This window comes from Hemiscyllium ocellatum, chromosome 29 (assembly GCF_020745735.1).
Source record: "Hemiscyllium ocellatum isolate sHemOce1 chromosome 29, sHemOce1.pat.X.cur, whole genome shotgun sequence".
NCBI classification, from domain to species: domain Eukaryota; kingdom Metazoa; phylum Chordata; class Chondrichthyes; order Orectolobiformes; family Hemiscylliidae; genus Hemiscyllium; species Hemiscyllium ocellatum.
Window position 1 is genome coordinate 42,914,871 of NC_083429.1, and position 72,089 is coordinate 42,986,959.

Sequence of the window (72,089 nt, forward strand, 5' to 3'; positions counted from 1 at the left end):
CATGGGTTGAAGTTATGTGGTACAGTAAGTCCATGAGGGAGAAAGGAATAGAAGGGCTCACTGATAGAATTCTGGGAAGCAGCAGGGCAGAAGGATGTTGTGAAGTATAAATTTAGTAGAGATGATTTGAGAAAAAAATGGTCTGTTTTTGTGCTGTCGATTTTTCATATTTCTGTGTAATACTATTGTATTGCTGCCAAATATTGACTGACGTCTTCACTCTCTGTTGTCAAAATAAATGGATAAAACATGTTCTTAAACAGTGGAGGCACTGCATGTATTATGCTTTAATACTGGTGAGAAATGATGTACAGTCAAGGAATATTACTATCATGTTGTGTGATAAAGGTATAATTCGAGTCAAGAAAGTGAGCTTTCATCCTGTTAGAGGCATGAGATGATTTTTATTTTAATTCGGCAAGTGAATTGAATTCACCATGGTAGGACAGATATTCAACAATGATGAGTCAGAATACAGAACGGAGGTAGAAGGCATTATGCCGTGGTGCTATGATAACAATATCTCTCTCAATGTCGGCAAAACAGAAATAAACTGACTGTTGACTTCAGGAAGAAATGAGGGGGACACGTCTCCACCTACATCGACAGAGCTGAGCTGGAGAGGGTTGAGACATCAAGTTTCTAGGGTTGACAATGAACAACAATCAGTTCTGGACTTGCCACATAGATGCAACGGTCAAGAAAGCACAACAATGCCTCTTCTTCCTCAGCCAGTTTAGGGAATTTAGCATGTCCATAAGGACCCTCACCAACTTCTGCAGGAACACCATAGAAAGCATACCATCCAGGGGTATATTGACCTGGTACCTCAACTGCTCTTCCCAGGACTATCAAAACTTACATAAGGTTGCACAACCCAGATCATTACGGAAGCCAAACTCCCATCTATGAACTCCATTTACACTTCTTGTTGCTGTGGAAAGGCTGCCAAAAATCATCAAAGCTCCATCCCGCCCTGGTAATGTTCTCTTATAATCTCTTCCATCAGGCAGAACATACAGAGGCTTGAACACATGCACTAGCAGGTTCACAAACAGCTTCCTCCCTCTGTTATTAGATTGCTGAGTGGACTCTCTAACTTCAAGTAATGATGATCTTGCTTTGCACACTTCCTGTGCAATTCAACTTGCACACCTCACTGTGTCTAAGCCTCCTTTGATCTGTATCTCCTTGTTTGCTGCGATCTGCCTGTACTGCTTGCAAAACAAAGCTTTTCACTGTCCTTAGGTACATGTGACTACAATAAATCAAATCTAATCTGATCTAATCTAATCAAAATCCTCCAAAGGCAGTTTACTCCTCAACCCTTGATCTTATGCTTGAACGTCCACTTTCCATATAATGGTGTCCATTCTTATTGAAGGATCATGCCTGCTTTGATATAGTAACAATTCTAATCAGCCATTGTACTGAACTGCTTTAAACATCCAATGAAGTGAAAAGTTTGTCCCCTCCAACAAGCTGCATAATCACAGGAAATTAAGTCATGCAAGTTTTATGCCAATGCAAAGAAACTGAATCTGGCATTGATAGAAATGGTTCATATTCAGAGCAGTGATAACTGATCTGGGTACTTATAATTAGTCACGCAACTTCTTTTTCAAAGATTAGTTATTTATTCAATTCGGTCAAGCGTTATTGACTCAAAATAAGAGTGAAAACAAAGAAAGCCTTCTACCAGGGTTGTGAATATTCCTTAATTGATACATGTTGTCAGCATTGCTCTCAACTGTCACATTTTCTCTGCCTTCCGTTGTTTTCCTCAATCTATTTGAAAACCTTGCTCCATCAGGTTATGGTGTAAGTGTACAAAAGGAGAAATGATCTCTATCTTTCACTGCTTTTCATATTTGCACATGACCAAAGTGCAGCCTGAGAAAGTGTAGCCCTCACTTCCTTGGCTGACTTGGTCAACTGCTTTAACGCTATGTGACATTCCTCCCAATTTGGAGTAAATTCATTAAAGACTCGTTAACCAAAATTAAGGCACATTTTAGTTTCTAGCTGCACCTCACTTTCCCTTTCAAAGTGTGAAGATGATGATGGCTTTGTTGGTTATTCAGTGGACTTGCCTAAGTCACGAATAGTATTTTAGGTAAATGTGTAAGTGCTGGCAGAATTCTGTTCAGCTCACCAGCTGAGAGATAGGATGTTCAGACCTTTCGGAAGTCCACAGTACTTTAAAAGACAAAGATAATTTCAGTGGAGATTAATCATCTTATTTTGAAAGGTTCACAATTTTTGCTGGAGTTAAAGATTTCCATGTATTGGCATACTTTACTGGGTCCAGGAAGAATCTTGTTAGAATTTCTGATGCAGAGACTATAGACCATTTGCCCTTCTAAGGTAGACAAATGTAGGCACTACTTGTTCAAGTACCCTCGCAGTTGTCTATCTGCCTCTGCAGATCCTACCTCTCCCAGCAAAGATATTGATCAGACATCACTGCAAGCCTTCTGATTGGTATCTCCCACTTTATGGGTCTTTATACTGTCATTTATTGGGATGGGTTTTCAGAGACACCTTCTCAATTCACCATCTCCATGGCGATTATGAGTGATGTTCCACCATAACCACTTTGATATTGCCCCCAACCCTTGATTCAATTATGCTGTGTCACTTGGCTGAAATGACCCAGCCTACAGAGGTGGATTGAAGGTCGGGCCAGGGCCAGAAGTGGAACGAAATGCACTAAACCTTGATGGAGGCAGGGTCAGTATGACAGAAGCCTCCCAGAGGAATACTCAATTAAACCCATTATTGAGCCAACTGAGGGAGAGATGTCATCTTTACCAGTTCTCTGTCAAACAGTGACTGAGCCCTCACTGACATTTGAGCCAGAAATTAAAATGGAGACAGCCACAAGGCAACAGTCTGCAGTAAATCAACTCCTCTTTGTCACCTCAGTATAGGTCCACTGGGATACCACAGCTATAACTCATTCTGCAGAGATTCCCCTCAACACCAGGTCCCTGACCCATAATTAAAGCCAATGTTGGTGGTGACAGTTTCGTTCTTGTATTTTTTTAATGGGATGTGGGCGTCACTGGCAAAGCCTGCATTTGTTGCACATTCCATTTGCCCGTGAACTGAGCACCTTGTTGGGCAGATTCAGAAGACAGTTACGCGTCCCCACCCTGCAGTAGGTCTGGAGTCACATGTAGGTTAGACCAGGTAAGAATGCAGATTTCTTTCCCCAAGTTTAACTAAATAAGCAAATACAACATATACACATTCCTTGGAACTCAGCAAATGAATTCAAATACATTCAAAAAATGACAATGTCACAGAACTGTAATGTCAGAGACCAGTAATATCTGTCGAGTTTACACATTTTTAAATAATGGCTTCAGGATCACCAACAATTCTAGATTTTATCAATCAGATTTAAGTTCTATCAGATGCCACAGTGGGATTTGAACTCACATCCTCAAGGCATTGGTCTGGGCTTCTGGTTTACTGGTTCAGTGACATTGTCAGCATGTCACTGCTTGCCCAAACAAAGCCTCTGCAAAGTTCACTGTGTAAGTTGGGTTCACTGTTGCTAACATCCTTTGTTTGATAGCTCTGGACTGGTTTTGAAATCTGTAAGGGAATCAAGGGTTATGGGGAAAAGGCAGGAAAGAGGAGTCAAGGATTTTCAGATCAGCTATGATCTCATTGAACAGTCAGTGGACTCAGTGAGCTGAATGGGCTACTTCTGCCCCTGCAGCTTATGGACTATGTTTTACAAACATTCATTCTCCATATGAGAGACTAGAAATAGTGGTTACAGCACAGATGACTGAGGAAGGTAAAAGCAGTCAGAACTGACATTGCAGATGTCCATTTTTCTAGAGGTGTCATTGGATAGAAATCAGAAGAATCGCTGATCTTGTATTCACCCTAATCAAACAGTGATACAACTGTTGCACTTCCCTAAATGTTCCCTTGAGTGAGATCAACAAACTTGGCAGAGATGAAGAATTTAAACAAGTGTAGTGTTTGGCTAAACCAGATGGTGCCTTTATCCATTAGGCTTTAAGTTGGTCTTCTTGACACAATGGGCAGGTTCATTTGAGTTACCATATTAAGATCTCATAACCAAGGTCATTGGCGTACAGTTAAATAGTAAATCGTTACTTATAGAAAAATAATTCCAAAATTTCATTTCCTGGAATTCCATGATGAGTGCTCCGGTGATCATACATTATTGTCTCATGTGCTTTTCTGCCAAATCGGAAAACTAGTGGTCTTATACAAATGGGTTGTTATTTAATGAAGTCTTTGGGATCATGAGGCCAAGTGGAGTTGCGATATAAAATCAGCCATAATCTTTTAATATTAGAGCAAACCTGAAGGACTATAAGGTCAATTTCTGCTCCTATTATTTTTGTTTTTATGTTATACCATTGTTTTACAATTACTTATTAAGTCAAACTGTGATGCCGCACGATATTCTACTATTTTGGCCATCTTACTTAAACATAGAATCTCAGCAGGTCTTCCTCAACATTGATGAAAGACCCTGTTTCTCTGATCCACAGAAAGACAGTGATCAACCCTCACCTACAAATGTAATTGCACCTTCATTCATATGCAATTAGGAACAGCAAAAACATACTTAATGCCAAGATGTAATCACCCTCATTGAAATATTATTTTAATTTAAATATTGGTACAGTTCCAATGGTAAATATTTACAAATTCTCAAGTTTAACTTAATAAGCAAATGCAACATATACACATTCCTTGGAATTCAGCAAAAGAAATTCAAACACATTCGAAAAATGACAAAATCACAGCACTGTAATGTCAGACACCAGTAATATCTGTCCAATTTACACATTTTTAAATAACTGACTCTATGGGGGAATTTTGCTCAAAAGGGGAGATTTTGTTTTTAAGGATGCAGCTCAGATTAAATTCCAGGTGTAAAAGTCTGTGATTATGTTTCTTGATCAGTCACCAATTGAAGCTGTTTAGTGGGTGATTTATGGTGTTATGGTACTAACACATGACAGGCTCAGGGAAATATTGCCACACTGGGAAAACACCAAACAAATCTGTGCCAACTACTTGTAATCACCAAGGGCAGGTGAGAGACCCATCGCTTGGACTCAGAGCCTGACCAAAGGACCTGAGAGCCACCTCACCCACCTTTGCCACTGACCCATTCCTCCTGTGACCTCACCCTCCAAAAACCCCTCTGACCATGACTTAACCTTGGCCTAGATTGCAACTTGATCTGCTGCTGCTCAGACATAGCTATAAATTGTCATATAATTAAAAAGAAAAGGGGGATGTTCAAGAGGCAAGTATTAGAGGAGTATAAGAGCCTTGGAGGGTATGAGGTGTGATGGTATAAGAGAAAAAGACAGGACAGGCCATGAAGTTTCTGTAACCAAGGATGAGATCATGTCTGTCTTAATGCTTGGTCTCTGAATTCAGGAAAGAGGAAAAATCCCTATATTCACATGTTCCGTTGCCCTGGGAATCCATACCCTGCCCTGCAAAAGGATGTGATTCAGTGATGAAGTGACATCAATGCTATGTTTCAATTCAGAAGCTGGGTGAACGTTTTGCCTCTTGAAGAACCTTAATCTTCAATTAGGAATTTAATTCAAAAACGTGCATGTGGACTAGAAGAAAGAATGATGTTGCTGTTCTTGGTTGAAGCATTGCATTTACTTTACTGGCATTGGTTCCCTTACAAGTAAGTGTTTTTTTTCTTATTGAAAGTAAATGCGACTTTTATCCACTGCCAATTCTCTATGGCAGTGGTACATATTGTGTAATTTGCCAGAACTAATGCCACATTTAAAGAGCTAAATTCACTTTCTGATTGCTTGGGGTTCAGACTAAATCGACATGAGACCCCTTATGACTCAGCAAGATCAGCGCAAATGAGAAACTCAAGAGGGAGGTTAACTCCAGTTTCTTGTGGTGTGGTAAAACATACTTGCATCATGAAATATGATATAAGCATAATCATACGCCAACATATATCTCCTGATGAAAGATTATGGGCCTGTGTGTTGACTTTCTCAAAATGTTACTCTCTGTTTGTTTGTGTAAACAGCATGTGCCTTCAGGCTCATTCTTCATGAAGTTACAGAGGACAACCTGTGCACTAGATGGAAAAATGCAAATATGTACTGCTCTCCATTATTCAAAGAAAGGTGTCTCCATTTTATTTGTTCTCTGGAGAAACCACAGTTCCAGTGTGAATGTTGCAGTGTACAATAAAAATGTCAAACGTTCAAGGAAATATGTTGTAAATCCTTCTATGGGGTAACTTCAGCAAAATGGCCAAGAAAGGGAAATTGCATTTTCTGACTGTACTAACATTTTAACTAAAATGATCAGAGGAATTTCTTCCTAATGTGAAGTGACAAATGCACTGTCAGCAAGTAAACCAAATCACAAAGAGAAACTATAGTGAACTGAATGTGAAGAAATTCAGATTGAGTTGAAGACGCGAAGCTGACCTTCATATTAGATTTGGATGGTTAATGATTCTTTTCAGTGAACATTATCTTTATACAAACATAAACTGGGATCATATTCTGTCTGTCAACTCATCCCCTTACATCACTACAATGACTCAGTGCTCCTTTGGACGAAACTGTGGACAATGAGCTCAGAGCAATGGATGGTCTGCGGAGAATTAACCTGACACTTACACTGCAGCAACACTCTGAGCAGACTCGAGGTTCCCTTTTGTTTGTTCATCTGTTGTGTCGGGGAAATTCTAACAGAAACCAGAACTGCATTGGGTCGAGAAGGTTATCAACTTCATGTCACATTTAGCTTGGAGTCTCACCATGATCTCAACTCTCCTCAGTCACCTGTGGCAAAACAGATGGCACTATATTCGTTCAGAGTCAGAAGGGCATTTCACTTATGGGTCAGACTGATTGTAATATCAATCCTAATTTTAGTATGACAATTTTAAATGTATCAATAGAAACCTGATAAGCAAGTTGAAAGTTGACCATACTAACATGCTTAACAATGCCTGCATAGTGTGTGCCATACCAGACTAAAGAGTGTGCATTTTATAAATACCAGTATTTGCAGCCTCTTGCTACTTCAGTTGGGGCTGCATGGTTTTATTAGCTCCCTTCTTGTATTTCTGTTTTTGGTTTCTGGTGGTGGGGAGATTTAATTGCCGAGATTCACAACACATTTTCTTCCTCTTTCTCACCACATGGTTGTTAAGTGTGGCTGAGGAGCAGCTACATTATGTGCGCTGTCCCTAATTGGCCCTAGTATCTGTTCCTGCTCAATGTCTCGAAGCCTCCAAGGTGATGTCTGCAATCACTCATTTCGCTTCTGAACATCACCTGTTTTGATCAGAGGTGTCAACACAGAGCAAATCTGAGCTGTGAGAAGTTTTTTTGTTTGCAGAATATCAATTACGTACCCAAGGTATTGCTTGATCCCAGAATTATAAATGTGAGTAAAAACAGAAGGTTGCATTCATCAGACAGGATCTAGCCTGTGTGTTCTTTACTAATCTTGCTTTGCTATCATTGAGAGTCAGCCGTGGCTCAGGTGGTCTCTCCTCAGAGACAGGAATGTGAGGTGCAAGTATAATACCAAAAACTTTGGCACAAAACTCTTTGGTAGGCAGGCATACCTGAAGAGGTGCTGCACTGTCAGGGATACTGTCGTACAAGTGGAATGTTAAACCCATGTCAATCCTTAGGTAGACATAATAGGTCTTGTGATATGGATACAAAGAAGATTTTTTAAATGGTGGGAGATTGCGAAGCATCAATGCCCAAAGGGCATTGGGTGACCTTGCATTATTAAATCTCTGAAAGCTAACATACCAGTACAACAAGCAGTTAGGAGGGCGAATGGTCTGTTGGTCTTATCGCAAGAGGAAAACAGAAGTAAAGATATCTTGTTTCAGTTGTATAAAACCTTGTTGAAACTCGACCTGCAGTATCTAGATTAGATTCCCTACAGTTTGGAAACAGGCCCTTTGGCCCAACAAGTGCACACCGACCCTCCGAAGAGTAACCTGCCCAGACCTCTATATTTACCCCTGACTTGGCAATTTAGCATGGTCCATACACCTGACTTGCACATCTTTTGGATTGTGGAGGAAACTGGAGGAAAACCATGCAGACACGGGGAGAATGTGCAAACTCCACACAGACAGTCGCCCAAGGCTAGAATCAAACCTGGGTCCCTAGCACTGTGAGATAGCAGTGCTAACCACTGAGCCACCATGCTGTATGCAATTTTGATTGTCCTCAACTAAGGAAGGACATATATTCCATTGAGGAAGTGCAATAGATAGACATGAGACTAATTCCTTGGGGACTGACATTTTACAATGAGGAGACTGGGCCTTTGCTGTCTGGAATTTAGAAGAATAAGACATTATCCCATTGAAGCACACATAATTCTGAAAGAGTTCAACAGGGTAGGTGCAGAAAAGTTGTACACCCTGGTTTACAGGTTGAGAATCAGCAGGCATAGTCTTCCAACAAGTGAAAAGTCTCTAAGGAAGGGATGAGGAGCAATTTCCTCACTTAGAAGGTAGCAAATCTTTGGAATTCTCCACCCTGGATGGCTGTGGAATATCAGTCACTGAGAATTAAGACAGTGATCATTAGGTTTCTACATACCAGTGACGAAGGAATTACCAGTGACAAGAGGGCAGCACAGTGGTTCAGTGATTAACATTGCTACTTTGCAGTGCCAGGGACACCAGTTCGATTCTACCTTCAGGCTGGGTGGAGCTGCATATTCTCTCTGTGTCTTCATGGGTTTAATTCAGATGCTCTGATTTTCTCCCAGAGTTCAAAGACGTGCAGGTTAGGTGGAAAGGCCATGCTTAAATTGCCCATAGTATCCAGGGATGTGCAGGCCGGTGGATTAGCCATGGAACTGCAGAGTTATAGGGTAAGGGCGTGAGTCTGGGTAAGATGCCCTTCAAAGGGTCAGTGTGGACTTGATGGGGCGAATAGCCTTCTTCCACCCTGTAGAGATTCTATAATCAAAGGAGATGGTGATACTGTGGGGAAAACAGCATTGAGCTAGATAATCAGCCATGATCTGGTTGAGTGGTAAAAGAGGACTGAGATGCTGAATATCCCATTCCTGTTAGTATATAAGAATTACAGAATTTTTCCAGATGTCTTGGTCAATATTCATTCCTCAACCACTGTTAAAAATGGGTAAACCCGTCATTTCCCCTTTACTGTTTGGAGGTATTTGCTTCACACAACTTGGCATAAAAGTACTGCAGTGACAACATTTCGAACTGCTTCATTGGTTGTTGTTGCTGTAAAGTGGTTTGGTACATTGAGGTAGCCCAGAAATGCACATCTTTCCTGTTCCTCTTCATTCATGCTGCATAGTTGGTCTTCTTCAGTTATTGTTGGAGTGGGTATAGCAAGCCTCATCTGCTCTGTAGTTGTGTCAATGTTTAAAAATGTGTGAATCAAGATGGGTAAAGATCTGCAACATAGAGTCATAGAGATGTACAGCACTGAAACACGCCCTTCAATCCAACTTGTCCATGCCAACCAGATATCCCAATCTAATCTAGTACCATTTGCCAGCACTTGGACCATATCCCTCCAAACCCTTCCTATTCACATATCCATCCAGATGTCTTTTAAATGTTGCAATTGTACCAGCCTCCATCACTTCCTCTGGTAGCTCATTCTATACACGCACCAACTTCTGCATGAAAAAGTTGCCCCTTAGGTCTCTTTTATATCTTTCCCCTCTCACCCTAAGCCTATGCCCTCAAGTTCTGGACTTCCACACCCCAGGGAAAAGACTTTGTCTATTTATCCTATCCATGGCCCTCATGATTATATCAACCTCTATAAGGTCAACCTTCAGCTTCTGTGCTCCAGGGAAAACAGCTCCAGCCTGTTCAACCTCTCCCTATAGCTGAACCCCTCCAACCCTGGCAACATCCTTGTAAATCTTTTCTGAACCCTTTCAAGTTTCACAAAATCCTTCCAATAGGAAAGTGACCAGAATTGCATGCAATATTCTAAAAGTGGTCTAACCAACTTGATAATAAAGCCAGCAGATTTTTCCAAGCCCTGAGGAACATATGAATTTGACCAAAGAAGTAAAACTGCAATGATCAATTCATCAAGCTGACCTTGTTGTCAATTGCAGGGAAGCCATTTCTCAGCTGTGGTTATCTAGCATGAACTGGGAGAAAATCGAGTTTATAATTATAATTCTGTGAGAAATGTTTTATTTAATAGGAATTACAGAAGAAATGGCATGAGTACTAATGGCAGCCTTCCCAGTTTCATGTCTATGAACCCTTGGGTTTTACAGCTCAACATGTGAGATTGTTTCAAAAATGAAATCACAATTGATTTGAAGGCTATACAAAGGTTGAAGCTTCTGTGGGGAAACGAGTGCTGGAAACTAGGCAAGGACCAAATCAAGAGGGCTTACACAATGAGAAAAGGTGGAAAGCAAAGTGCAGTTGCATTTTATTGGTTATTTTTCTGTACTCTTTCTGTATTATGCAATTGCATTTGGAGGTCTCTCTGGAAAAGCTTGTGATAATGTATCATGTTCAAAATCAAAACATTGATTTTTTGTAAGTGATTGAATATTTTCAGTGAAAACCGATTCAAGATATTTTGGGAACAGCCCAAAAAAAAGTGTGAACTGCTTGGGGGTAAAGCAAAAGTAATTCAATGTTACATCATTTTTAATACTGGTTCATCCATGAATTACATCACATAGAAACATCATAATATCAAGCAAAAAGTTGTTTAGTCCAAGATCATTAATATTTAAGTGGAATAAAGACAAATGATGGTTTGTTCAGTGTTTAACCGGCAGTAACTACCTTAACTGCTTTCAAGGATGTCGCATTTAAAATGACCAAATGATGGTTGTGGAGTGACACCAGTGAATAGGACTTTTCAAATGTTACTTGACACAGACTCAGTCAATTCACTCATAAATCAAATGTTATTATTGTAAAGGCTGGTAGCTTTGTATTGACGTAGCTTCCAGCAGTGTTTGTGGATAGATAAGCTAATCATTTGTGTTTACATAGTGTCTTATTCTGCTTATGTTGTATTGATTTTTTTTTCACTCTTTCTGAGATTTTGCATCTTAAACCAATCAATTGTGCAAGCTCTCTCTCACCCAAGTGGACCTTTACCCATCTGATGCAGAGGTAAACCTAGTCTGAGGATTGGGCAGAAAACTTTTCATATCATATTTCAGCCATTGGTTTTACTGCATCCTTCCTCAGTTGGTAAACACTGGCTTAAACCCTTCATCACACAATGGACTAGGCCTTAATGACCCAGTAGACTTAATTAATAAACAGATTGTAAACAAAAAAAAGTGGCATACTTCAGATTTTCAAGCTTGAGTTATAAAAATAGACTGGGACTTGTTTCACTGGAATGGAGGAGGTTGAGGGGTGACCTTATTGAATTTCACAAAAACGTGAGGGGCATAGATAAGGTGAATAGCCAAGGATCTTTTCTCCAGGTTGGTGGAGTTCAAAATTAGGGGCGCATTTTTTTTTAAGGAGAAAGATTTTAAAAAGACATCGGGTTAATGGGATATACAGCATGGGAACAGACCTTTTGGTCCAACTCATCCTCATCAACTTAATATTCTAAATTAATCTAGTCCTATTTGCCAGTATTTGATCCATATCTCTGTAAATCCTTCTCATTGATACACCCATCTTGATGCCTTTTAAATGTGTAAATGCACCAGACTCCACCATTTCCTCAGGCAGCTCATTCCATCCAAGAACCATCCACTATGTGAAAAAAATGCCCTTTTGATCTCTTTTAAAACTTTCACCTCTCACCTTAAGTCTATACCCTCTAGTTTTGGACTCCCCTACCCTGGGGAAAAGACCTTGTCTATTTATCCGATCGATACCCTTCATGATTTCATAATTTTCAGTAAGGTCATCCTTCAGCCTCTGATGCTCCAGGGAAAATAGCCATGAGGGGCAACTTTTACTTTACACAGAGAGCGGCTTATGTGCGGAACAAACTGCCAGAGAAAGTGGTGAATGCAGGCACAGTTACAACATTTAAAAGACATTTGGATAAGGGCATGGATAGGAATGATTTGGAAAGATATGGACCAAGCGCATGCAGGTGGGATTGAAGAATTTGTTTCTGTTCTGTATGACTCGGTGACTCTGTAACTCCTCAGAAGATAGTATAAAAATCACAGGACTGTGACTGCTGTGCTGTGTGATATGAATTGTACCCATCATTATATCCCTGCATTTTAGCTTTGACAGTGGCAGTTTATTGTTGCTTGTTCTCTTTGGCCTATCCATCTCTTTCAGTGTGGGCTTCAGAACTACTACTGAATTCGATCAAACAAAACTGAGAGTTTTTTTTTAAATCTGACCAGCTCAAAGGAAATTTAAACATATGTCCCTTAAACTCAGATGTAGCTGCCAAATAGACCCATGTAAGTCAGTGAACTCAGGTATCTGGTTTGTGATACAAAGTGACAGCATTACCATGGGTTCAATTCCCACACTGGCTGAGGTTACCATGAAAGACTTTCCTTCTCAACTTCTACCCTCGCCTGAGGCATGGTGACCCTCAGGTTAAACCACCACCAGTCATCTCTCTCTAATGAGAGAGGTCAAATATGGTGACTTCAACCTTACTTTATACACAAGTAAATTATTTTAATTAAGTGTCTTAGCTTCTTTCCTCAGTCATCTGACCATATAAAACAAGACTGATTTTCCAAATGGACGCTTGTGTTGAGAAGCAGAACGAAACTGATGAAAATACTGTGATCTTCAGCCATAATTTTACAGCAATTATCTCATCCACAGGGCATCGCTCAAGCACAATATAATCAATATAAGCTTTGAAGCATAGGCACTAATGCTTTCTGAACAAACCATATTGCTCAAGTCTATTATTTTGTACATTTTCTTTTCCCCCAGTCTTTATGTCATGTTTTCTCTTCAGCTTTGCTTCCCATGTTCGTGCCTCCTCTCACCACAGACCATCAAAAGAAAATGGATTTTTCATCTGCCAGGAAAGGCTACGAGTGAGGAAGCTCACTCACTTCTGGTCAAGAAATCTGACCCTGGCACCAGCTGGCACGCCTTTAGGTGTGGGAATGGTGAGGTAGTGGTACTGTCATTGGACTAATAATCCAGGGGACAAAGCTCTGGAACAAAGCAAATGGAGTAGATGCTGGAAATCAGGAATAAAAAGAGAGAATGGTGGAGAAACTCAAAAGATCTGGCAGCATCTGTGGAGGGGGTTAATGTTTCAAGTCTGTGATAAAAGTTACGGTCAACATTAAATCTTGTTTCTCAGATTTCATTTCACAGATCCTGCAAGATCAGCTGAATTTCTCCAATATTCTCTGCTTTTATTATTAACACGGTGGAGATACAGGTTAAAGTTGCATCCTGTCTCCTAGGTTCCCCTCTCCTCCAGGATCCCCCTAAACCCTCACCCTGCACAGTATTTGGTGGAGTTTAAAGTCAATCAATAAATCTCAAATATAGAGGACTTTTCAGGATTGGTGACAATGACATATGCCATCAAGTGCTGTTAAAACCTATCTGGTTTACTAATGTCCTTTAGAGAAGAAAATCTGCCATCCTTATTTGGTTTGGTCTATACGCTATGTCAGACCCACAGCAATGTGGTTGGTTCTTAACTGGCTTCTGAAATAGCACCGAAAGCTACTCAGTTCAAGTGAATGCCGGGTTGAACTTGCCCGTATGCCCACATCCCATGGGAACCAGAAATTTCAATCAGAAGCAGGACGCACCACGACATTTCTCATCTATCCCTCACTCTAACCCAAACACAACATTCTACCATTTACCCTCAAATTCCATGGATACCAGAGATGGAATTTACAACTTACTCGATCTGTGTGGCCCGGCGCTCCCCTTCCCATCTAAGTCACTCAGTTAGCCCTGTGACTTTAAAGGAAATGGCCTATTAAAATATATTAGATCCTTTCCAGTGAATGCTCCTGAAATAATTAAAATGAAAATAATGTCATTCCATAGCTTTCAGTGTTGCTTTACAGGGCAGCTTGCCACTGTTGGGAATTTAACAAATAATTTGGTCTTCAGTAGCTGCTGGAAATGTTTTAATTGTCCAAACATAATAATAGATTGTTAGAGGTTCCTGAAAAATGATCAGACTGGTTTTAAATAACAAATTGAACCTTTTGTGCTGCATCCCAAAAGTGCAACCTTAAACACATAACACACTGTGAATAACCTTGAGGAAACATGTTTTGGATGCAACTGGCCAATGAGGTGTGTTACCAAGCAAATGGGCTGAGATAACAATGACTGAATCAGACGCTGCTGCATTACATTCTTGTGTTATGTTATCCATACCAATGACTTATTTATATTTCTATACTGGTATTTATTAGAGAAAGATCTTGAAACAGCCAGTGAATGGAAGTAAACTGGACAAGCCAACTGATCATGACACTGATGAATCAAATCTATTAGCATATAGCGATCATTTATTTCAACTACCAACCTATGAGGCAGAATATTGCAATCTATGTACATTGAGGAATATTAATGTCACTCTGTATATTTTAATATGGGTTTAATATGCCAGGAAGTGATTAACCTTTTGGCCAGTAGAAATTCCAATTTAACCAATTAAAGAGCAAAGGAATTTAATTAACTTAAGTAATGTTGCATATCATGACATTTCAAAATTTAAATCAAGGTCTATTAACGCAATATTGAATACTGTGTTTTTCATATGATATTCATGCTCAGTTTATGTGCAATGCCTGTTGACAAATTGTGATTCATTGTCAAATATAATGCCAGCCTTTGCTCAGATGTTTGCACACTTGCCTCTAAATCTCAAGGTTCCGAGTTCAAGTCTGACCCCAGGGTTACACACGAAAATGAAGACTGAGACTCTAGTCTGTAACAAAAGCGATGTTGCACAGTTAGAGGTCCTGGCTGACAGATGAAAAGTTAAACCAAGGCCTTAGCTGCCCACTTGATTAGGTGTAAAAGGTCTCAGAGTGTTATTTTGAGGAAGAGCAGGAGAATTCATACCCTCAACGTAGATCACCAAAAGCAAATGCAGAATATGTTGGAGAAGCTCAGCATGATTGGAAGCAGCTGTTGGGAGAGAAACAGTTTATACTTCAAATCAGATATGGCTCTTCTACATTGAGTCCTATCAGACTTGAAATGTTAACTAGGTTTCTCTCGCTATAGATACTGCCAGACCTGCTGAGTTTCTCCAACATTTTCTCTATTTCAAATTTGGAGCATCTACAATATTTTGCTTTTAATCACCAAATGCATATTGGTTGATTTGATTTATTACTGTCACGTATACTAAGATTAATTGACAAGTGTTGTCTTACATGCTTTACAGGCAGATCGTACCATACAAGTGCATCAGGGTAACAGAACAGAGTGCAGGATACAGTGTTACAGTTGCCAAAAGGTGCGGAGAGGGAGAGAGATCAACATTAAAATTAAAGAAGCCCATTCAAATAACAGCAGGGCAGAATCTGTTCTTGAATCTGTTTGTAAGTGTATATAAACTTTTATATCTTCTGCCCGATCAAAGAGAGCGAAAGAGAGTATACCCAGGTGGGAGGGGTCTTTGATTATGTTAGTTGCTTTCCAAGGCAGTTGGCAGTAATGATGAAGTCAATGGATGGGAGGCTGATTTGCATGATGGGCTGGGCTACATTCACAACTCCCTATAATTTCTTTTGGTGTGAAGGGCAGTTGACGTACCACACTGTGATTCATTAAGATAGAATGCTTTCTATGGTGCATCTATAAAAATATTAGATTCATTATGGACATGCTAAACTTTCTTCACCTTCTGAGGCAGTAGAGGTTGCTGTGCTTTCTTGACCCTAGTGATCATTTTCACATTGTTGTTTGTGAGATTTTGCTGGATACAAATTCATTGTCATGCTCCCTGCTTTATAACAGTGAAATCATAAATTTGGTTATTATAAATATGAGTCTTTTCTCTCTAATGTCAATAATATTTTCTATTTTAATTAGCTTACTATACATAAATATACCTAGTGTCACCCTGTAAAACCTTCTGTATTAGAAATTCAAGTTTTACAGCAGATTATTTATTCTGATTGAATGGCTTCAGGTACTTTCTTAAACTGTCCACTTCTTATCAGAATTGACTACTAACATCCTAAGACCGTACGATACAGGGGCAGAAATAAACCAATGAAATCATGGGTGACCTGATTATCCTCATCTTCACAACCCTGGATTCCTTTACTGATTAAAAATCAGTCTATCCCAATCTTGAATGTACTTAACAAGGCAGCCTTCAGAGCTCTCAGGTAAAGAATTCTACAGATTCACCTCCCTGTGGGAAAAGAAATCCTTAAATGATTATTCTGCCGTTGTATAATCGGCTGGCATGCTCACAGGATCTACAAGCAAGACCTCTGGATTCCAACTGAATCTCTATATCCAACGCAACTGTACTACATCAATTTCTCTGAAGGAAAATTGAGTAAATTTTATTATAAAGGTCTGGTAATGGTCAATAGAGGATCAAGGACTAGCCTTTCAACTTTGAATGAGTCATTTTGCAATCTTCCAGGCTCAACATTTATTTCAACAATTTTAGATCATATTTTCGGTTTCTTCAGGCAACAGATGTTCAAACCGATTCCAGTCATCTTGTCTTTCTTTACATGATCCACTACTGTCTCCTTTTGCTTCACATCATGATCCCCTTTTAATGTCTCTTGTCCTCCACCCTGATTCCCCTTTGGTGCTATCCTCCTCTATTCACTCCTTCTTTCCTTGGTTTAAACTCCAGTTCAAGTCAGAAACTCAGTTTGTCTCTAAACAGATGCCGCTTGACCTACTGTGTATTTCTGAAACCTTTGCCATTTACAATCCGAGTTACATTTAAGTGGGACAATCCATTTGATTTCTGAACTGTTCAGCTCATTGTAGGCAAAACATACAGAACAGGTCACCTGATGGATGGGATCCTTGGTACCAATCAGTATAACTTCTTTTTTTCCATCCTAGTTAAAAATCATAAAGAATGTCGATGTTTATTTAATGTAAAAATACAAATTCTCCATCAGTGTTGAATTCCATCCCCTGTGGCATATTGCTGTCTGTACTTTGATCTTTGAAGAAACTCTTCTTAAAGATTCTTCAAAGTCAAATAGAGATCAAAAGAGTACCAAGATACATGTCTTCTTGAGTGGTCAGATATTGCAAGCAAATAGACATTATGGGGCCTCTCCAAAACAAAATGCATACCCCTTTTGTAATTTAAATACATCGGATCTAGCCATACATCTGTCATTCAGCGAGGGGAGGACCAGAAGGCATCATAGGTTTTCAGCAGCTGTTGCTCAGAGTACACATTACAAGCCATTTCTGTTTCACATCCCAAACTGTGACACCCTGCAAGGATGCAGATAATAACTGATGTGCTCCAACTGGCAAAAGCCCAATGCATTAATGAAAGTGAGTCATTGGGGATAGGAGACCAAAGTACCGAGAAAGTTTAAGAACTGCATCACCAAGCAATGAACTTCAATGAGTGGAATCAAACTAACGTCTTCTTATTAAAATAGGGCCTTTAATGTCCTGGGGCACTCCACAGGAATCCCACCATCAGGCGTTGACTCTGTTAAGCCACACTTGGTGGTATCAGGGCAAGGGACCAGGTTTCGAGAATTGCCTGGAAGGAAGAGCGAGATAAGCAAGTGCAGAGGTTTCTGGATGGAATCACAGAGCTTAAAGCCTAGGCAGGCAAATGCTCAAACTCTTACATTGAGCATTCTCAGCATCTAATTTCCTCAAAGGCAGGTTGTAGGATAGGAAGCTGCATGTTATTGAGGTGAGGGCACTCATAAGCAACAATCCCCCTTTGTAGGCAACAAATTGTTCCCGAGCGAGAATCTCCTGTCAACACCCTCTTGCAAAATGCAGCGAGTTGCTCCCAACTCAAAGAAAGGCCTCAGTAAGCTTCTCATGCAATTCCTTTAGGTTTCTCACCTCATATCCCATGTCAGTCAGGGCCTGGCTAGACTACCCCCCAGCTGTTCACCGAAACTATCAGGTGGTACTTTAGGCTGTTGTATTAGTGGCATAACGGAGTCAAAAGCAATTAGGTCACCACCAAAATGAATAGAAAATTAGCCTTTTGTTCTGCTGAAAAACAACTGTGTTTAGGTTTTGAAAAGCAATGTACCAATAAAGAGTTGCTGGATGTTAATTGCAATAGATGTAATACCATGTTAGGAGCTTACTGTCCTGAAGAAATCCACCCCAACTGTCTTATTCAATGAGAACATTGTTGAGCTAAGGTTCTATTCTAGTATGAACACAGCCATCCCATCAAATGTCAAATGTGAATTCACTGACACAAAAACACATGAAGCCATTAAATGACACAATTTAACATGCACATTTGACACAAGAATAACAATAGATCCAATGATAACTTTTCTTGCAAGTCTAAAAATGTGACAAGGTATTCTCTTGTTTGCTGCTGGCAGACAATGTCTAGATTAAGCAAAATCAGCAGCTTGACCATATAATTGTGACCTTAGCTATTAGCTGTCTGTCGTCACAATTACTGCTGTTGAATGTCACCAAATAGGACAGAATTTTTCACTGTGTCTAAGTGCACATATCCCTAGACCACTGTAGTCATCATACCTGATGATAAATTCAGTCTACAGCGATCCAAACTACAGAAAGTCCAAATGACAGCTCTGTGTTCTTTTATCAGAAAGTAGCCACATGTTGTTTATTTTGGGAATACATCTTTCCTTAAGTTAGCCAAAGTTGTCCCTTTCCTTTCCTCAGCTTCTTTTGTCTACTATATATTTAGAGATGTTTGCTCTTTGGTTGTTGTCTCGTAACTAAGCACTTATGATTTCCAATGACTGCTTCCAGTAAGACAAGGATTTATGGGTCAAATTTATGGTGTTTCTCATAACAGAACATTTTTTTCCCCATTTGTGATCCCATTCTTGGGAAGAACTGCTAGGACAATCCTAGTCAGGAGAGAAAGTATATTGCAGCAAGGCCTTAGTTCATCGTCACCTTGAATACTGTATCCAGATCTGATCCTGCTGCATGTTGTGTGATAGAGACTGTGAAGATGATAAAAGAAGGTCACAAAACCAACACCAAGATTCAAAGCCTTTACTTATCTTGATACATATGGAGATATTTAGCTCCTCAGTTCACCCCAGTGATGAATGTTCCAACTTGTCAAGCCATCCAATCTCATTTTCTGTCCTACAACTTAGAGCAGAGTTTGCATGGCTCCATGGTGCACTTCCTTATGATTCAGTCATTGCCCCCCACGTCATATCATGGTGTGGTCATGTGAAGCATTTTGAGAAATTTCTGAGGGTGTTATCAGATAAAGAGCACATTTTGCTTTGTTTCCATGTTGCACCATGGTGACACCCAGCTCTACCTCACCACGGACTGTCTTGACCCCTCTATCATCTCTAGAATGCTGGATTGATTGTCCAAAATCTAAAATGGGATGAGCTCATATCAGGAAAACTGCTGGCATGACCTTTGCTTCCTGACAACTCCACTCCACTGTCATTGAGTTACTTCTTCTCCCCAGCAATTGTCTGATGCTGAATCAGACGTTGTCCATGACCCAGAGATCATTCTTTCGCAACATGCCCTTGCCATCGCTAAGGCTGCCTATTTACACCCCCATCATATTGCCTATCTCTGCCCAAGAGGCTCTCTCGGATCTTGCCTAGAATAGAAAGATAGAAACATAAAAAATAGGAAGAAGAGTAGCCCAATCTGCCCTTTGAACCCTTCTGCTCTCCACCATTCAATATGATAATGACTGATCATCCAACTGAATGTCCCATTCCCAGTGTCCTTCTCCATAGCACCACCTCAGCCAATCAATCTACTTGACAACTAATTGCAACCTTGTCTCCTGTCATATAAATTATTGTGATAATTTGAAATTTGGCATTCTGGAATTTCTCCTGAGGAATGCAAGATGGAAACTTTCAGTGTCCTGTCTGTCTCTCAGCAGCAGTCAAGTTGTGCAGTACACAGCAACAATTGCCATGCACCTCATTGTTAAACAAGGGGCTGGAGCTGGTTTATATCTTGGTAGTTGACAAGGGTTTGGAAATGGTATCTGTTTCAGTGAATCACAAGGGGGCAGAATTGGTGCAAACTGTGATGATTAACAAGATGGGGGTGTGTGCGGGTGTGGGATAGGCATAGAAAATGAAAGTTAAACATATCCAATAAAGATCTTGCCCAATGAAGAGGAATGATGTGCTTTTGTTTCTCAAATATCAGTATTGTTTGAAATGCTTTCTAACGTCACACAGTTCTGTTTAGTAGGCTAATTAAAAATCATGAAGGGGTTGCCTATTACATTTAAGCTATTCATATGCTTATTATATTTCATATTTCATGTTGAAGTGTCTTACTCAAGAATGAAATAAGGAGAAGTTGAATGTTCTTTATGCAGACATCTGGAGATGAACTCCAGGAAAAGTGCCCTGGGTAATAAAAATATGCTTTTTATATCAGAACCAAAGAATTGTTTTAATAAAGCTTTTAATACCAAAACCTTTGTAAAGCTGACAGAATCTTCCAATGTTCGAAGTGCGTGTGATGTGGAAAGGGTGAGAGGCAATGTGAAATTCACCACAGGGAGTGTATAACATTTCATTTGAAATGGCAAATTGGCCACTGTCTCGATGCAATTTCTGTAAATTGAAAACTGATGCTCTTCCTGGATCTAATCCCATCACTTAAACATATCCCTTGTCATCCAAACAGCCACCCTGTGGATATTGAAATATATCTTAACACTTATTTGCTTGGATCGTGTAGGATACATATAAATAAGGGCTTATACAAAGGGAGGAATTAAATTAAGAGAAAATGGTAGATTTGAACACTGAAGCAAGTTCTGATGCCAAAGCTGGATAAAACCTAAATGTGTGGCATTGGTCTGCTGCTGACTCAGCATTCTTGATTACTCATCTGTGTTTTGACAAAACATTGGGCTCCTCAAGCACCTATGAGCATGTGGTCAGAGAAGAGTAGTATTCCTTTTGGCCTACTTTGCAGAGAGCTCATTTCACTTACCATGAGTGGAGTAAACCAACATTAAATTCAGTTCTGTCAGCCACTACCTAAGTTACAAGGTTCAAGATCCACTTGAGCACAAAACATATAGGCTGACACTCCAGTGCAGTACAGTAGGACTGATGCACCAATTTATCTAAATGAGACATTTAACCAAGGCCCTCTGCCTGTTCAGAGGATGTCAAAGAATTCATAACACTCTTTGAAAGAAGATGAGGCAGGTTATTCCGGGTGTCTTGTTCAATATTTATTCCTCAGACAACATCATAAAAGAATAGATGATCTGGTCATTATTATAGTATTTAGTCGGGATCCTGCTGAGCCCAACTTGGCCCTCCTGTATTTGCTGTAATCACAACCATAGCTACATATCAAAAAGTACTTCAATGGCTGTAAAGTGCTGAGAGACACCCAAAAATACAAGCCCTTCGTTTCTTGAAGTTTCTCCTGTGTTAGTGGGGAGAACCACATGTGATGAGTCTACATCATGTGTAATCCTTGACAGTCCATTTGGGAAAAGGAGGCGATCTTAATGATGGTGTTTTACACAAAGCAGACTCTTACTGATAGCATCAGTTGAAAAATGTGTGTCACTTTAAAAAGTGTGCTCCTACCATAAAATCAAAAAGTTCAGAACAAATTTTTAACAATAATTTTCATTTCTGATCCAAAGCTGATTTGAAATTAAGCTGAAAACATGATATGCACTCGAGACTAGTTGATAAATGATATGAATAGGCCACTTGGCCCAACCAGTTTACAAGCCACTCAAATGTCCTCCCATCTTTACTCATCTGAATCTTTCATTGTAACTAACATCTTCTCTTCATGTGTTTGTCTATTTTGCTACAAATGCATCTGTACTATTCACTTTAAGTATTCCCTGTGGTTGTAACTTCCACATTCTCACCATTCTTTAGATTTAAAAAAATCTTACTACAGAATTCCCTATTGGATTTCATGGTGTATATTTTATATTGATGGCTCTTCCCTGAAGAAAAAGACTATCCTGCAGCATCCATTCCATCAATCCTTTCATAATTTTAAATACGTCTGTTAGGTTATCTCTCGGGAGAGTTAGTCTGCCAATCCTTTGCTGATTTTACAATGCTACGTTACCAAACTAATAAAATAAAAATTAATCATATTACTTTACAAGGCCATTTTATGACTTAAGAATGAATTTTCTATATGTTACGTTGTTCCCACATTGATGATAAAATAGAGAGCTGTGACATATTTTAAAATTTTAATTTTGAATGTTCCCAAAAACAAATCATAAAAGTTAACTGAAACTTGCTTATTTAGTTAGATAAATCTAATGATATCTGCACTGTGATCCACACAGATGTAATCCTACAGCAGTTATCAGTCACAATTACAGGACAATTATTCACTGACAGATGGGCTGCGATAAGCAACATCAAATTTTTCAGCCATAACTAAAATCAGGAAAAAGATAAATTCAAAATCATACAGGCCTCAAATGAGAATTGCCAGATAGAAATCCCACTAGGGATCGGCAGGCACCAAGCAATCTCCTACTTACTGCAGTAACCAAAGCCTTGATTGTGGTTTTTATTATTCCAAGACATCGAGGCAATACACTGCACTCTAACAGTGCAATTGGTCCCATAGGTATTAGTATGCTTCACTTAAATAACAGACAAGGAAAACTCCAAAACTATTTCCTGTCTATGTAATTAAATGTTGTGTTTTGATCTGATACTTGAATATCCTGTGCTCTTTTCTCTTCAGAAATATGTTCTCTCACTCTTGCCTTTCACAGTAAAATAATACTTAAAGGTATGTTTAGGAAGTCTAAACATGCAGCTAAAAAGCTAGTAGTGAGAGATACCTCATTTTTTAAAAAAATTATTTCACATGATGGAAATTCTGCTAGCTAGGCAAATAATTATGGCCCTCCTTTCTTGGCCTTGAGAAGTCATGCTAGTTTTGAAATATGAATTTTGAAATAAAAAGTCTTCCTGCGTATATAACAGTAGAAATATTCCAATAAATCAATTACTCACACAAGTCATGATCACCTGAATTATGTGCTTGTGTGCTATCAGTAACCTGAAATTCAAACAATATAAAGACTTGTGTTATTTAGCAGCTGTTTCTCAGTTGGTAGCAATTTCAAGTTTGAATCACAAGATTCTGGATTTGAGTCCCACTCATATTTCAGTAGAAAACTCAAGGCTGGCACTCCAGTGCAGTACTTAGGGAGTACTGTCAAAAGTGCTGCCTCTTAGGTGAAACATTAAACAAGGGTTCCATTGTCTGCATACTTCATAGAATCCCTACAGTGTGGAAATAGGCCCTTCAGCCCAGCAAGTCCACACCAACCCTCCAAAGAGTAACCCACCCAGATCCATTCCTTTATTACTCTACACTTACGCCTGACTAATGCACCTAACCTACACATCCCTGAACACTATGGGCAATTTAGCATGGCCCATTCACCTAAGCTGCACATTGCTGGATTGTGGGAGGAAACCTGATCACCCGGAGAAAACCTACGTAGACACAGGGAGAATGTGCAAACTCCACACAAACAGTTGCCTGAGGCTGGAATCAAACCCGGGTCCCTGGCGCTTTGATGCTGCAGTGTTAACCACTGAACCACTGTGCCACCCATAGCAGTGGATGTAAAAATACCATGACATCATTTCAAGGCAGATTAGGAATTATCCCCAGTGTCTTTAACTATGTTCATCCCACAATCAACAGAAAATAAAAACTTCAACATGCAAATTCTTTATTATATCCTACATTAAACTGTGACTACACTTCAAAAATGTTTCATTGGCTGTAAGGTGCTTTAAGACATCAGGTGACCATAAAAGATTATAAATAAATATAATTTTAAAATTCTTTCGCAATCTCTAAGCTTATTGAAGCTAATTAAGTACTTTTTGAAGTATAAATACTGCTGCAAAATAAGAAGTCCAATTCTGTCATTTTGCACTAAGGAGTTTTATTTATTATTCATTCATTCACAGGTTGACTGTGTTACTCATTAGGTTAACATTTATTGCCTATCCACGAGCTTGGTTATAGTCATAGAGATGTACAACATTGAAACAGACCCTTCGGTCCAACCTGTCCATGCCGACCAGATATCCTAACCCAAAATAGTCCCACCTGCCAGCACCTGGCTCATATCCCTCCTAACCCTTCCTATTCATATACCCATCAAGATGCCTTTTAAGTGTTGCAATTGTACTAGCCTCCACTTTCATCTAACAGCTCATTCCATACACGTACCACCCTCTGTGAAAAAGTTGCCCCTTACGTCTCTTTTATATCTTTCCCCTCTAGCCCTAAACCTATGCCCTCTAATTCTGGACTCCCCAACCCCAGGGAAAAGACCTAGTCTACTTACCCTATCCGTGCCCCTCATAATTCTATAAGGTCACCCCTCAGCCTCCGACACTCCAGGGAAAACAGCCCTAGCTTATTCAACCTCTCCATATAGCCCAAATCCTCCAACTCTGGCAACATTCCTGCAAATCTTTTCTGTTGCAAAACATCCTTCTGATAGGAAGGAGACCAGGATTGCTCGCAATATTCAAGAAGTGGCCTAACCAATGTCCTGTATAGCCACAACGTGACCTCCCAACTCCTGTACTCAATACTCTGACCAATAAAGGAAAGCATACCAAACACCTTCTTCACTTTTCCCAAATCAATATATCACCTGACATGAAATCATGTGCAGGTCAGACCAGGTAAGGACGGCAGTTTACCTCCCTAAAGGGTCTTAATGAACCAGATGGGGTCTTTCCCAACAATGAACAATGGTCATCATTATACTCATAATTCCAAATTTTTATTCAATTTAGATTCCACCATCTACCATGGCAGGATTCAAAACCAGGGGAGGGGTCCCCAGAACATTACCAGGGTGCCCAGATTAATAGTCCAGCAGTAATACCACTAGACCCATTGCCTCCCATTATAAGATTCAACAGAAAGGACAGATATGGCTTTGGTTTAACATCTCAACTAAAAATCAGCATCTCCAACACCAACACTCCTTCAGTACTACATTGATGCATCAACCTAGACTTTGTTCGCAAATCCTGGAAGAATGCTGGAGCCATAACCCTTTAGCTTTGAGGTGACAGAGTTCCCCACTGTGCCAAGACTGTCATGATTTCTATTGGGCAACAAGAGAAAGTAAAAAGAAAGACACTTAAAGGATTGGCAGCAGCATTGTGCTGACAGAACCAGCATTCTGACAGAATGGAGATATGGCAGGTGCAATTTTCTGTCTTGCTTTGCTCAGGTCCTTCTGAGCTACAGAGATTGGGAGGGACACCAGTTGTGAGACAATTAGGTAGCCCCCACAAGCAGCTCAATGCACGGGGAAGATGTTTGGAGCAACTTAACGGTGTATCCAAAAGAAAAGTTAGAAAAATCCCAATTCCTGTCTTTTTAAAAAATCTAACATAAAGTGTTGCAGACTGAGGGGTAAAGTAGCTGAACTAATAACACAAAACTGAAGTGTCTGGATTCTCCAATTTAAAGTTTTGAATGTAAAAATAATCAGGGAAAGAATTCATTGATGAAGAATTTTCAGCAATCCTTTGCTCTTCCACACAGTTTTATCTTCAAAAAGCCTGTTGTCAGGTTACTAATCCCTATTAATACGTTGTTGATATTGTTAAATAGAATTTAACAATGTGGCTCCTTGCTTAATGCTGCAGATTTTGTTTTAAGAACAAAATGAAAGACATGAAAAGAATAATCAAACTATCTACTTATGATATAAATTCAAAAATTTTAAACACACAATAATAGGATAATCACATTAATCCCAAAACACTCCTTTGTAAATTGAAAAAAAAAGCTTATGCACAATTCCCAAAATACCACTTGTATCATATTCACCCAAGTCCCTGCTCTAAACGTCTTGGTAGGTTTAAGCCACTTGTAAATTTGAGTTTTAAACTGGAATTGCAGTAGTTTCTTCCTGAGCTAACACGCTCCTGAAATTCATTTTACTCAGCTTGAGATAACTTCTTCAGGGTTTTAAATCAAAAATTTCTTGGTTGGAATTAATGCTGACATTTCAATACAATATAATCTATTTCAATATATCTCATAGTCCCTTCTCAGTATTCAGAACTTCTCACCAAGGACTGCCCCACCTAAAGTCGAAAATGTCTCTGAGTTATGGGTGTTCCTTTTGAGTTAAAAAACAAATTCCAAAACCCCATTACTTACCATGTTGTGTTGCAAAACAATCTAATTTTTAAATAAATTCTATTAGTAGCACACACTCATTCATTGTATGGCCGGGAGTCTAAAACTAATTATTAAAATAAATTACTGTAGTTACAGCAGTACTTACAATTTAAATAATAAATTTCAAATACAGAAAAATCCGCCGCTTACTAAATGAAAAGCCAGAATTCCTAACTCACACCAAATAACCTTAAACGTTATACATGTGAATCCACATTTTACATTACAGAAGTCAAGATGGAATACCTTTACTTGCCTACATGAGTAGAGCTCCAACACCATGTAGAACAGAGCTGTCTGCATTATTGGCACCCCATCCACCACTGGCACATAGTAACTGCAGTGTATATCATATACAAAATAGACAGCACCAATGTTCTCTGACAGCACCTCCCAAACCTGTAATGTTTACCATCATATATGACATGGGCAGCAGCTGCATGAGACCACTTACCTCCCTGTTTTCACCTCTAAATCATATGCAATTCTGACTTGGAAACATATTGCAGCTCCTTCTGTGTTATTGGATGAAAATCCTGGAACTCTCTTCCGAACCGTACAGTAGGTGTATTTATTACCATATTGACTGTAATAGTTCAAAGATGTGATGCACTACCCCATCCTCAAGAGTAATTAAGAATTAGCAATAAATGCTGGTCTAACCACGTCCTGAAATAAATAAGCAAATTTAATAAGAGTAGACTCTGCTAATATTTTCTCCAGAAGAGGAAAGCTCCAAATATATGCTGTGCTCTTCATACAAATGCTATTTGGCCTTGCTTTTAATACCTTATTCTAGGGGTTTTCACCATTCTTCTTGTTTCTTCTTTGTTGACTACTCCTTGATTTCCATGTTCCTTCTTCATGCTTTCCAACTACTTAGTATGTGATTGCATCACCAAATAAAGAAAAGCTTCTGATCTTGTGTTGTCATGTGGAGACAAACAGAAGCAAAATTCCAAGCATTTGTCAATATCTTCAAAAATGTTTAACTCTTCATTAATCTTAATGCCACAACACACAAAGACAATTACAGCTTACCATTGACCAGAAACCCAACTAGACTCACCATATAAATACAGCGGCTACAAGAACAGGCCAGAGGCAAGGAATACTACTAGGAGAAAGTGAGGACTGCAGATGCCTGAAGAAGGGCTCATGCCCAAAATTCGACTCTCCTGCTCCTTGGATGCTGCCTGACCTGCTGCGCTTTTCCAGCAACACATTTTCAGCAAGGAATTCTATGGCAAGTGACTCATCCCCTGACTCTCCAAATCCTGTCAAATCATTTACAAGGGACAAGTCAGGAATGTGATAGAATACTCCCCAATTCCCTAGATGAATGTAGCTCCAACACCCAATAAGCTTGACCCCATCCAGGACAAAGCAGCCTGATTGATTGGCATCAAATCCTCTAGCATCCACCCTCTACCACCAATGCTCAGTAACAGTGGTTGGCACTATCTACAAGATGGACTGCAGAATTTACCAAAGATCCTTAGATAGTATCTTCCAAGCCCATGATAGGTGTGTGAGTAGGAAGGGTTTAAAGGGATGTGGGCCAAGTGCTGGCAAATGGGATTGGATTACATTAGGATATCTGGTCAGCATGGATGAGTTTCCATGCTGACATCTCTACGACTCTATGATCACTTCCATCTAGAAGGACAAGACAAGCAGATACAAGGGAACACCGCTGCATGTTTCACTCCAAGCCAATCATTATCCTGACCTTTAAACATATTGCCATTTTTTTATTGTCTCTGGGACAAAATCCTGGAATTCCCTCTCTATTGGCATTCTGAGTCTACCTACACCACGTGGACTGCAGTACTTCAAGAATGCAGCTCGCCGCCACCTTCTCAAGAGGACAAATATGGAGGGGCAATAAATGTTAGACATCCAGCCAGCAATGTCTGGATCACACAAGTGCATTTTTTAAAAAATGTGGTACACAACAACAGGCATAAGTTCACAACGAAAGTCCTTTACTTCTGTAAATTAATGAGGTCACAATAAATCTGGTTCCAATTCAAAATTGCAAAGCTGAAACACTTTAACCAAGCAGTCATTTTACAGCATCGTAGAACTCACTCTCAGACTTAAATTTAATAAATTACACATGCTCATTCAAATAGCATCCACTATATTTAATTCCTCCTGAACCTTTGCAGTCTTAAATATTTATTTGCAAGGAATTCAGTATCTTAGCAATTTCAGGATTTCTTGGCTCCCAGTTAGCTCATTATTCGCTTGCTGACAGATGTAAAACTCTCTCTCTTTTGCAGTTTCCCCCTTCTCCTGTAGCTTCCCTGACCAACACTTGCAGCGTCTCCCTCACCTCCTTGCATCCTCCCTTCTCCCCACTACAGCAGCTGCATTCTCCTTCTCCCTCCTACACATTTTAGCTTCATTCTCCCATAACCACTTTGCAGCTTCCTTCTATTCCCAGCCTTTTGCACTTGTTTCTCTCCCTAGCAGAAACTGTATCCCACAGCCCAGTAAATGGACCTCCAGGACTCAGTAGATGGACCCTGACCCTTTACCCAGGCCGAAAGCCCCATATCTCTCCCCAGACATAGCAAAAGGTCTTCATCCCAGCTTCAATCTCCTCATTTCCCCATTTCCCCATTCCCCCATTGTCAACACAGATGAAGCAAATGGTCCACCTCCCTTCCCTTCCTCCGCTCCATTACCACTGTCTCCAGCACAGTGACAGAAAAGACCAACCTTATGACTCCCTGTTGCCACCATTCACTTATGCAGCTGTTCATTGCTCTTTCAGTCATAGGCTAGCTGTCTTTTACTTGCCTAGTGAACCTATCAGCACCAAGAATGGGAAAGAAATAGGTTGTGATTGGAAGAGTAGTTCCTTGCCGATTCTCTCCATTTTGTGTGGGGTTTGCTTTTCTCTAACCAGTTGCAGCTATGTTTGACTATTCCTGGGTGTTTTTGGACATTTTGGGATCAAACTCACCTAGCACCTCTGTATATTCTGGATGCTCCATCATTCTACAATTTAGCAAATTCACTTAAAGTTAGTTCAGTGGAATTATAGGCTGTCTGATGAAAAGTTCAGCAACTCGTGACTTTGTTTCAGGGCAAGAATCCTTTCCGTATGCACCATTTGTCAATGATTCTTTTACAATATTGTTTGTGACAGGTTAATTAAATCTGTATTAATTAGCATTTAAAGTTACAGGCTAAAATTGCCAAGTCTCTACAACTATAAATTGTTTTCTGTACCTTGGCCTGGATAAGGGGTCAGGGTCCATCTGCTGAGTCCTTGAAGTTCATTTACTGGGCTGTGGGATGCAGTTTCTGCTCGGGAGAGACACAACTGCAATTTGGACATTGTTATCCCATAAAATAACGTCAATGCAGAGCACTGTAGAGTCTCAAGGGAGAGGAAGCCAAAAGGAATCTGACTTGTTCTGTCGTAAGCACATCGCAATGGCAGCTGTTTCATGTGAGAAACACATCTTGTCATTTATTGAGCCTTCGGGTGTTTAAGGACATCTGAAATGTTCCAAATAAGCCTGTTTGCACTACTCATATGCAGGATTGTTTAATTACAGATTGGGGCTAACTTTGTAAACTTAGTTCTTCTGTGTGCCTTACAGAGCATTACAAGATAACCATACAGTTTGTACCTTGTAATATCACATGTCTAGTGCACAGCCCATGGGTGATCATACACAATGATGCACAATTTTACTGTATTGTTTTATTGTACTTCTGCCCTTATATATTTTCAGAATTAGCGCAGTTGCTGAAACTTTGTGCAAATATTGCTTTCACCTTCCTCCATGTTCAGCCATACTCCTTCTGAAGGATTTCTATTTCAGCAATCCCCTGTTTGAAGTTAACTCTTTGGACGTATCCGACAGAGGCCTGAATGATGTGGGCTCTGCCAAGAAATGTGGAAGACTTGTGTGAGACATCCAGCAGGTCCTTCTCAACACTGGGAGCAATAGGTCACATTTTAATAAACAGCTTTCCGGGCACTGCAATGAAATTCATTCTTGGGAGCAGCGAGGTGTCCATTAAGAGGGATTATTACTTGTTAGCACCTTCTTTAACTCTGAAACCTTCTTCATTAATATGTAAGTTCCTATTCTACCACACAAGGTAGAAGTAGACATCAAGAGATTCTAGTTTGAAAGTCAGCATGAATACCTGAAGAATTCCAGCTGACCACTTGTTCCTCAGATCTCCACCTTGGACATTTCTAACCATTGACATACCATGGGCAATGGGCACACACCCTACATCCATACCCATCAGCGTACAACACATGCCAATCTCTCAGTATTCCCATGGCATACCCTCCACCCACCCACTTACAGTATGCTCCTACGTGGTCTTGCTGCATTTTGGAGCACACTGGCACCTAGCATTGCAATGCTGCTACAAGAACATATTGTGCAGTGTCAGGCAATCAGCACATAGACAGGATCAGGCTATATCTTCAGGGGTCTCGTTCAGTCTCCTAGCATTTGTTCATTTTTCACCTACTTGAATGTTCTCAGCATCTCTTCCTTACCCTGTTTTTTGCTGTCTTGCTTTTCAGTGCAGGAACAAAGTGGTGCTTGTCAAGTTGCTGCATCATGTTATACCAGTGTTATACCTGCACTGTGCACCAGCAGCTGATGTATCAGACACAAATGTATTTTAACCACATGGCTATTTCTCAAAGTCAGATGGGATTAATGCACAATCACACCAGCTTTCAGTCAGGGGACCCTGTCACAGTAAATCAAAGGTAGCCTCCAACATCAGTCCTGAGGCTGAGGGACAGTCAGACAGCTAATTAGGGTGGTCAGGCAGCATCCAAGGAACAGGAGAATTGACATTTTGGGCATAAGCCCTGCCCGAAACATCGATTCTCCTGTTCCTTGGATGCTGCCTGACCTGCTGCGCATTTCCAGCAACACATTTTCAGCTCTGATCTCCAGCATCTGCAGTCCTCACTTACTCCTCCTAGCTAATTAAGGTGGTCAGGGTCTGGACCATCTCCTCGCACAGGTGAGAATGTGACCCATCCCGGCTCTTTCTGTTGTTTTATCAATCATTTTCTCCTGCATTGAGAGAAAGGAAGGGATTTGAATAGCTGGTTCAGTGTTTAGCACTGGTACAGGTAGGGTAAAGGTGAAGTCCCCTGAACGAAGGGCGAGGAAGTAGAAAAGGTATGCATGATTAGTAAACTAATGGATTTGTGTGGTTGGGATTGGTGAGAGCAAATAAGAGAAGACACTGCATGCAATTGGAAGAGAGACTGAGCATAAGCCTTTGGTGGGAGGTTGGGTGCAGTAGCAGAGAATAGAGTGGAATGCTGTGGCAGACTGAAGATGATGGTGCTTACCCTGACCAGTGGAGAAGAGCATTGACCTTCTACCTACACTGCTGCAAATTCTTCCACACTGTTGCTGGTGGCAAGTATAGACCAGGTTGGCAGATTCAGGTGTTGTGGTCTCCACTTACCAGTCTTGGAGGTAGTGGGTATCCCCTCTCTGCACCATGCCTTCCACCAGCACCTCCAGGACTCGATCCACAAAGCAGGATGCCAATTTCCTTTCATTGTTAAGCCCAGGGCAAGTTTCACAGATCAAGCAGATAGCTCCGGACTACCAACCACATGTCCAATGCACAAGGGCTTTTTAAAGATGGGACCAGGGCTAGAAAGGACAGTCTATTCCTGGATATCCCAGCTATGGCCAGTGGTAGAAATGGGGTAGCATTAGACAGGCAATCAACATTGGAGTATGATAAGTAGTTAATGAGGCAAGTTTAGGTTAATTGTTCCAGAAGACAACTTGTTCAGCCTCACAAAGGGAAAACGTCCATGAAACACCATGAAAGTGATACCTAGCCAAAATATGGTAAGTATCAGCCGTTGGGCTTTATTTCTTTGAAATGAACATGGCCCTGCATACATTCTCCACATGGCTGATGTTTTTTCTCAGTGTGGTTAATCATGGACCCATCTTTTTAACACATGATATAGTCAGAGATTTGTGTTGTTAACCTGAATAGTACTCTACCTGCTCCAGTAACATTTGATCATTTTTGTTCAACTTTTTTTTTTAACTCTGACAGATTTTATTTCTTGCTCTTTCTTGCTATTTCCTCTTTGGACGGTGTGGCCATCTGCTTGAATGTAACTCCATAGGTGCCTGTTACTCCACACGGTTCCATTCAAATCACATGGGAACCTGGAGAAGGAATGTTTTCAAACGATTCAGCTTTTGTTGTCAAGCTGAATTTCACTGATTGCTTTGCTTCATATTTCAATTAATCCTGGCGAGTGCCTTTGGATCGAGAGATCTAGGGGTGCATACTTCCTTGAAAGTGGCATCAGAGGTAGACAGGGTAGAGAAGAAAGTGTTTGGTACATTTACCTTCATCAGTCAGAGCATTGAGTTGGGATGCCATTTTCTAGCTCTGCAAGACATTGGTAAAGCCACATTTGGAGTACTGCATATAAGTCTGGTCACCCTATTATAGGAAGGATGGTGTTAAACTGGAAAGGATGTAGAGACAATTTACAATGATGTTGTTTGGCGTGGGGGTGTGGGGGAGGGGGGTGAGGTTGAGTTATAAGGAGAGGCTGGACAGACTGATACATTTGTCCCTGGAGTGTCAGAGGCAGAGGGGTAACCTTATGGAGGTTTATAAAGCGTAAGGGGCATTGATAAGGTGAATATCTAAGATCTTTTTTCCAGGATGGAGGAATCCAAAACTAGACAGCATAGGTCTAAGATGAGAGGAGAAAGATTTAAAAAGGACCTGAGGGGCAACCTTTTCACACAGAGGGTGGTGCACGTATGGAGTGAGCTGCCAGTGGAAATGATAGAGGCAGGTACAATTTAAAGGACATGTCGATGGGTACACAAATAAAAACCTTTTCGAGCAATATGGATAGACAAAGGGATTGGTTCAGTTTAGGATACCTGTTTGCCATGGATCAGTTTGACCAAAGGTTCTGTTTCTGTTCTGAATGACTCTATATTCCATGCAGATGCCGGAATGCTGAAACAAATACAGAGAATGCAGGAGAAACTCAGCAGGTCTGGCAGTATCTGTGGAGAAAGATAAGGTGTTAACATTTTGAGTCAGGTATGTATCTTTAGAACGTGACAAATTTATGTCCATCAGAAGCAGTGACAAGAGAATTTATAATGGGAAATGCAGAAATGGCAGAGAAGCTGAATAAGAACTTGTGGTCTGCCTTCTTGAAGATTACTTCAAGACATCTCCTTGAAGTAATTAAGATCCAGGGGTTTTGGGAGATGGTGGAACTGAAAGAAATAATATTAGCAAAATAGAAGTAGTGCACTGGAGAAATTAATGATGCTGTATGCTGACAATCCATAGGACTCTATACCCTTCACTCTATAACATTAAAAGACATGGCTACAGAAATAACGGGCACACTGATGATTACCTTTCAAAATTCAAAATTCCACAGTGATGCCTGAAATGTGGAATGTTGTAAACATAAACCACTGTCTAAGAGAGGAGGGAGAGAGGAAACATGAAACAACAGACCTGTTAGTCTGATATCACAAAATATAGGAGCAGAATGAGGTCACTCACCCCAGCAAGTGCTCCATCTTTCAATTATGGCTGAAATGGAAAAATAGTGAAAATAATTGTCTTCTTGAGCAGGGTCAGGATTTGTGAAGGGAAAATCATGTGTGACAAACCTGACAGATTTCTTTGAGGATGGCACAAGCTGAGTCAATGGTGAATGTGGTGGACTATCCAATGACGAGCAATTAGGGACATCAAGCCTATATTCTCTGAGTTCAGACAAAGTGAGTGGTCTGATGGTTCCTGACACTGTGGGATCTCAAACCAGGGGACACAGTCTCAACATCAAATGCTGAGGAGTGAAATGAGGAAAAACTGTCTTCACACAAAGGGTGGAAACCATTGAAATTCTCAACCCCAAAGGACTGTGGCAGCTCATTCGTTAAGTTAGGTCAAGCTTGAGATTGATAGACATCTAGTTACTCGTGACATCAAGAGATATGAAAATTGTATGGGAATGAGGCATTGAGATAGATGACCTGCCATCACCAGGAGGAGCTGAATGGTCTCTTCCCACCTTTATATTCCTATATTCTTCAACTGCAGCTGCAACCTCATTAATAAAAGCAAATCATAGCTCTCTGAATGGATTTGGGTCAGTGGCATACGAACTTCTTACTGGTTAATTCAGATGGAGAGTTAGAAGGTCACTCGAACGTAAGATTTAATCTAAATTTCCTTCGTGGCAGGACAAGAAAATTTGAGCCTTTGTTGTTCCCATGCTCATCCTTTCCTTACTGTGTAAGCTTGCAACCTTTTCTCTCCTCTTCCCTTTCCTAGTTTAGCTTGCTGCTTGCTATCCTTTTCAGTCAAAGCCAGGTTGTGACCACCTACTCTAATGGGGATTTTTCATTCCCACCCAACCAGCTGTTGCTTTCCCCTGGTAGCTTCAGATGTAGCCCAGCTGTTGAAATACAGCAAGCTTCTCCCCCATAGGAAGGCTGGCATTACAAAATGGAATTTCAAATTGGCCTCACCAATCCCAAAGATTGCTGAGAATCTTTCACTTGTGAATGCTTGCAGGAAGGAATGGAATTCAGAAGAAATGTGTGAAGAGGATTTGCTTTGAATCCAAATGTAATGACCTCTACAAATAAAAGTGTCTACGCTTTGTATCATGTTAAATTTACCAATGCCAGATTCAAAATGACAGCAGAATCCCAGACTTTTTAATCTCCTGCTCAAAATGTAATTCTGTCTCTAATTAGCCAAAGAATCTGCTTTCTGAGACACGAGGGAGCGATAATATCAGTTTTTTTTATTGCTGACTAATAAATTCTATGAAGACTAAATTCAATATCATTGCATTCACTTTATGAGCATAAAACAGGTGCAAGGAGGCAAAACATAAAACTCTGACACACATCCAATGCCAAAGTTGTCAGCCCTTATTTTTAATGCAACCAAGACAGTTGCGTGAAAAGAATGTAGGCTTCACTTTAAGATAATTGTAATCGACCTATTCAGAGATGTTATGGTATGTCTCAGGTGTCATTGGGACTTGAATGTAGGCCTCCTCAGAAGTAGGAACATAACCAATGCTCCATAGGTCTCAAATTAATATTGCTGTGGTCCTGTTTATGGCATTAATTAATACTAAGTGCTTTGTTGACCAGCTCCTATTGGTTTGTCAGATTGTAATGCAGTCAAACCCATAATCCCATTGGAATAAGCTGAAAGTTAAAGATTTTTAATTAAGCAGGGACCCTCGTCCTGCCTTTACAGTATGGCTGCAATGGGGCTGCCCTTAGACTCCCAGCTGGTCCCTCCCTGCCTCTTTGAATTCTTGCCTTTGCCATAACCAGATTTGGTTGGGAGCCTGCCTGTCCAGCAAATTCTGTTCATTGCCAAAGCCCATATATTCAGGTAAAGAATCTGAGAAACCAATTCAGGGCTGTCATTTCTGTTTTTAGCCTTTAGTTGCTCTGCACTGTATGTTTCTGGCTTAAGGCACTAAGTAATTTAAACCCCTATGAATCCTTTGTCCTTCATTTACAACCAAAACAATAGGAAGGATGTTGTGAAACTTGAAAGGTCTCAGAAAAGATTTAGAAGAACGTTGCCAGGGTTGGAGGATTTGAGCTAAAGAGAGAGGCTGAATAAGCTGGGGCTGTTTTCCCTGGAGCGTCAGAAGCTGAGAGGTGACCTTATAGAAGTTTATAAAATCATGAAGAGCATGGATAGGGTAAATTGACAAGGTCTTTTCCCTGGGATGGGGGAGTCCAGAACTAGAGGTCATAGGTTTAGGGTGAGAGGGGAAAAATTTAAAAAGGACCTAAGCGGCAACTTTTTCACACAGAGGCTGGTTTGTGTATGGAATGAGCAGCTAGAGGAAGTGGTGGAGGCTGGTACAATTACAACATTTAAAAGGCATCTAGATGGGTATATGAATAGGAAGGGTTTAGAGGGACACGGGCCAAGTGCTGGGTAATGGGACTCGATTAATTTAGAATATCTTTTCGGCATGGACGAGTTGGACCAAAGAGGCTGTTTCTGTGCTGTACATCGCTATGACTTTATGACTCTATAAGAACTGGAGTGTGTTTGATTTTGAATAAAATCACAACGATTTCCTTGATTTTCAAGAATCACAAAGGATTTCATTTCTTATACCATTTTCTATATTAAGGAAGAGCTAATGAGTACCAGAAGGCTGGTGGTATATTTCTGATTGCCCATAGACTTCATTGCCAGCTGTAATAATATATCAAAGATACTGTTGTATACTTTATTCTTAATTCTCCAGACCAGTACCAAGCCTTGTTTCATATGTAATAGAAATACATTGTACAACAAAGGAAGGCAATCTTATTGCTTGATAACTTTGAAATATCTTATAAAAATATTGTTCTTACTAACAATACTCCATTTAGTTTGACAAACCATGTAGAAATGAGGGTGAGATTACTTTGTGAAGATCATTTTAATGAATGTGAAATGTCAATCACATTCTCAGGTAGTTATAACTTTGTGATGAATGAACGAATCTACCTTTGTTTGCACTGTCATTTCGCATCACCTCTATAGAATTTAAACCTTGGCTTCAAGCCAGATGAAAAATTATTTTTTGCTGGAGCAGATTTCATTCCAGAATGAATTTTAAGTTTGTTCCCAGACAATTAAAGTTGACATTTTGGAAATCCAAGAGCAGATATAGGATTTGTCCAGCAGTGGAACCAACAATAGATCAGCAAGAGTGTGCACATCTGAAACTGCATATTGATTCTTAATGTATTAATGAAACTCCGTCTGCATATTAAAATGGACTTAAAATGGTATTATGTCTGGCTGAACAGGAAAGCGGGTTAAAGTAGAAAGATGCCAAATCCCAGGAGTTTCAGCAGGAATGCATTATCTTTCATCATGTGATGTCACACAATGAGTTTGAGTTCAAGACAGAGTGATTAAGGAGAAGGCAAAGTGAAGAATTGACTTCAAGTTCAGATTTCAAAGTAACACATTTTGTTATACATTATTTCTATATACTACTTTACACAGTAATCATAGATATAACAGGCTCTGATTTGAATACATTAAGGAAGGGCTAATCATTCTTCTTCATGTGTTTATGCCATGTGCTCATGGAAGTTTTTCAGAGAGATCCAACTCCATTCACATGGTGCTAGTTATGTTCACTGCTGTGCAGCTCCATGGCATCATTACAGGGTTGCTTCAGGGTCCTGAAACCTTTACACAACCTTTAACCTGTGCAATTTTAACTGCCCCAAGTTAAAATGGCCATCTGGCCCAAATCTGAGAACATTGCATGGATTATCATTCTTCCACATTCAAGAATACCCAACTCACTTATGTGTGTGTTGGATAAGGTAAGGGTCATGAAAGAAGAAATAATGCCTAGACTATACCAAAATGACACCCAGTCTGATTTATAACACAGCCACTAGGTGGAGGGTGAAGCATTTCAGGTAGACAGCAGTTTGGAGTCAGTTTGTCTCTGGTACATTTTCTGATGGAGGTGCAGGTCTCTACCTAGCTCTTGTTAGTCATGGTTATTACATCTAAGGATTTATGTGAGTTCTATATATTTGCTATAATGTAATAAATGATTCACTATTTTTAAGGACACGAGCCTCTCAAGCTGAGTCTTATTAATGGTTCATTCTCCACCAAAGACTATTAGACAGCCTTTCACACTAACACATGAGGAAAAATTGGTGACAACACTATCTTAACCTGAAGACAGCTCATTTCATCGCTATCACTTAAATTCTCAGTACTTGTTTCACTGAGGGTAGGACAAATAAAACTCCACTTTAACTGCTTTTTAGAAAGCCTACAAAATAGAGGAAAATATCTATTGACTCTACTCAACGTGAAGTCAACAGCCTAGTTTCCTGGTTCATTGAAAAATAAATATTTATGATTCAGCCAGCTCAGGGATGTTGTTACATATTTCTGGAGAAGATGGGATTTTCCTGGTTCAGAGATAGGGACATGACAACTGCATCACAAGAGCCCTTAAACCTGAGCCACAGCAGTGAACATAACTAGCACAGTGTGAATGGAGTTGGATGTCTCTGAAAGACTTCCAGGGGTTCTGGATTATTCAGTCAGTGACATTACCAGCATGCCACCATCTCCGTTTCATCGAAATACATCCTCCTCTCCTATCTCAGCAGCTACAGCTACAGCTACAGCTATCAGGAGAATTTCAATCCACGCATGCCCACTTTAACTCACCACATTAATCTAACTCCTTTCAAAATGCAAGGTTTGTGAAGGTTTGTAGCACAGTTTGAGGTTTAGGGTGTAGGTTTGCTCGCTGAGCTGTAGGTTTGATATCCAGATGTTTCATTACCTGGCTAGGTAACATCATCAGTGAAGTGAAGCTGTTGTCTCCTGCTTTCTAGTTATATCTTTCTCCTGGATGGGGTTCCTGGGTACCATACATCAAAGAAGTTTCATAAATGACAGCCAGACTACTAAGACCCCTCGGAATCCTAGTAGCACACAAACCCACCAACACTCTCAAACAAAAACTAACAAACTCAAAAGACCCAGTACAACCCATGGACAAAACCAACGTCATCTACAAAATTCCTATACAACGACTGCCACCAACACTACGTAGGACAAACAGGAAGAAAGTTAGCTACCAGGATACACGAACACCAGCTAGCCACAAAAAGACAGTGCCCCCTCTCCCTCGTAGCCCTACACATGGATGAAAAAAAACACTATTTCGACTGGGACAACACGTCTATCCTGGGACAGGCTAAGCAAAGACATGCCAGAGAATTCCTAGAGGCCTGGCACTCCAACCACAACTCCATAAACAAACACATAGATCTAGATGCCATCTATTAACCCATCAGAAAATGAACAGGCAATGACATCACCACAAACCCCAGGAACCCCATCCAGGAGAAAGATATAAATAGAAAGCAGGAGACAACAGCTTCGCTTCACTTGGAGGCCATCACTGATGATGTTACCTAGCCAGGTAATGAAACATCTGGATATGAAACCTGCAGCTCAGCGAGCAAACCTACACCCTAAACCTTTCAAAATCTCTTCTTTGAAAAGTGACTGAAATCCTGAAATGTATCACCTGTGGATCCTGAAGGTTTGCTAGTTTTGAGAAAGCATTGGAGTATGGACTGGGGTGAGGGCTGATAGATCGAATAACATGGGGGAGCGGGAAAAAAGTCCTGGTTAATTTTTTTTAAGAGATTCCTTCAATATTGCTTTAAGTTTTCAGACTTGGCTGCTGGAACATAATTACATATCATAGCAACATAAATAAGTATAGACATTCCATTCTCCCAGAGACTCTGCCACTCTGGAAATGCAAACACATGGCCACTTTAATAAGTTTTCAAAATGTGAAATTCTGCAAGTTTATAACTCTCTTAAAGTGGGTGGAAGTTCATGTTTCTCAAGCAGCATACCTCGGCAAATTGCCAATCTTGCAAGTTACTTCAGAAAACACTACTTGAAATGATGGGTATTTTGGGGGTTAACAGTTTGATAATTAAATTATTTGCATTGTTATTGAGTTTAATATGCAATGAGATATTCATTTACCAGCAAATATTTAGTGTTTCATTCACAAAGGGCAGCGAGATGAACAAATCTTACATAAACAGGAACTGGTTTCAGATTTTTGCTTTCTTTCCTTCTCTATCACTGCATTTAATGAGAGCACTCAAGTAACTTTACCTGAGTAACAATGTATTCTCTAACCTTGCTTCAAATTATTGCAGCCAGATGGATCCTGTTAAGGGACTGAATGAATTGCTATGAATGTTTCTGTTAAATTGTGCACAGTGTGCACTGTCAGCCTCAGAGATCCTGTTTTCAGTCTGAATCATTGGTTTAGATTTTCCAAAGGCTGGGGAATTGTTTTTGGAGCAGATGTAGGATTTGCGCACGGGGCCTCTGTGCAATACCTGTTCTAATAGATTCCAAAGGAACTGCCTGGGATATTGAAGATTCCACGGGGCAATTCTCACTGCCTGGAACCCTCCAAACCACCTAATTTGGAGAGTGTCACTGCACATTCATAAATAGTTCATCTGTTTAAGATCTAGTCAAAGTCATGACTTGAACACACACACACACCTCCATACCCTCCCCAAAAACCATCACCAATGTACCATACAAACCCACAACTGTGTATAGCCGGCAAAGCCCTTACATTCCTCTGACGTTAATTGGATGACACTCCTAAACTAACAAGCAACACCAGCAAGACTGAACGATCCCTTCCCTCTTCTACCAGGTCCCAACATGCTTTACCCCTGCTGCCAAATCAATAACCTCTCTCCTCCCCAGGGCCTGACATAACCTCTGCTTCCACAAGACCCATCCCCTCTGCTCTCTTCTACCACCACCTCCCACTAGACCTGATATCTCCCACCTAGCCAACGTATCCTAAACAGTCTATTGCTTACCGAGGCTCCAATCCAACTTGCAACCTATTTATACGCCTGCCTACTGACTCTGCACTTTACCCGGCTGGCGCCCTATCTATCTGGTGCCCTGAGCTCAAACATACCTTATACACTTACCCTTCCACAGGAGCTATCAAACATCCGATTCGGTTACAATCTCTCCCTACCTCTTCACACAGACAGAAGGTACAAAAGCTTAGAAACACATACTCACGGATTCAAGAACAGCTTCTTCCCCCCATTATCAGATTTTTGAATGGACCTTTTAAAGTTTAAAGTTTAAATTTAAATGTTGATCTTGTTCTTTGTGCACCTTCTCTGTAGCCATAGCGTTGTATTTCTTTCTCTGTTCTACTACTGTGATGTACTTAGTATGGTATGATCTGCTTCTACTGAACTCAAAACAAAAGTTTTCACTGTACCTAGGTATTTGAGACGATAATAAATTAAATCAAATGAAATCAAAAAGTGGCTGCCTGTGAAGCTGGATCCAGCAACTGACTACCATGGGTGGGAGTGGGGCTCAATTTGCCTTCCTCCCAACTATTAGGAACCCATCAGGTTTAAAGTCCACTCTGCCTATTTAGGGAGCACTGATTGAAATCTCCTGTCAGAAACATGAAGGTCTTTTTTAACGTTGAGCCGAAGAAATGGAACGGCAATCAGCATATGATTGCCTCTCCTCAAAGCCTGACCCATCACATCTTAGGCCAGGGTCTACAAAATGGATGAGGCTTGTAGGAAAACAGCACTGAAACCACAGTACTCAAAGACACACTCAAGTAATTATTTTCGATGTTACTGTGCAGAGCTCTTTTATTTATTTATGTGCAAAATCCTCAGCTATCTCACCCAATCCACCCGTCACCCTTGCCCTTGTGAATTGAACTGAAAAGATGCCTACTTCAAACGAGGTTATTCACAAACCTTTGAAACTGACCTCAGGAATTCCTTTGACCTCAGATTTCCTGTTCCTCTTTCTATTGCAGTTTTCTCAAGGCATTGTCTCTGTTTTCCTTCATTCATTTGTAGAATGTAAGCATGGCGGGTAAAACTACCAATTATTGTCCAAACATCAATGCCCTTGAGAAATTCGAAGTGAGTCGCCATCCTGAATATTTCTAACTCGCTTGACAGTCTCATTCGAAGTTGCCACCCAAGTCAGTGCAGCCCCAGCTATCAGGACGAATGTCTAGCACTCCAGGATGGAGGTAACTGTCCTTCTTTAGTTTGCTCAGGTAAATTCCACCATTTTTTCTCACACTCACTATCTCTACTACAGTACCTGCAGGTCTTCAAAGCTCATGCTCTACCACTCTCAATATTGCCTGTAACATCTTCCCCACTTGCCTTAACCCATCACAATCCCTAATAATCCAGCAGACCATCTGTGCTGTCTACTCACTCACATAGGAAAATTCCACCAATGGTAATGGCCATGCCACCTACTTTCATCTCACTTCATACCTACTACTCCCTCTCATTTCCTCTGTGTGAAAAAGTAGCCCCATAGGTCACTTTTATATCTTTCCCCTCTCACCCAAAACCTATGCCCTCTAGTTCTGGACTCCCTGATCCCAGGGAAAAGACTTTGTTTACTTGTCCTATCCATGCCCCTCATAATTTTATAAACCTCTCTAAGGTCACCCCTCAGCCTCCGATGCTCCAGGGAAAACAGCCCCAGCCTGTTCAGCCTCTTCCTGTAGCTTAAATCCTCCAACCCTGGCAACATCCTTGTAAATCTTTTCTGAACCCTTTCAAGTTTCACAACATCTTTCTGAGAGGAAGGAGACCAGAATTGCACACAATATTCCAACAGTGGCCTAACCAATGTTCTGTACAGCCGCAACATGACCTCCCAATTCCTGTACTCAATACTCTGACCAATAAAGGAAAGCATACCAAACACCTTCTTCACTATCCGATCTACCTGACACTCCACTTTCAAAGAGCAATGAACCTGCACTCCAAGGTCTCTTTGTTCAGCAACACTCTCTAGGACCTTACCATTAGGTGTATAAGTCCTACTAAGATTTGCTTTCCCAAAATGCAGCACCTCGCATTCATCTGAATTAGACTCCATCTGCCACTTCTCAGCCCATTGGCCCATCTGGTCCAAGTCCTGTTGTAATCTGAGGTAACCCTCTTCACTGTCCATGACACCTCCACTTTTGGTGTCATCTGCAAACTTACTAACTGTACCTCTTATGCTCGCATCCAAATCATTTATGTAAATGACAAAAAGTAGAGGACCCAGCACTGATCCTTGTGGCACTCCACTGGTCACAGGCCTCCAGTTTGAAAAACAACCCTCCACCACCACCCTCTGTCTTCTACCTTTGAATAAGTTCTGTATTCAAATGGCTAGTTCTCCCTGTATTCCATGAGATCTAACCTTGCTAATCAGTCTTCCATGGGGAACCTTGTCAAACGCCTTACTGAAGTCCATATAGATCACATCTACTGCTCGTCCCTCAACAATCTTCTTTGTTACTTCATCAAAAAACATAATCAAGTTTGTGAGACATGATTTCCCACACACAAAGCCAAGTTGACTATCCCGAATCAGTCCTTCTCTTTCCAAATACATGTACATCCTGTCCCTCAGGATTCCCTCCAACAGCTTGCCCACCACCGAGGTCAGGCTCACTGGTCTATAGTTCCCTGGCTTGTCCTTACCACCCTTTTTAAACAATGGCACCACATTTGCCAACCTCCAGTCTTCCGGCACCTCACCTGTGACTATCGATGATACAAATATCTCAGCAACAGGTGCAGCAATCACTTCTCTAGCTTCCCACAGAGTTCGAGGGTACACCTGATCAGGCCCTGGGGATTTATCCACCTTTAATCATTTCAAGACATCCAGCACTTCCTCCTCTGTAATCTGGACATTTTGCAAGATGTCATCATCTATTTTCCTGCAGTCTATATCTTCCATATCCTTTCCACAGTAAATACTGATGCAAAATATTCATTTAGTATCTCCCCCATTTTCTGTGGCTCCACACAAAGGCTGCCGTGCTGATCTTTGAGAGGCCCTATTCTCTCCTTAGTTACCCTTTTGTCCTTAATATATTTGTAAAACCCCTTTGGATTCTCCTTAATTCTATTTGCCAAAGCTATCTCATGTCCCCATTTTGCCCTCCTGATTTCCCTCTTAAGTATACTCCTACTTTCTTTATACTCTTCTAAGGATTCACTTGATCTATCCTGTCTGTACTTGACATATCCTTCCTTCTTTTTCTTAACCAAACCCTCAATTTCTTTAGTCATCCAGCATTCCCTATACCTACCAGCCTTCCCTTTCACCCTGGCAGGAATATACTTTCTCTGGATTCTTATCTCATTTCTAAAGGCTTCCCATTTTCCAGCCGTCCCTTTACCTGTGAACACCTGCCTCCAATCAGCTTTTGAAAGTTCTTGTCTAATACCGTCAAAATTGGCCTGTCTCCAATTTAGAACTTCAACTTTAAGATCTGGTCCATCCTTTTCCATCACTATTTTAAAACGAATAGAATTATGGTCGCTAACCCCAAAGAGCTCCCCCACTGACACCTCAGTCACCTGCCCTGCCTTATTTCCCAAGAGTAGGTCAAGTTTTGCACCTTCTCTAGTAGGTACATCCACATACTGAATCAGAAAATTGTCTTGTACATACTTAACAAATTCCTTTCCTTCTAAACCTTTAATACTATGGTAGTCCCAGTCTATGTTTGGAAAGTTAAAATCCCCCACCATAACCACCCTATTATTCTTACAGATAACTGAGATCTCCTTACAAGTTTGTTTCTCAATTTCCCCCTGACACTTGGGGGGTCTATAATACAATCCCAATAAGGTGATCATCCCTTTCTTATTTCTCAGTTCCACCCAAATAACTTCCCTGGATGTATTTCCGGGAGTATCCTCCTTCAGCACAGCTGTAATGTTATCATTTATCAAAAATGCCACTCCTCCTCCTCTTTTGCCTCCCTTTCTATCCTTCCCGTAGCATTTGTATCCTGGAATATTCAGCTGCCAGTCCTGCCCATCCCTGAGCCATGTTTCCGTAATTGCTATGATATCCCAGTCCCACGTTTCTAACCATGCCCTGAGTTCATCTGCCTTCCCTGTTAGGCCTCTTGTTTTGAAATAAATGCAGTTTAATTTATTTGTCCTACCTTGTCCCTGCCTGCCCTGACTGTTTGACTCACCTCTGTTCTCAGCTGTACCCGTGTCAGATCGATCTCTTTCCTCACTATCTCCCTGGGTCCCACCCCACCCCAACTTACTAGTTTAAATCCTCGAAAGCAATTCTAACAAATTTCCCTGCCAGTATATTAGTTCCTTCCAATTTAGATGCAATCGTCCTTGTACAGGTCACTTCTACCCCAAAAGAGATTCCAATGATCTAAAAATGTGAATCCTTCTCCCATACACCAGCTCCTCAGCCATGCATTCATCTGCTCTATCCTCCTAATCCTGCCCTCACGAGCTTGTAACACTGGGAGTAATCCAGATATTACTACCCTTGAGGACCTCCTTTTTAAATTTCTACCTAACTATCTGTAATCTCCCTTCAGAGTCTCAACCTTTTCCATTCCTATGTCGTTGGTTCCAATGTGGACAATGACCTCTTGCTGGCCCCTCTCCCCCATGAGAACATTCTGCACCCTCTCTGAGACATCCTTGATCCTGGCACCAGGGAAACAACACACAATTCTGCTTTTTCTCTGCTGGCCACAGAAACGTTTGTCTGTACCTCTGACTACAGAATCCCCTAACACAATTGATCTCTTGGAAGCCGACGTACCCCTCATTGCATTAGAGCCAGTCTCAATACCAGAAACTTGGCTGTTTGTGCTACGTTCTCCTGAGAATCCATCACTCCCTACATTTTCCAAAACAGCATACCTGTTTTTTGTGGATATATCCATTTCAGACTCCTGCTCTAGCTGCCTACCTCTCTTACCCTTCCTGGAGTTAACCCATCTATGTGACTGTATCTGAAACATTCCCCCCTTTCTATAACTGCTATCCATCACATACTGTTGCTGTTGCAAATTCCTCATCGCTTCTATTTGTCTCTCCAACCAATCCACTCGATCTGATAGGATTCGCATCCAACAGCATTTATGGCAGATATAATCCGCAGTAACCCTTAAACTCACTTTAAATTCCCACATCTGACAAGAAGTACATATCACTGCAAAGGCCATTTTGCTCCTTCACAATCTACAGACCCAGAAAATAACACCGTCTTATTCCTCTACAAACACTACCCAGGTTAAATTAATAGCTATGGCTTATATTTTAAGTTTAATCAAGAGAGTTATCTCCAAAAACATATAATCAAAAAAGAATCCACTGTACCCACTACTGCAACCTTTCTCTTGGAGAGACTTACAACATCAATTAACTTATCTGAGTCTGTCATGTGAACGTCACCCAACAGTTCCTCCAAGATTAGTTGTGAATTTCACTCTTTGTTAATTTTCCCAGATGCAGTCTCTCTCTCTCTCCTCACCATGTGCTTCCTTTGTCTGCTCTTCTCCCTTTTAAACTGCTGTTGTTTTGACCTTCCTTTTCAAAGTTCCAACACAATGCAACAGCATATAAAACAGTAATTGCTGCTCCTGGAATTCGAGGAAATCACCTCCAACACCTAAAATACCTCAAAAAAAAAGGAGCAGCTCTTACAGCCAGAAACTTTTCCATCTTGGATTACCCAGAATCCATTGAATTCTTCACAACCAGTCTGAAGAGGGGTTACTGGATGTGAATCGTTAATTCTGTTTTCCCTCCACAGATGCTGTCAGACGTGCTGAGCCTTCCTTCCACTTTCTGATTTTGTTTGATTTCCAGCATCTGCAATTCTTTTTTTAAGAACAGTAATATAAACCTAAAAGTCACACAACACCAAGATATAGTCCAACAGGTTTAATTGGAAGCACACTAGCTAGTGTGCTCCGAAAGCTAGTGTGCTTCCAATTAAACCTGTTGGACTAAAACCTGGTGTTGTGTGATTTTTAACTTTCTACACCCCAGTCCAACACCAGCATCTCCAAATCATAATATAAACCTTGTAAATCTAACTGAAGGGAAAAGGCAAGGCGAAATTCTGTTAACATTCAGGTAGGTTCAGAGTGACTGAGTATTATAACAGCAAGTAAAGAGCACAGAGATGCAGCCTGGCTTATGTCCTTGAGCATGCAGTGTCCCTGCTACAGCATTACGATCAGAGTTGACAGTGCAGCCCAATGCATAGCACTGAAGAGCAGACATGTCCTGTAAGTGGATTGGAGATGCGCACTGAGTGTTCTTAGAAGCAGGCACCTGTCAGAATGCAGTAAGTGTAGATGTGGGGCCATGTATGGCCAGTGCCAATTGAGCATTCCATGAGACATTGGTGTCTGGTTTCTAACATGGAAGTCAGTCAGAGCAAGTGCCAAGCTGGAGTTGTTCCTTGTCGAGTTTTCCCCATCTGAACATTGTTTGATAAGTTCGGTAAGATGGGAAGCAGGATACTTATGAGCAGAGATGGGATGTTAACAAGCCATTTAAAATGCAATAATCAGTCAACTAGCAGTTTGCTGCTGAGAATCTTGTCATGCTGCTTATGAAAAGCTTAAAAGACCTGGCACAAGTTGCTCCCAACATTGAGATGAGCATCTCCGCACTAGATTAGATTAGATGAGATTACTTTAGATTAGATTAGATTAGATTACTTACAGTGTGGAAACAGGCCCTTCGGCCCAACAACTCCACACCGACCCGCCGAAGCGCAACCCACCCACACCCCTACCCCTACATTTACCCCTTACCTAACACTACGGGCAATTTAGCATGGCCAATTCACCTGACCCGCACATCTTTGGACTGTGGGAGGAAACCGGAGCACCCGGAGGAAACCCACGCAGACACGGGGAGAACGTGCAAACTCCACACAGTCAGTCGTCTGAGGCGGGAATTAAACCTGGGTCTCTGGTGCTGTGTGTCAGCAGTGCTAACCACTGTGCCACCATGCCGCCCACTACTTCCCCAATTCTACCACCCATCTCATAATAGCTCACTTCACTCAGACCCTTGTAAGAATTCAGCTATAGTATGGTTTGGAAGGAAGCTAGAAAGGCAACAGAGTTCTTGCACTTGGCCCCTGTGCTGTGTTAACTGATTTCAATTGGGAATGTGTAGGGAATTCAACAGTTTGCTGCAGCTGTGCTGAAGAGGCAAGTCAGTCAGGATTCACATTGACAATCTAAATTCAGTCACGACTAGAAATAAGGCTCAGGCTCTGATCCAATCAATTTCATGTGCCTTATGGGACAAACTAACCTCAGTCTCTAAACTCATACCTGCATTTAGGCCATTGCGAGATATGAGGAGACAGCTGGGACTCATGCAGTCACAAAAGGAAGGGGCTTGGACAATTCAATTATCTGCACTAACCATCCAGTTGGCCATTTATAAACAAGCTCATTACACCCTACGGTGAATCACAGGATGGGACTCCTCAGCTTCCTAGACCTTGCAATCTGCTGTCTATGCTGTTTAATAAACCTTGAGGTACTATTCACAGCGAGTTGTCATCACTCTCTCCACTCTAGGTGCCTCGTCTCATCAATGTTTTTGTAATGATATGTGTTCACGATGAGTTACTTTTGTCATTGAAAATTGTTGATATTGCCCTCTATAGATAACATATATAGCCAAGTTTGTACAGCTGTTCTACAGATTGTTCACAATACATTTTGTGTTTGCTGTTATTATTGAAGATAGGGTTGCTGACTGTGATTAAATCTATTCCTGGAGACTTGACTTGTCCCATGTTCCATTCTTCACTTGACTGATACATCCAGCCATGTGGCAGAGCACCTTCCTACACCAATTGAAAGCGAAAGGTCTAATTACTCAGTAGAATGATGCTTGAATATCAGCCAAACAGTCTATTTTATTCCCATTTTCAATACAGTTACATCTGTCAAAGTGTGATGTTCAAAGAAAATTATTTTTAAAATCAACCCTCTTTAACATGCCTTTTTTCCCCCTGGAGATTGAGCTCAAATTCGTGGAGACCGAAGAACAGCTCTCCCCAAGATTGTAAGGAACAACAGAATGTTGTGTGCACAGCCCAAACCATCATGGAAGCCAACTCCCATCCATGGACTCCATTTATACTTCTTGATATTGCAGAAAGGCTGCCAAAATTATCAAAGATCCATCCCACCTTGGTAATGCTCTCTTACAACTTCTTCTGTCAGGCAAAAGACACAGAAGCTTGAATACGGACAAGAACTGATTCAAGAACAACTTCTTCCCTTCCATTATTAGACTGATGAATGGACTCTCTAACTTCAAGTAATGTTGATCTTGCTTCATGCACGTCCCGTATAACCTGTATGCCTCACTCTGTCCAAGCTTTCTTCACCCTATGTGCTGTGTGTCTTTTCTTATTATGATCTACCTGAGCTACTCGCAAACAGAGCTTTTCACTGTTTTTAGGTACACATGACATTAAATCAAATCAAATCAAATCAAACCAATTATCGCAGATCTTATCAAGGACTCATTGGCTTATTGAATTATTCCCAATTAAGGTTTCCAATGCTTTAACTCTCTGAACAGATGTTGCCTGATTCAGTGGGTTTGTCCAGTATTTTCTATTTTTATTCCCGATTTCCAGCATCCCAAGAACTCTGTTGTATGATCACCATAAGTGGATTCAAATCAAATGTTGTCTGACTGCATTCAAAGCCTTGATATTTTGAGCAGTCAAAGGTGCTATATAAATATACATTGTTGTTATTGTTGTGGTACAGTTAAGCTCCATATGGGAGCGCTGCCATCTTCTCTTTATTTGACAATGCCTGTTGAAAGTGCGAGTATTAAGATGGAACCACACTGAGAGCAAAATCTTCAGCAAGAGGCTGAGCAGGATGAATATTTCATGAGCAAGTAGCTCTTAACATGTGGGTTGACAGGATTTACCAATGTACCACAATCCCTTTTCATTGAGCAGTTCAATTAAACAACCCTTTCTGGATAATCCAACAGTTCCAAAACACTCCGACTAACTTTAATATTTTTTTTGTTTAGTTCATGCAACACTGGATGCGACTTCAAGGGAAGTCAAATGCATTATGTGCCAATGTATAAATAATAGCTAAAATGAAATGCCAGCAAAAGTCAAGTTAACACAGTAAAGATAAAGATCAACAGCGGAATGGAAGATGAATTATTTAAGGGGAAGCTATCTTCTTTAATTTTTTTCTATTTCCAGCACCCCTTTCCATAGCCCCACTTGCAGTCCATCCTGCTGAGATGAGTTTTCCAGGGCTAGCTGCCAATACAGCTTGTTGAAGTGGCATAGATAGCGGCACACATAGACTACTCAAGCTGCAGATGAATCACACTGAGCCTAATCACATCCTTATCTGATTCTGCACTCACCCCTTTTCATAGGTAATTGGTCAGGCTACAAAGGCATGTAACGAGCTTGCTTAATAGTTCTTTCAGACAAGCACAAACTTATTTCTGACTAATGCTACAAGAATGCTAAATTGTTTGGGTTTCTATTTATGTGCAAAAGCAATAGATTATAGTAATGGCCTGAAAGGTATCCATATTCCCCAAATGATGGCATTTGATAATTGGTGGTTGAAAAATCCCAATCTCTGAAAGTAAATGACTCAGACTAATTAAAAAAATATTCCATTTAAGATTATCTGTCTCTCCCACAACACTCCCTGTTCACTTAAATACCTTGCTGTCTCCTGACTCAGTGTACTCCAGTGGCCTGTGGTGCTGTATTAGTGGATCTGTCTCTGGGCCAGAAGATAGGATTCATGTCCAACCTGCCCCAGAGCTATGTCGTAACATGCCTGAATAGATTGCTCCAAAGGTTCTATTCCTGTGATCTGTAGGAGGTTCTTCTGATACCATGGTAGTGTCCTTACCTCGAAGCCAGGTGTTCCAGGTTTATCTGTTAACTCAGAATTTCATGGTGTTACTTACAGTATGTATGGTAGTATCCTTTCCTCTGGGCCAGAAGGTCCAGGTTCAAATCCCACTGGTCCTGAAGGTATAAAATAACATGCACAAAGAGATTGATTCAAAATACACAAAGATAAATTTGATATAATCCTACTGCACCGTAGGACTGCTAATTCATTATAGAGAGAGAGACAAGTAGTGGTGGTTTAATCTGAGGGTCACCACACCTCAACAAAGGGAGAAATTAAGAAGGACACTCCTTTGTGGAAACATCAGTTCGTGTAGGAGTTGAAACCATGCTTTGGTGTCGCTGTGCATTGCAAATCTGCAGTCCAGCCAACTGAGCTAACTGCACCCATCCAAAACAAATACATAACCTCTCTCCCTCAACTTCTTGGTTGTGAAGTACACCAATGGTCTATGGCAGACCCCCATTAAATCCCTGCTTATTCAAATGTTGCTGTCATGCACCAAATCAGAATCCTCCATTCCATGCATTGTTGTAGATCTACATTAGCTCCCATTTCCCCAAAGCTTTAAATTTACACGTCTTAAACGTCCTGCCCTCATCACTGTCATTCTTCCCAGTCTCATGTGGAGATTGCAGAAAGGGCCCCGGTTTTACGAGCCAGAAGGTGTTCCCTTCCTCAATACAGCACTCCCTCAGGATTGAACAGGATGGTCAGCTTTGAATCTTGTGCTAACGTCCTGAACAAGCATCTGATCCAGAGGCAGGAGTGTTAACCAGTGGCGCCACAGCTGATACTGTGAATGTATCTGATACATTATCACATTACAATTCCTGGTATCTTCTTTTGTATGAACCTATCTTAAACCTGACAGGAGCAATAAACCATCTATGATTTTAATTAGGTCACCCTTTCATAAAATAATTCATTTATCAGGTGCCCATCCAAGCATGACAGATGTAAACCAATACAAACAAAATACCATAATTATTTTCCATCAACACCCATTATATCAATGGTTAGCTTTTTTTATTGGTAAATTGATGAAGTTAATTGAATAAACTTAAAAGACATACATATCTTATCATATTGGTGGTTGTGTTTGCATCAAAAAACTTGTAACTTCTTAAGATTAGATTACTTACAGTGTGGAAACAGGCCCTTCGGCCCAACAAGTCCACACCGACCCGCCGAAGCGCAACCCACCCATACCCCTACATTTACCCCTTACCTAACACTACGGGCAATTTAGCATGGCCAATTCACGTGACCCACACATCTTTGGACTGTGGGAGGAAACCGGAGCACCCGGAGGAAACCCACGCAGACACGGGGAGAGCGTGCAAACTCCACACAGTCTGTCACCTGAGTCAGGAATTGAACCCGGGTCTCAGGCGCTGTGAGGCAGCAGTGCTAACCACTGTGCCACCGTGCCACCCACTAAGCAAGTGACCTGTCGCAAGACAAAGTAAAATTTTGTGCCTCTTGATTCATTTGCTAAATTCTTTGCCCCTTGAGGAATCTCCACTTCACATGCCTCACAGTGCCAGGGACCCGGGTTCATTTCCCACCTCGGGCAAACGTCTGTGTGGAGTTTGTACATTCTCCCCGTGTCTTCGTGGGTTTCTGCTGGGTGCTCTGGTTTCCTCCCGCAGTCCAAAGATGTGCAGGTTAGGTGAATTGACCTATAGTGCTAAATTGCGTACAGTGTTAGATGCAGGGGTAAATGTAGGGGATTGGGTCTGAGTGGGTTGTTCTTTGGAGGATCGGTGTGGACTTGTTGGGCCAAAGGGCCTGTTTCCACGCTGTAGTGTATCTAATCATGCTCCAATAGAGACAAAAATCAACCTTTTTACGTCTGTGTGAGGAAACTATTCCCACTCGTTTGTGCTAAGCCCATTCCACAACAGCATTAGCAAGTTATAATGAGATGTTAGTTCAAGTTTTAAATGCAAGCCATAATATTGACTGAGCAGCTTTTTGAGTATTTTTCACATTATTGTTAGGTCTTGATCAATGCTATCTCAGAGTTGAACTAAAGCACCCTGAACAACAAGGTACATGGGCAATGATCCGTGTATTGTAATTTATCTGGCTTCTACTCTTTGAACTTCTCAGAAGCGGTAACCCCCACCAATCAGTGCGCTATTGCAAGTCGAGATTCTCGTACCAAATCAAAACTGAAAGAATTGTGGATGCTGTAAATCAGAAACAAAAATAGATATTGCTGGAAAAGCTCAGCAAGTCTGGCAGCATCTGTGGCGAGAAATCAGCGTTAACGTTTCGGGTTAGGTTCAGAGGAAGAGTCACTTGACCTGAAATGTTAACTCTTGATTTCTCTCCACAGATTCTGTCAGTCCTGTGAGCTTTTCCAGCAATTTCTGTTTTTGTTTGAGGCCCTGACACAAGCTGCTTCTAAAACTGTATCGTCATCAGAAGAAATGAATTAATGAGAAGTGACGGTGGCACAGTGGTTAGCACTGCTGCCTCACAGCACCAGGGACCTGGGTTCAATTCCCGCCTCAGGCAACTGACTGTGTGGAGTTTGCACATTCTCCCCGTGACTGCGTGGGTTTCCTCCGGGTGCTCTGGTTTCCTCCCACAGTCACATAGATGTGCGGGTCAGGTGAATTGGCCATGCTAAATTGCCCGTAGTGTTATGTAGGGGTATGGGTGGGTTGCGCTTCGGCGGGCCGGTGTGGACTTGTTGGGCCGAAGGGCCTGTTTCCACACTGTAAGTAATCTAATAGTCTGCACTTGTGTTGATGAAGGCTGGTGACCCCACGAATGATATGAAGTGTTTAACAGAAACACAATCATCCATTTTTTACACCTTATTCTATTCAAAGACATTTGCATTTGTCTGAACTTCAAAACTATTTTCTAGAAATTTAATGAACATCTGTAAATTCCTAAAGTCGTTTTGATGTTGGCCACTTTAAACAGCTTCACATTGAGACCTAACAGGTTCACTGAAATCTCAATATTATTTTAGTTATTCACAGAGACGTGGAGCTGGAGTTTCAGAGCAGAGTACAGACCACCCGATGAATTTAGGATCCCCAACCCCATTTCTCAACTGCGTTGCTCATGTGACGGTAAATTGAGATAGTTGGGTTGGGCAGGAGGCAGATTTGATGCCCAATTAGAGATGGCCCACTGCTGTTTTGTCACAGAGAACAGGTGACCCCTCAAAGGTTCTAATACTTCGAAATAGAGGGAAAATAAAGGTTAATGTTCAACCTGGGCAAATAAGTCCATGAAGGGACAGTTTTCCACAGATATAAGCTCTCAAACATCCCTACAATGAACCCGATAGCTGGACACTGATGTGCAGCAGCGAGTTTGTGGTCAGTGAATTGTCCTTTAAGCATCCCACCTCACCCTCCCAGCTGTTGACAAGTTTCTCAAGGAGTTTATTCAGCATTTAATTAGAGATGAGTGGGTTCCCTATTCCTTTTCATTGCCCACCACCCCAGAGAGCAATTTTAAAATTTCAAACTGCTCCAAAGGTATCTGGGTCTAGGAAGTTTGAAATTGTAATCACAGCATGACCCAAGCCTAGCACCATTTAAATATCCATCCCACAAAACCATGTATAAGGATGGTTTTGACTACACTCTCTATATCACAACTGGAGATGAGTAGAAATTTGGCAGTATATTGTTTATTGCTGCGTTGGTGTTCACATCCACATTCCTGTTAGCTAATAATACTGCAAAAAAAAGCTAGATAATTAATCCAGTCAGCTTTAATTCACTCATTAATTTTGATTCATGAACAAAGTACAGTGACGGATTTCAGACTGCAAAGAAAAAACAAACTGACAATGTTTAGACATGGAGCAAGAATTTTGCCCTCACTTGGGTTTGGCGTTGTGTGTGTGTGTGTGTGTGTATACGTGAGTTTATGCAATTGAGTCTGTGTGTGTGCACACTTATGTATATGTGTCTGTGTCTATGAGTGTGTGTGTTCGTGTGTGTTTAGGATGGAAAGTGGTGTAAATTCACACCACCATACAACATGCTACTTTATCAACACCATCACATGCAATTTCTTTCAGGATGGGGAAGACTTTCCACCCTCAAGCAGCAGCTATAGCAATTAATGACAGTTAAAGGACTGTTCAGGTCAATTGTCAGGGGTCAACTGAAATTTCCAATCAGCCTGTGCAATCCCTGAGGCAATGGGAACTAGGTTACAATCTCCTGGCAGTGAATGGACTCCAGCACTCCAGGCAGGCTTAGAGGCCTAATCCACTTCCATGATGTTGGCCTGGATCTTGAGAGAATTTTAAAATGTAAATCCAGGTTTGAAAAGTTGAAAACACCCCTGAGAGTCAAAGCAGTAAACAAATACAGTAATACTTTTAGTCGAATTCTCTGGTCATATTGAACCTTTATTTTGAATATACAAGAAGAGTTGGACCAGTATTTATTTTCTTCTGGATTAGTATAAAATGAAAGAACATGTGCCCTCCGTCCCTCTCCCCCAACTCTCAACTCACCCCTCCTTTCTCTTCCTCTGCCCATCACCTTCCTCCTCCATCTTTCTCTCCCCTTCCCTCCCCTTTACCACCTCCCTTTCAATTTGCCCCTCACCCTCCTTCTCCACCTCTCTTCCTCTCCCTCTTCCCTCTCCCCTTCCCATTCCCTTTCCCTTCTCCTTCCCCTTCCCTTTCCCCATCCCTTGCTCCTCATTCACCATCTCCCTCCCACCTTCTTCCCTCTTCCTTTCTCTGTCCCTTTACCTCCCTTCTCACCTTTGCCCCTCCCTCTCCATCTCTCATTCTCCTTCACTCTCCTTCTCCACTTGTCTCTCCCTCTCCCCATCCCGCTCCCCCATCCCTCTCCCCTTTCCTTCAGCTACTTCTCTTCCTATTCCATATTTCACCTTCCCTTTCCCCTTCCCTCTCACTCTCACATCTTTCCTCCCTTATACCCTCTCACCCTCCCATCTACCCTCCCTCTCTGTCATCCTCCTATTTTCCATCCTTCTCACTCTCCCATCTTCCCTCCCACTCACCTTCACTCCCTCCCTCCCATCCTCTCACCCTCCCTAACCATTACTCCCTTCTCTCTAACTGAACTGAACTGCACTCTATATCTCTTCAAGCTGCTGTTCCCCCACATTTAGCCGCTACATCAGATTCCTGACAGGAAGGGGTGGCGCAGTTGTTAGTTCTGCTGCCTCACAGTGCCAGGAGCCTGGTTTCAATTCCACCCTCAGCCCACTGTGTGTGGGGAGTTTGCACATTCTTCCCATACCTGGGTGGGTTTCCTCACATGGTCCAAAGATGTGCAGGTTAGGTGAATTAGCCATGGGAGATTCAGGATTAAATGAATAGGTTGGAGGGAGGGGGGAGTGCAGCCATATTAGGATGCTACAGAAGGTCTTGATAGGCTGAATGGCCTGCCTCCATACTGTCGGGATTCTCTACAATCCTGGCCATGATTTCTCCCACACACATCCTGCTTAAAACAGCTTCTAATCTTCACAAAGGAAAAGGTGGAAACCTGGTGAGAGAAGGTGAAAATATGTAATGCTTCTTGTGCCTTGTACATTATTAATATTCTAACTGGATGCTGCTCAACATGTATTGCATTTTTAATTCCTTAGTCTATTGTCTTCAGGTACTCTGTTGTATTCTATTGTCAGAAAATAGAGATGTCCTGATCCTTGAGCTATTATTTCATTATTGTCTTTCTCACATCCCACCCGTTCTCCCTTCCTGGACTGTATTCCTTAGATATAATCCACCTTCAGATAAGATAATTGATTAAAGAACCAGAAGTGATATGTGTAAAAAGTTTTTTCTGCATTGCGAGTTGTGATGACTTGGAAAGTATTGGCTGAAATGGCAATGAATTGAATTAGTATTTGAAGGGGAAAGGTTTGGATGACCTCGGGTAAAGATCAGTGGAATAAGGTGAATTGGATAGCTCTCTTATCAAAGAGCTGACATCGTCCAATGGGCAGAATGACCTCTTTCTGTGCAGCATCATTCCACTCTCCTTTGAGCCTTGACAATGAAATAAGAGAAGGAGGCATTGCAATAGATCATGATACACCGAACCAGAGATTGTAGGTTAAAACAATGAGAAATATAGATGGAGTTGATCATTGTTGTCTTTTCCCTAAGATGGGAAATTTCAAGACTAATGGGTACATTTTTAAGGTGAGATGAGATAGATTTTTAAAAAGCATGAGGGGCAAATGTTTTACACAAAGGTGGTTCAAGTGTGGAATGAACTCCCTGAGGAAGTGGTGGATGTGGGTAATATTACAATGTTTAGAAGACATTTGGATGAGTACATGAATAGGAAAGGTTTACAGGGATATGGGCCAGGAGCAGATAGGTGAGACTGGATTAGTTTGGGATTATGGTCAGCATGGACTGGTTGGACCGAAGGGTCTGTTTTTGTGCTGTATGACTCTATAACTCTATAAGCACAAAACAACTGGCAATTGTCCATTTCTTGACCAGTATTGATTTCTTGAGCCAATGGTTCCTTTAACACTTCTTGTCTCAGATCAGACAATGAAACACAGACCAAAAATCAAGCTTTATTTTTGAGCATGCTTGGTTCTTCTGCACATGTTTTAGTATGGATGTTCCTGTTCAGGTCAGACCGTGAAGCATTTCTTCAGACAGAATGTATAAAGAGGATATGCACAGTGATAGTGCAACGGAGCTCTCTGCCTTTAGCGGCTCTAATGCTAAACTTCCAGCAGAGTGTCTCTCAATTGACTACAGTTTACAATTACACCACAGTAAACCACAGAGTATTATTTGCATCATCAGTAAACCCTACCTCCCCAACACAGGCCAAAATCAAACCAGGGATTGATCTCAGCTATCTTTCTTTGGAGCAGGGAAGGTTGAGGGGGGACGTGATCGTGAGAGGCATGGACAGAGTTAATAGGAAGTAGCTGCTCTCCTTAGTTGAAAGGAGCATAATTTTAAAGTGAAAGGCAGGAGGTTTAGAGGGGATTTAAGAAAAACCTTTCCATGCAGAGAGTGTTGGAGGTCTGGAAAGCACTGCCTGGCAGGGTAGAAGAGGCGGGTAACATCACAATCTTCAAATACTATTTGGATGAGCGCTTGCAGTATCATAGTAATCAAGGCTATGGGCCTAGTACAGGAAAATTGCTCTAGTTTAAATAGTATATTTTTGACAGTACAGACCCGATGGGCCAAAAGTCCTTTTCTGTACTGTATAATTGTATGATTCTATCTCACCATTCTACAAATGGTAAAATAAGCTATGACAGGTATACTGGTGCACAAGAAACAGTGATTATTCTACAGCTAGTCTAAAGCTGTTTCTCTACTGCACAAATCCTGTGCTAGTGCCACGGACTCTTGATTCAAGGTTCTGGTGTCACCATCAATTCCAAATCCAAGCTGTCACATTCACTAAGGCCAAGTACTGAGAAAACCTAGTTTGAAATAAAACAACTTTAATGATTCTGGCAAGTTTATTTTGGGCTGTCGACCAGTTGCTCAAGACCCACATGTTGAGAGTCTACAGCTTAACACAGCGTTTAACTCAATATGAAAACAATTTAAAACATTTCAGAAGGAGACAGAATGAGAGAAGCATGCAGAGGAACTAAATGCTTGCAGTGTAGTACATTTTTTAAAAGAATCACGATTGTGAAAGTAACCCATTGGGGACAGGGACAAAAAACAAAGGCTCATTGCAAACTATGGAAGGATTGTCTCTATGGGTGCCTTGTTTATTTAGCAAATGGTAGATAATCTCACTTTTTTACAGTTCTTGGCTACTGCAAATCTCTGTGACAGAGAATAGCTGTACTTATGTATGTGTGAGTGGGTAGGCCTTGCCTGGGTGTTTAGATAGTTTCTGATCTCTTGCTCCAAGGATCTTAAAATGCTACACTGCAAAAAATGGGACATTTAAGTCACTGTCATTTTCTTTCCTCTCTCAGATACCATCTTATGTTGTTAGTCTTTTCCATCCTAATATTAGTCACAAGTGGCTAATTTGTTTCAAAAAGAACTGTGTCATGTTCCAACGACAAAATACATATCGACATGTACGGGGCAAACATAAATTTCAATTTTTTGTTCATGTGTTGCTTTACTAAAGCAGACAAGCTCAACTAAAATGACAATAACTTGGGCTGTGAAGATCACTGGTGGAATGTGCAATATCGATGAGTTTTGTTTTAGCTTTGCTACTAAGTATCAGGAATAATGGGAAAAGAAAATTGACTAATCAAGGGAGCAGAAAATGTGTTACTGGAAAAGCGCAGCAGGTCAGGCAGCATCCAAGGAACAGGAGATTCAACGTTTCGGGCATAAGCCCTTCTCCAGCAACACATTTTCAGCTCTGATCTTCAGCATCTGCAGACCTCACTTTCTCCTTAATCAAGGGAGCAGCAAGGATCCCTTTTCCAGGCCAGCATACTGTATCAGCCAAAATACCAATAAAAGAGATCAAGTGATCATTCTTTTCTCCATGGTCATTTGTGGGTCCTGACTAGATTTCAGCTGTTGTGGAAATAGCAATGAACAGATTATAAAGCTCATGTACATCGTTCATGGTCAGAAAACACTTGGAAACTTTCTGATGACACCACAACTGTGTGAAAAACCATTTCTTTCTGATTTAAGATCAGAGATTCAAATCACAGGTTGGCAATCGTGGACCTCGTCATAGTCCCAGAAGACAATTGGTAGTGGGTTTAATCTGAGGGTCACCACACCTTACATGAGGGATGAGGTTGAGAAGGTGAAGCCTTCAAGGTGACCGACCTCTGTTGCTATTCCTGGAGTCATCACAAATGTAAAAGATTTTATCAAAGTACGTGAAATCCCTGATTTATTTGTCTGATCACCTTGGATTAACAGAAAATATGGACCGAGCTTCTGCACTTAACAAGCATTTCTATTCATTCCAAATAAATAGATCTTTGCTACCGCAAAATGAAGTGTCAACACATAATTCTCATCTCTAAAACTCTAACCCCTTTCTGAAACCCCATATAGACACAAACACCAATACAGACAAACAAAAAAAAAATGTTGTTATGGATGGAGGGTAATAAACCTGGGGAAGCAATTCAATGGTATAAGCCTTCAGGATTTAATGGCAGTGTTCCTTTGGTTTCTCAAATCCTTTATTTCTTTCACTTCGCTCAAGGATGCATAGAGCTTCATAAATTATAAAGTCTCTGACTTTTTGATTAAAAGCAACGGCTTGCAGCATCTGGTGGGAGTGAGTAAACTGGCTTTCTTTGAGCTTTAGGTATTCTACTGCAGAGAGAGAGAGAAATGATACCTACCTTTACAGCATCTGAAGGCTTCTGCTCGTATTGTTCACACCCACAAGCTGTTCAGAATCCCAGGGGCCAATGGTGGTAATGGCCTTTGCCACAAGCAATCAGCAACGTGTTGCCAGGTGAACTCACCTAGTATACCATCCACACAGACATCACCCCACAGCTGGGACATCTACATTCCTACACACTGTCTACATCTTACCCCACTGTCTACAAAGCAAAATTGTATACATGTTTTACAACACGGGTAAACCCTCCTGCTTAATTTAAAACCAGCAACACAGAAAAGATTTATCCCGTGCAGTAATCGATAAAACTTTGAGTGGCCAAGAACTATTTGAAGTAAAAATTAACAACTTTGTTTCTTAAAGAATAACAGAGAATAATTAACTAACAACTACAACAAACCCTTTCTCTAACCTATCTTTTACCTTCCCTTCTATAATATTAGTCCAATAAAACTCCCAATTAAGTTTTACAAAACAAAATTTCTTCTCTCAAAACCAGGCAGCTTTCGTTCTCTTATGTATTTCGGTCTCCTTTGCTTCTTCTTGTGGATTCTGCTTCACAGGTTACTGATCCATAAAGGTACTTTTAACAGAGCTATTCTCTGGGCAGTGTGCAGATATCATTGCTTTGGCAGTTCTCCTCCCAGCTGTTCAATTTTCCCCGGTCTTATACCCCACAGCATTAGATGGCTGCTTTAGTTACTCTTCATCTATTCAAATAGTTTTAAAAGCTCTTACAATCTGTTTTCATATGATTAGCTACCTTTCTGACATACTCTGCCATGTACATTTTTCTTTACTTTTTTTGCTACTGCGCTGCTTTTTAATCCTCTGACAAACCACTAATTTGTGCAACTTTTTTCAATTTAATATCATTTAAAATACGTTGAACCGGTGACGACTCTCCACTTTCCTGGAGCCATAGGTAGGTATGCCAGAGTTTGCTCTTTGTGTTTCTCGCATAGTCAGTCCTGTACCCACTGCTGGGCTAATAGCATCTGCAAGATGAAAGTGAGTACTGCAGATGCTGGAGATCAGAGTCAAGATTAGAGTGGTGCTGGAAAAGCTCAGCAGGTCAAGCAGCTTCTGAGGAGCAGGAAAATCGATGTTTCGGGCAGAAGCCCTTCATCGGGAATCCATTCAGATGCTGCCTGGCCTGCTGCGTTTTTCCAGCATCACTCTAGTCTTGATTAATAGCATCTGCAGTAGGGTGAGGCTATTAGTGGGCATTAAAGGCTTTAATTGGTGCTGGCTTAGGGAGATCCAGGGAGGACACAAGATTCTACCCATCATGCATGCTATATAGGAGAAATAATTGTAGCATACGAGTTCTTATCTTTTATGACAGAACATGGATGGAGATTTGGTTTTGTGTGCAATGCAATTTGGATTAGTCTGGTGACAAGTACAGCCATCGAATCATACAGCACAGAAACAGACTTTCAGGACTAACCAGTCCATGCTAACTAAATACGTTGCCAAACTAATCTTTGCCCCAAGGTAGTCGTGTCCAAAACTAGAGGGGAAAGGTCTAAAGGGGACCTAAGGGGCAACTTTTTTTATGTAGAGGGTGGTATGTATATGGAATGAGCTGCCAGAGAAAGTGGTGAAGGCTGGTTCAATTGCAACATTTAAGAGGCATCTGGATGGGTATATGAATAGGAAGGGTTTAACGGGATACGGACCAAATGCTGGCAAATGGGACTAGATTAATTTAGGATATCGGGTCAGCATGGTGAAGATCAACTGAAGGTTCTGTTTCCGTGCTGTACATCTCTATGACTCTATGATTCTAGTCCCACCTGCAGTACATTAAAAATCTCTAAGTCTTTCTCATTCATCCATCTGGCCTGTCCATTCTGTTGTAGACTACTCTAGTTGTAGAGGGATTACACTTTTTTGTCAAAATATAAAATCTGCTTTATGAATGACGATGGATTCAGAATAGATATGTTATTAATCGAACTACCAATATTGGGACACCTGCCAGCATTCAATCTGCTTTTAGTTTGGTCTGATTAAATTTGACTTTTCCAGACAATGCAGGCTTTCAAATTGCAAATGTGTAAAAGAGTATCTGTGAGTCAGATATATTTACAGGATGTGCTAAAAAGGACTCTTGCTGAACTAAGCTTGAAAATTCACTGCTGGTAATGCAATATTTAGATGGATGGCCTTCTTTTTTCTTGACAACAAATAGGAAATAACAAGTTTAAAATAAAGATATGTGCTTTTGCTTTTCAAGGCGTCACCCATATACCAAGTATTATCGAATTGCCCTGAGAGTAAAGGCGAAAAGTTATTTCTATTTCAAGTAAATCCTATTTAAGGTCTCAATCCAAATATTACCTTATATTTCCCCCATTTTCAGATGCTAACTCTCCTATGTGTATCCAACATTTTCTGCTGTTATTTCAGATTTCCTCCATTTGCTCTTGTAAATCAATCATTCTATGCAATATGAAATGTTTGACTTAGAAAACTTATCTGCCCTTTAGGTACTTGTTCATCCTCTCGGTTTTGGAAAAAGTACAAACTTAACAAGTGAGCTGGTGCAAATATATTCACAGCAAGCAACGTTTCTTCTAATAATAATTTCAACACTGGTAACCCACAAGATGCCTTTTCTTTTCACAGACCAGTCATTGATAGAAGAAAATCCTCCCCTGTTTAACCACCAACAAAATCCATTTCACAGGATCTAATAAAAACTCTCTTAGGCTGGCATTTTCATTAATATCTCCCTGTGCATTCAGACAGCAGCAGCAAATTGAGCATTCCTATCGCCTCGTGACTAACCATTCCCCAAAAGTCTTCCCAAAATAGTTAACAGGAATTAGAAAAGAAATGGAAAAGCATTCACTTTTAAAACTCTTGCATATAAATTATTGCAAGGACATTAAAATTGGGAGGGGGTATTCTATTTATTGTATATTATTGTGAAGCTGGAATGTTCTTTTCAATATGACGAATTTGTATGTGAAGTTAAATGGCTCAGATGGAGTAGTAATAAAACTGGTGTTATGTGTAGAGATAAAGGTACTCTCTGATGCTAATTCTGTTGACAGAGACTGCATCTATATGGAGTCTGAGAAATATTGTAGTCTTTGATGATTGGCACAATGTCAATAAAAAAGGGATGTCTTCATATTCTTCTTTATTTATTTTAAACTCATTTTTTAACAAAGGCTTTTCTATACAGACACTTAGAAAGAGCCATATGCCCTACATGGAGAGAAATTCATTCATGTATGAAATTAGTTGTACAATCAAATCATTAGAAAGGAAATCAGACAATAGTTCCCCTTCTCGAAGAATCCTATGTTAAAAAAATGGAGACCATTTGTCCTTCCAAAATGTTTTGGTGATCTGCTGTATGAAAGGTAGAACAATACCTGTGAAAATATATACACCTCAATAACACTGACTCTCTATTTATCAGTGAGCCAAAAGCTTCCTGAATTCTATACACCATGAGAAAAAAACTAACCCAGCAGAGGATTGTATCTCGAAACCGTCCATTGCTCATTTAAAGCAAAGGAACCTATGCTTTTGGTGGCAAGCAAAGGATCTAGAATTTTGAACTCTCTGTTGATATAATTATCTTAATTTTATTTACCAAATTGCTCTATCTGTGATTTGCATAATTGTACTTTCTTTCGAAGTTATCATACTGATAGTTAAAACAACAGTTTTCACATTAAGAATTATAGCTCTATATGCTACCTGCTATTAAGATTTCAAATAGATTAACTGGCCTTTTGTCTTAGTTGCACTTTCTGGGATCTGACAGACGATACAAATTGCTTCTGTACTTCCCTTCACATGACAGTATCTGCACTGCGATTCAATATAATTGATTACATATGAAGTATTTGGAATGTACCAGGGAGACACAATAAGACAATGGCCTAGATTTTACACTCAACAATGCAGTAACATTCACTGGTGTCAAACAAATATGCCCAGAAAGAGCTGAAAATTTTTGTGGTATGGATTTTCCTTTCCTGACTACATTTTGAAACTAGCAGCATATCAAGGTGATCTCCAAGCATTCAGCACCAGTGATGTCATGATGTAGAGTAAGCAGCCAATCACAGTAAAATATTCTCATTGACAGTAAGTCAGGAAAAAAACCACTGCATTTTCACTTTTAAAATTTTACAAATAACAAAATAAAATTTGGAGGTTTGCATGTAAGATTTGTAGAAGCTAAAATATTGGACTTTATAAAGTTCTGAGGAAGCGTCACTCAACCTGACACATTAACTCTGATTCCTCTCCACAGGTGCTGCCAGACCTGCTGAGCTTTTCCAGCAATTTCTATGTTACATTTGATGGTACATGAATACAAGCCACTTAACCTTGGTTATGTTCAAACAGTCAATACTAGTTTTTATTTTCCTCTTCCGTCTCCTCCCATTTAATTCTATCATTATAATTGCTTGCAGTTCAGGGTAAGAAAGACGTGTGAGCACTGGAGAAAATGAGGAAAAGATGCACAAGGATTATACATGACCAGAAAGGACTGACCAACTGAATCTTTTCTTCTCTTGAAAAATGGTAAGAGATGACTTAGTGTAGGTATTTTAGTTGATATGATAATGATTCTGAATGGATTACTATTCATGTTACATTGGGTGCTTTGGACACTTTAACTAGTTTATGTTTAACATACACTTTACCCAACTGCCCTCTTCAGTGAGGCAGACAAAGGGACACAGAATTCGGTTCACAGTTCAACTCAATTTTATTAACAAAATATTCCTTACAAAAAATACCATTTCCCAAATTCCCACAATATTTACTCTCTATCTAGCTCTATCCATCTAAGAAAGGATATTACCCACAGTGACTGATGTGTCTGAGCTGGGCCATTGGATTCTTCTTCCTCTCTTCCACAAAGGTGGGTCTTGCAGGTCAGGGTGGGTCTTCTCCTGGGTCTTCTTGGATTGCCACATGGTCTTCTGCAATGAGTCTTGCTGTGAACCTTCACTGAATGGGTGGCTTCCAGACATGTGTGTTTTTATGCCCCTCACTCAGACCTTCCAGAATGTTCTGTGGCCTTTGGCCAATGGAGTCATAAGTTGGCTTCAAATTGTCCAATGGGCTCATGTCAAAAATCAAGCCAGGAGATGTGAAGTGCAAATACTCAGGCCATTTAGGTTTTAGAAGTGTCTGATTGACACTTCTCCAATAAACAGCACTCAGAATGGGTGTAACTGGATCCCTGTGAACCTTTGTAATCTCTTTCACCTTGATTTCCACTGTTCTCTGTAGCCAATAGCTGCTGGTTGCTGTTGATTTACCTTGGCCCATTTCCTGTTAGACCTGATTTCTCCAGCTGTGGGTCAATGTTGAGTGTCTAATTTTGGGCCTGTAGTTCAATCCATTCAACAGAATCTGTGGATGGAGATAAGGAGTCCTAACAGCTCCCTAAAATTCTGGTAATTATGCCTGGCCAAGTGTACTTGTACTTACTACTGTATTGTAATAAACATTCATATATCAAGGAACAGTGCATCTCTGTTAGATGGCTACAGTTGTATACCTATTGCCACTAATTACTAGAGAGACGCAATGCAAAGCAAAGGCAGAGGAAGGTTAGTAGCAATGAACAACCTCAAACAAATAATACCCAGTGCACACACATTGTCAGAGGTGGCAGATACCACAAATACTGCGAATCATCACCTAGGAAAATAACCACAGATACTGACAGAATATTACCTCTTATGGGGAAGAAAGTAACTGGGAGCCATCAACATAAGATAGTCACCAAGAGATGCAATACAGAAGGAACTACTTTACCCAAAGAGTGATGAAAGATAAAACAGGCTACTACAGGGAGTGACTTAAGTGAACTGCGTAGATACATTCTAAGGGGAAGCTAGACAAGTATTTGAGGGGAAAGAAAATCATACACTTGCAAAATCATTTTTTAAATGTGCATATTTAAATATGATGGAAAAATTTGACATCTCAAAACCATAAAACTATTCTTTTGCAGCCTATGAGTTGTTCAACAGTAACTTTGAATGTAGCATGCCATTAAAAATGCACTGTTACATATCACTTAACAAAGTGTAACTTTATGAAGGGTTTTTAGAGCAGATGCACAGTGTAAAATGGCAAGTTCTTATCAGTACAAAGACTTTTAATTGTCTGCATTCTGAAGGAATGTCAACAGTGAACCTGTGGGGGATTCCTGTCAGGGATTTCTGGCTTTCCACGTTAACTGCACATGTGCAGTTTCCAAAGGTTGTTGTCAGTTTCAGAAGAGTAGTGATGGTGAATGTTTTCATCAGACTGTTCACCTATGTGAAAAGTTACAATGCGTCAGTGCAGTATTAACTGTGGATGAGGTTTGAGTGGGTTAAAACTGGGTTGTTAACTGTCTAATGCTCTTCACATTTGCTTTCAAACCTGCTGAGTATTACAGCAATTTCTGTTTTTATTTCTCTTTAATTATTTGGCTGTACCAGCAAGAGATAAAACACTCAGAAGGTTCTATTTTTAAAACCATTCCTTTAGTTTAATGAACATTTCAACTCAGAAGAATGGCTGGAATTGAAACACCTCACAGGAGATAGCTCCCTTATGTCTATTTACAGATTTAATGAAACATTACATAATAGTCTTCATTTAAAATATATTTATACATATTGCAAACTTCAGCACAAGTTCATATTTCTTTCTTCAACAGGCACGGAAGCTGGAATATCAGCACTGAAAATCCTCCATGAAGTGGTCCAACTGAGGGAGGTGGATAAGTATCTTCTGAAGATTAAGTAGATTTGCAGAGTAATGTAAGGGAACCTTACACTGTATCTGACCTGTGGCATATCCAATCTTAAACTCGTCAACGCTGTCACAGACTGTGGAGTTGAAAAATATTTCGCTCTCAGAACCTTGATGAGCTCATGTTCATGAATAGGGAAGTTTGTATAGCTGTCACTTTTCTTAACTGGAAGTCTGTTGAATACCAGTCTTCCAATCTTGTGGATTTCTCCTCTCTTTCCAAGTCACTAAGATCAATCAATGAAGCTGCTCAAGGAGTAAATCTCACTCATCCTTCAGATGCTTACTTGTGCTGTATCATATGTCAAGTATTTTCCTTTACCTAGCATAGGCTATTGAAGGATTCATGCAATGATAGACTAGTTTGTTCAATATTACAAACAGGTCAAGTAAAATTGGATAACTTCCTCTTTTCAGTTTAAAAGGTTCTAAATGTGATTCTTCCAGTTTCAAAACTATGCATAAAGGCAAATTAATGATATAGTTTGATATTAATCCTCAATTATTGAAAAAAATCAAGTTTTTTTCATTTTGCTCCCATCATTCGGTTCCTGATTTCTGCTGTCCCATCATCCTCTCGGCCTTCTGTTGATGCACATTTTTTGCTTCAGCTGTTACTTGCAGTATGCCTTTTACTGTTTTATTCATATTTATCACCAAAGTCTTCCCTATTTTCATTTTATTATCAAGAAGCAAAGATATTCAAAATATTATGATCGCACAATTTGTGTAATTATATAATGATTAATTGTTTGGAAATGTGCAACTTAACAAAAAAAAGTCTGAAGGTTAATGATAAGAACAAGATAACATGCAAATTTAGCAACAGTGATCAAGAACAAAGATATGCATTAGTGTATGATGTCAAGGTGTTTTAAATTTCTAAGCTCCTAAACATATTTTTCTTTGTGAATTTATTTATTAACTGTTCTGAAACAACTGACATCTCTCTTTGCCTCAAATGGAATGAAATTTTAAAGTCATTTCAATAACTTAAAATTGAAATCTGCATACTTATTAAGTTTTAATTTCTTTTCGTTGAATGTTGAGAGTAAATCGTGTAAAGTAAACCTAGACACCCATGCAACCTGGAGCCTATGATCTTTTCTCGTGTCTAAGGGATTAACAGGTCACTCCAAAGGCAGGAAAACAGATCAACTGAAGATTTTTTGAGGCCGTTGTATTTATATTGGACAACCTTCAAAATTCTGCAGTATTGGTGCCTCTAACCTCCTCAATCTAAATGTGACCTTTTATTTCACTTTGGCAGGTTTAAAATAACAAGACAGAAAGGGTGAATGATGTTTCTCATGCCAATTGTCTGGCAAAATTTAGTCCTGCTTCTCAAAAGCATGAGCAACACGTCTGTATGAAGTTGTGTGTATTGTTCATCTATAGGTTTACAATGACTGCTCACACTGCACATCCAGCAAACATGTCACAACCTCACGATGTATATGGAGAATAGTCAATACTGAGCATTGTGGTGAGAATGGTGCTGGAAAAGCACAGCAGGTCAGGCAGCGTACAAGGAGCAGGAGAATCGACGTTTCGGGCATAAGCCCTTCATCATGAAACGTCGATTCTCCTGCGCCTTGGATGCCACCTGACCTGCTGCGCTTTCCAGCCTCAGAAACTAACTCTATGGAACAATTGGGCTGATAATTTATATACCTCGTCTCTATGATCTATGAATATGTTAAATAGAATACAAACCCTTGTTGTATATGACAGTTGAGTTGAAATGTAATGCCTTTAGCATCCGATAACTTGGCACTGTGCAGTTTTGTTTCAGTCCATTATTTTCACCATCTGATAATTACTTGTTTTCAGTGGACACATTAACTACTTATCCAGAATACTGAAATACAGATGCTAAAGAAAAATTAATTAGGAGCCAGAAACCACTTTGCTGCATTGAACATGATGATGTTGGCATGTAGTTTAACATTTGTTTGCAAAAAAGCAAAGCAGGTGCAAGCTAATGACAAGATCAACTTTAATTATGATTTTAATTAAATATCCAAGACACTGTGAGGTATGGTAACTAGTCCAGAGCTGTTGGAAGAATTTGAGATAACAAGGAAAGGCTTAGGGACAGAATTGAAATGAAATGCTTTCCTCAGGAAAGGCAGAATGCATTTTATTTAATGAGATATTCAGTTTCCCCCAAAATGCCGGAAGAGAGCAACAAACAGTGTTAAATATTCATGATTTTGTCTTCAACAGAATTTATTCCTTTACATGCTTTAACATAATAGTGTAGTATTAAGGACTTTTTAACTTTGTGAAAAATACAATAAGTTTAATGATGCATTTTTCCACAAGGATAACTTCCAGTTTACTTTCAGTGCACAGAATCAGTATACTCTATAACGTGCATCAGTTCTACACTCAATGGCTAGTCAGATCCTCAATGTCATGTTTGTCTCAGCTGGTGGCATTGCCCCTCGCAGCTCATCATCAAACCATGGATGGTACCAGTCATGAGGCTGCCATTTTTAGTAATATTTAAAGGGATCTCCTTTCATCTATCACCTGAAAAACAAAAGTTTTGAAGCTGTGTTGCTTATACTCAAAATGTACTGCCATGCAGACAATTTCAAAAATGACTGTATAATGCTTTTAACTCTTACATCTTACTTTCGGCAATCTACTTCTCCCTTATTGAAGATCCTCACAGCAATTGACAAAAACACTGCACTGTAACTGACCCATCAATATCTTTATGGAGCATTCTTCATTCCCTTATTTAAACTACACAAGCTACTATATCCTGAGTAAAATGCTGTTCAATCTTTATCATTACTGCAATTGATTGCTAAGTGGTTTCCAATATCTTTCTTTATATTTTCACGCATAATCTGTCACTTCAAAATGATGTCTTATGGCTTGGCTAAATAACATATGCTTGGTTTTCCCTTCATTCACAAAAGGTCTTTGTCACAATGAAGGAGTCCTCGAGATCCACTGTAAACAGCAGATCTTGTTAATGCAGCAGTCCTGTAACTGAACCTAATGAAGAGTTAGATTCTCACCTCATGACCCAGACAGAAAATGAGCACTGCAGTTAGGTTCCCGCTAAAAAGCATTCCCGATTGATCATTTTCTTTGACAGTAATGGAAGAATCGCATATTTGTTTATTATAATGGACACCGTATCAAGGATGCAAGCTTTTTTTACCTGACTCTTAAGTCTAAAATCAACACCCAGAGTCTCCTCTGAATCTGGAAGCGCAAATTATGCAAAAATGCACACAGAAATACCCAATAATGCATACACCATTAGATGAATGCTGAATGTTTCCTCGACATTGTTTTATCAGTTGAGGCCTTGCTGTTGAGAAGGAGTGTCCATCAGAAGCTAAAAGGGAAGAAACAATATCCAAATGCATCTTTTGCCTGTGAACAAATAGAAAATCCACCAATTGACACCTGTTTCATCCTGAAGCAGGTGCTTATTTCTATTTTAATTTGATCTATCAACAATGTAGTGAAAGATGATGTGTTTCATTGTGTTTTGGTTTCATTTTAATATGTTTTATTTGGGTTTAGACAGCAAAGCAGCTTTTTAGCTCATTGGTCCTTGAATAAATGACAAACAACATTCATGCCGCACAAGTTCCAGGCAATGATGACATCCAACCAAAGAGAATCCAGTCATCATGTCCTGACATTCATCATCATCACCATTACTTAATTCCGTCTAATCAATATGTTGGGATTCTGGATGTAAGTTTGCTCGCTGAGCTGGAAAGTTCATTTTCAGACGTTTTGTCACCACGCTAGGTAACATCATCAGTGAGTCTCCAGTGAAGCACTAGTGGTATGGCCGGCTTTTATTTATGTGTTTAGGTTTCCTTGAGTTAGTAATATAATTTCCTGTGGTGATGTCAGTTCCTGTGATGATGTCATTTCCTGTTCTTTTTCTCAGGGGGTGGTAAATCGGGTCCAAGTCAATGTGTTTGTTGATAGATTTCCAGTTCAAATGCCATGCTTCTAGGAATTCTCATGCATGTCTCTTTGGCTTGTCCTAGGATGGATGTGTCATTCCAGTTGAAGTGGTGTCCTTCCTCATCTGCATGTAAAGGTACAAGTGAGAGGTGGTCATGTCTTTCTGTGACTAGTTGATGTTCATGTATCCTGGTGGCTAGTTTTCTGCTTGTTGTTCAATGTAGTGTTTGTTACAGTTCTCGCAAGGTATTTTGTAAATGATGTTAGTTTGGCTTGTTGTCTGTATAGGGTCTTTCAAGTTCATTAGCTGCTGTTTTAATGTATTGGTGGGTTTGTGGGCTATCATTATGCCAAGAGGTCTGAGTAGTCTGGCAGTCATTTCTGAGATATCTCTGATGAAAGGGAGAGTGGCTAGGGTTCCTGGACAGGTTTTGTCTGCTTGTTTGGATTTGTTGCTGAGAAATTGACAGACAATGTTCATTACATGCTCATTCTTTTTGAATACCCGGCATCAATACTTTTCCTCTGCTCTTCACAGTTCCTTGGTGCTGCAGTGTGTGGTGGCTCGTTAAGGTAATGCAGCTCCGTTTTGTGGGTGTTGGGATGATTACTTCTGTAAAATGTGTTTCTGGAAAAGCGCAGCAGGTCAGGCAGCATCCAAGAAGCAGGAGAATCGACATTTCGGGCATAAGCCCTTCTTCAGGAATGAGGAAGGTGTGCTAAGAAGGCTAAGATAAAAGATAGAGAGGAGGGATTTGGGGGAGGGGCGTTGGGAATGTGATGTGTTAAAGTGTTCAGCCACAGGGCGGTTGGGTTAGTGGGTGCGGGTGTCCCAGAGGTGTTCTCTGAAACGTACCGCAAGTAGGCACCAACCCAACCACCCCATAGCTGAACACTTTAACTCCCCCTCCCACTCCACCAAGGACATGCAGGTCCTTGGCCTCCTCCATCGCCAGACCATGGCAACACAACACCTGCAGGAAGAGCGCCTCATCTTCCGCCTAGGAACCCTCCAACCAGAAGGGATGAATGCAGATTTCTCCAGCTTTCTCATTTCCCCTCCCCTCACCTTATCTCAGTCCCAACCCTCGGACTCAGCACCGCCCTCTTGACCTGCAATCTTCTTCCCGAC